Raw genomic sequence first — 72,089 nt, 5'->3', positions numbered from 1 at the left:
GAGGCCGAACCAAGTCTCCATCCGGCCCGCGCAGTGTCGGTCCAGGTACTTACCCGAAAAGCAGATGGTTCGATTGCATGTAACAAGAAAAATTTCTGCCTGTGGTGCGAGAGGCCATTCTCAAAAATTGCGAGACATGTTCAAGCTGTCCACCACAATGAGCATGAGGTTGCAAGGGCACTCAGCTTTCCGAAGCGCTCCAGGGAAAGGACAGTGCAGCTAGACCTGATTCGCACCCGGGGAAACTTTGCCCATAATGTCGGGGTTCTCCGCGAGGGCAGCGGAGTCCTCCTACCGTGCAAGCAGCCGAAAGAAGCAACGGCTCCCCAAGATTTCATGCACTGTGTAAAATGTAAAGGGCTATTCTCCAGGAAGCACCTGTGGCGCCATGTGAAGAGGTGCCCGCTCCGCAAAAGTGTCAGCCCCAAACCTGGAAGAACCAGGGTGCAGGGTCTCTTCACTTACGCCACACCGCTCCCGAAAGATGTTGGCACTGGCCTCTGGAAGTTGCTGAGCGAAATGAATTATGATGATGTGGTACCGGTAATCAAAGGGGACCGCTGGATTATGCAGTTCGGTCAGCACCTCTATAACCGTCTGGGGTCTGATGTCAGCAAGCATGATTACATCCGTCAGAAGCTCAGAGAGGTGGGGCGGCTTCTGCTGAAGGCGATGAAGGTCACACCGTTGCGGTGTATGGAAGATTTCATTTGCCCACAGAATTTCCTGCAAGTGGTGCATGCTGTGAGGAGCCTGGCCGGTTACGATGACCGCACCAATACATATAAAATACCCTCGTTGGCTCTGAAGGTGGGACACAGCTTGCAGAAGATTTCAGCTATGGTGGAGTGTCAGGCACTGATGGAGGGCAGTGCCCTGACAGAGGAGCGTGCCCGAAACTTTCGGAAAATTTATGAGGCGAGGTGGAGCGAGCTAATCTCCACTGCTGCCCTGAAGACACTTCGAGAGATAAAATGGAATGCACCGCTGCTTCTGCCCTTCACTGATGATGTTAAGCGCTTGAACCTGTACCTCCTTGACCGTCAGCGAGAGTACATCGATGAGTTGTCCGCCCACCCTTCCAAACAGCAGTGGTCCATGTTGGCCAAAGTTACCCTCACGCAGCTGATTCTCTTCAACCGCAGGAGAGAAGGTGAGGTTTCCAAGATGCTGCTCTCCTCCTTCGATTTACGGCACACAGCCGATTTGCAGGGTGATGTGGCCCAGGCCCTGTCAGAGCTGGAGAAGGCACTCTGTCGTCACTTCTCCCGTATTGAGATTCCTGGGAAAAGAGGCAGGAAAGTCCCTGTCCTGCTATCCCCAAGCATGCAGAAAGCGATGGAGCTCCTCATAGAGAAGCGGACAGAATGTGGTGTGACCCCACACAATATCTACATGTTTGCTAGGCCAACAGCCATGTCCCATTATAGGGGATCCGACTGCATACGTCTCTACGCCCGGGAGTGTGGGGCCAAGCACCCCGAAGCATTATCTTCCACCCGCCTACGGAAGCATGTGGCTACACTTTCCAGAGTCCTCAACCTGAGCGATACAGAGATGGATCAGCTTGCTGATTTCCTTGGACATGATATTCGGGTGCACCGGCATTATTACCGCCTCCCGGAGGGTACCCTTCAACTGGCCAAGTTGAGCAAGCTGTTTCTGGCTCTCGAGCAAGGGAGAATGGCTGAATTCCGGGGCCACAATCTGGAAGAGATCTCCATTGATCCAAACGGTAGGTATCACTTGACAGTGTGGCTCCAGGGACTGACTGTCTAAGTGGGCTGGTGTGATCGGTTTCCCTGTCCTTCTCTATCCACAGAGCCGATCCAGGTGGTGAGCGATGACTCTGGGGATGAGCCAGAGAGTCAGGATACTGAGGTTCCCATGGGGCACATGGGAAAAGAAGCTGGCAGCGTGGTGTCGGCGGTGGATGGAGGTGCAGCTAAAGGTGGGTGTGACTGTCCATTCCATTTGAGATGCGTCCATGACTGGTGGTGGCGTTGCGTGGTGACTGACCTTTCTTCTCCCGCACAGGTGACAGAAGGGGTACCAAGCGCAATCCGTGGACCCCAGCAGAAGTGAAAGCTGTTGAACGTCGCATGATTCGGTTCATTCGCTCATTCAAGGTGCCGGGCAAGAATGACTGTGATGCGTGCCTAAGGGCAGAACGACAAGCGCTGAAGGCTCGGAACTGGCTCTCGGTTAAGTTTTACATTAAGAACCGAATTACTGCTGAAATGAGAAAGAACCTTTCCTGAATAAAATGTATCTGCTGCTGAATACACGTTTCCTCTATCTCTAATTAAACCCGAAAATAAATCAGTTATGTGGGGTGTCCTCATTAGGCCGGTATTCCTGAATAGGTCCCCATGAGGAAGGTTCCAGACATATGTCCCGATGAGGATAGAAAAACAAGTATGTGTGTGTGTGTGTGTGTGTGTGTGTGTGTGTGTGTGTGTGTGTGTAAATTTTATAATTCTATATAACCCAATTAGCTAACTAATATTTCAGTGCAATCAGTAGAGATAATCAGTGCAATGGCGTATGTCTTTTACTTTCACAATGCAAATCAGATCTGACTTCTCACAGGATTTTTACACCAGGAAACATCCGATTTTTTCAGGCCAACTGCAAAGCATCTATAACAGTTGTGCATTGTTATAGAAAGTCACCCACTGTCACCCAAAAGTCCCATGATTGAAAAAACACACACCCTATGTAAACCCCAGTCCTCCAGGATGCACAAGCAGCTCCTGCTAATTAAAATGATATGTGACATTCCTATATTCTGTGTGTAATTGCAGCTGTATCCTCATACCAAATTATGATTTGCAGGAAAACACTGTAGCATAACATTTCATATGCAGATACAGCCACAATTTTACACAGAATATAGGCATGCTGCATATTGTTATTATCATCATATTGCATCTAAAACACATTTTCCAAATGTGCAAATATGACATGTAGAGTACACAGATTATTTTGAGATATCAAAGTTTTTGTTGTTAAGGTGAGAAATAATAAAAAAATGTTCATTTGTTGTAAATGTGCAGTAATTGTGTACTTGAAATTGATTTTCAACATTGTCAAATACAACTTGCCCCAAAAAATCCCAGCTCTATTTATGTCCGACTTTGTAGAGCTGTTTTTTTCTGAGATTTACAAACTAGGACTTTATTACATCTTCCAAATTGTATGTTTACCATAAGGAAAATATCTGGATCCAACTTTTTACTGGGCATTCTCATTAACAGTAGAAAACATCCAACTTTGCATGTACTCCGATGCTACGAGTATTACATTGGCTGGGTTTTCAAAATGTGCGACTTTTGAGGCAAAATTGGATATTTGTCAAACTTGGCTCATACAGGGCTCCCATTACATCTCGGCCATAGTCTGCAGCTTTCAAATTTCTTTTTTTTCCCTATGGAGAGAGAATTGACTACATAGGAGAGGAATGGGTTAAACATCCTGTGAGGGGTGGACCTAGCTGTGAGGTAGTACAGCCTTAGGAAAGGGGGAGGGTTAGGGTATATATAGGCTGGAGTGGCCATTTTAGGTCTCTTTGCCTGCTGAATTTTCTTCCCGCCCTCCCGCCCTAAGGGTAGAGGTTGTTTTGTTTGACGCGGAGTGCATTGGCGTTTAATTGCTTAGCTGTTTTCATTCGTTGGCTATTTATAGGCGGAAAAGAACGGCAGTTTGTAGTTGTATGGTTTTTTATAGGTAGTAAGTTTCAGTGTTATATGGTTTAGGTGCACTCACCTCCATCGACTTAATGGCCGCTCGACCACCCATCCGGGAGGCAGCGGCAGGGCACCCAGGAGCGGTGGGAAGTCACTGTGGGGGTTGTGTTGACACCTATTACCGGTTTTGATAGGGTGCTGGACGGTTTCGGTCAGTTTACCAATTTAAGTTTACCAATAGTTTAATAGAGCCGTTCTTTTTTCTGCCACCATTATGCCGGCTGATTCGGCATCTTAACAAACTTTTCCCAATTACAGGTTTTGCTATGGTTAGGGTCAAATAAATAGCTAGCAATTTTTCTGCCAAAATCATGTCTCCGTGTCTTTATTTACTGGTATAAAAGGTAACTAAGGTTTACTTCAATAAAGGGGGGCCACCAAATATCACTAGGATGTTTAGCATTTAATCGAATCAATCCAACATAAGGTGGAATGCTCTGCAGTTTAGTTCAGATATAAAATCCTGAATTACCTGTTGATGAAAAAGAGAGAGGAGTCAATTCTCAATCAATATCAGTTGACCATATAAGTAATATATATAATAAGTTAATAACGTTAGTGTAACATTGAAATTATGTTTAACATTTTAGCCATCCTTTGAATTGATATCCTTAGACTTGATGGACACAATCCTCTATTGGCCAAGCATCTCCAATGCTCTTTAACTATAGAATTGAATTTCTTCTGTCAGATAACCCATAGGTTATATATTTATAACTAGATTCCAAAGCTGGTACAGTATTTAAATTCTGTAATTCAATGTACACCCAGAAGTGGTATACTCAGCTGCACATAATTGGGCCATCACTCATTACATGCAATATGTCAGGATCTTTTGGAATCAGAGTTTGTTTATGGGCACAGGAGCTGGGACCACTGGGCTATATTGATGAAAGCTGATATGAAAATGGTGTAAGAGGCAGGGCTAAATATTCTAAGGAGAGGCATACTAGATAACTATGCTGGAACTGGTGATGCTGGAGATTGGGCTGGAACTGGTGCATGCTGGAGACCGGACTGCTACCAGTTGATGCTGGAAAATGGAATGGAACCAGTGGATAATATAACTGGACTGGAACCAGTGACACTGGATACTATACTGGGACTTAACACTGAGACTAGGTTGGGACAAGTTATTATTCACACTGATACCAGGCTGGGACCGATAATGCTTCACATTGATGATGATGATAATAATAATAATAATAATAATAATAATAATAATAATATTATTATATATATATATATATATATATATATATATACTCACTGCAGAGGAATGCTGAAGATAACAGGAGACCTCTGTGGTAGCGGCAAAGTACTGAAATTATAGTGTCCAGTTGGATGAGCATTCAATTGTAAGGCACATGTAGCAGAGGAATAACTTGCTTGCAGGAATATCAAAGGTAAACTGCAGGCAGAGATCCAGGAAATCTTCAGGATAAAGGAGGATTTGCTATTGCAGAGAGTAGAATGCAACTGGCTGAATAGCAGATAAAAATCAAACTCAGTAGCACTTGAAAACAGCAGACAGGAGCACTCTGCTGTTAAATTAGCTGAAGCCCCACAGATGGAAAGCACAATTAGGAGAGAAACTCACAGCAGCACTAAGAAGAAATGTCATATGAACAAGTTTGTAGACTTGAGAAACAGTTTCCGACAGAGTTGAGAACTTTAGCACAGAGGAGAATCTGTAATCAGTGAAGTGCAGCTGGAAGCAGTTCTGAGCTTGAGACATAGGAATCACAGGGAATAACTTCAGCTTGGAAAGTCAATGCTATACAGTGCTGATTTTTAAGAGTACAGATGAGGATTTTACTTGCAGAGATGAATCATAGCAATACTGAGACACAGGAATCATCAAGAGCCAGGAGTTCAGCAATGTGACTTATTGATATGGCAGTGTGCTGGAAAAAAGGCAAAGTATAAATAGGAGCTGCACATCACAAATTGGCTGCCAGAGTCAGCTGAGGTAAGGAAGCATTCTGATAGGAGAAAATGTGGTCAGCTGACAAGATGCAATATGGCTGTGCCCAGGCACCAGCAACACACAAAAAGTATGACTAGAAAATCTGACATGCGGGATAGGTGAGGGAAGAATCGCTTAGTGTATGAACTAGACGATGTGTGTACCCAGCGATATTGGCAGTGACAGGACCTGTTGGCGGTGCCAGCATCAGCAAGTGCATACACACTTGCTGATGCTGACAGTGACAGAGTGACAGCAGGGGCTATGCTGTATTTGGCAGTATGGCCCTCTCTGGCAATGCCCATCAGACCTGCATGTAGGTCCGACAGAGGATGTCACTGACGACGCATGGGAATGCGCATCATCAGCAACATAGTGCATACACACTGGAAGAACCATGTGTCATTCTGATCCACTGGAATAGGGCACATTGTTCAAATTATTGTCTGTACCTGGCATTAGAGAGTGATAAAGTGACCCTAGGCAAAAAGCGGGTTATATTTGCACACTACTTGACTTAGTGGTTCAAGATTACCGGTTAGACACTAATTATCATTCTTGACTCTGAATTCTAGTTTTTGGGGGTGCAGCCCAATCCATTTTAGTTTGATACAAAAAGAGAAAGAACAAGAAGTTGTTCCTAAAGGACGCACATGTACGAGATGGAATTTATTGATTTACAATTACATTACAATATAGTCTTTACTGATCAAAATAATAAACTTACATCTGTGGGTAATATACAGCAAAAGCAGAGGTTAAAAATTAGACAGATTAACAAACAAGTTTAGAATGTGTGACAAAATTGGAAAAGTGCAAAATTACAATTATTTAAAAGGCAAAGAGCCTGATACAGGTAGGATTGCAAATTCTAAGTAGTACAATTTGCAATCCATGTGATCGCATGCTGGGAGCCACCCATCGCAGGACAAGACCACCCAGCATGCTGACTTACGCTCTCTTCCCCTCGATCAAGCAGAAATTGTGATTGCATTGCAATTCTGTTTCATTGTAGAACTTAGGGTTGCCTCCTGCTGGCGCAACTTGGCTACACCCGCAGGAGGCCCACTACAATCATTCTAAACGCGGCGGCTGCGTGTGACATCACGCAGCCACCTGATCACACCCCCGTCATGCCCCCGTTCATGCTTCCACGCCCCCCTTGTTTTGATGTAACACCCCTGCAACTCTCTGTCTTCACCTAGGAAATGGAGCATTGCCGCCCCTCCTTCCCTGCTAACACATCTGCTCCCGTATGTGCCTGCATCCTTTTCGTAATTTTTGTGGTTGGATCGTGATAATGGACCTTAATTTATTAATTACTGTTCTATAACCAGAAGAGGTAAGTATGAAAGCTGCGCAATAGGGGCCGATATATTATTCAATTGTCAGTATGGTAGTAGCCTCAATTCACTAGACAGTCTACTCCCAAATTGTGCTTTCAAGAATTATAGGCTTCATATTAGTCTGAGATAATTATTGATGTAATGTATGGTGTAAAAATCATGTTATGCTAATATATGATTTGTCATTAAATAATGATTAGTAAGGCTCAAATCCTACCACTCATTCCATGTTACTGTTTTGAATCAGAAATAGAAAAATAGAAAAATACCTTGGCGCACCAGGGGTTAAAGAAAAGAGTACCAGAAGGGAATGGTCAGACTAATTTAAATTAGAATTTATTTATGCATTAAGACACATTTGACATATTTATAAAATCATATAAAAGTTAAAACAAGTTATCTTTGCATAACCTATTAAGTACAACAATAAAATGATTATGGCAACTTGATGTCTTTCGCCAATAATTGTATCAATGTGCCAATACTTATAGTTATAATTTCATATTCGTCCCAAAAAGCATAGGGCACAGGAAAAATAAAAGGTCCCGAAATCTGTTTATCCCACACGGGTGACACTAAATGTCTTTTATAAAAGCAGTCTTTAAATGATAGGGACTTCCCTATAAAGACATACAGCCGTGTGTGACCTTGTCCCAGCAGCTCAATTTGAATAGCTGATGGACTTTTTGGGATGGTCACTGAACTTAAATGTCTAGGTGGCTCCCAGCCCTCCTCTTTCCTACACACCTCAAGTGTGTGAGCTGGTGCTCGTAAGATGACAGTACCTGTGGATGAGCAATGTCCAGAGTCCTCCGTGCCTTCCTCTCCCGGGTCCGAATCTCGTGGACCTCCGGTGAAGCCGGGCAGCCGATTCCCAGAGCTACGATACGGCTTGTACCGTCTGGCCCGCAAGCGTGGAACGCTGGCCAGTCGCTTCCGGTTTCGCGGCTTCCGACTTCCGGGATAGCGAGTCGTCAACGGGTCAGTTGAAGTTAGAATTGAACTCCTATTCCTTCGTTCAGCATGCAGTGAACCAACGCGTTTCTCCCATACAGGGCTTCGTCAGGGATAAGTGGCATGCTGCAAAGGGAGCCTTATATACCTGGTGTATTCCAATAATTGGTCTCACCTGTAGTGGTCCCATTGTGTGTGCATTAACTCCTTCCTTACAGGAGTAATTTTGTCATTTCATTAAATGATTTGCAATTTCATTAAAAAGGTGGACAAATTAAAATTTCAATTATATAAGAATCATATGAATTCATGATCGAATCAAAAATCCATTAGCCATTATTTTAAAAAATCAGTCTGACCAGAGGAAAAACAATGAAAGGAAAAGAATAAAGAAAAGAAAGAAGAGAAGGGGAGAAGAAAATGAATGAGAGACAGAGGGTGAATTACCCCTTATTTCTTATCCATAGGGGAGATCCGTAATTGTTTGTGTGGAAGATAGCTTGAAAGAATCGTTTAAACAGTATGTCATTCCAGGAAGCTTGCTAAGTCGAAATCGATATTTAAACCTTTAGGAGTGATGGTATCCATTTGGTAGATCCATTTTGCTTCCTCCTTTGAAATTTGGGCCATTTTGTCCCCACCTCTCCAGTTACTTTTGATCTTCTTTATACCGATGAACTTTAAACATGTGGGATCACTGTTATGATACTGTGCAAAATGTATTGGAATGCTGTGGGTTTCTACTTTGTTTCTGATATTTCTAATATGCTCTGAAATACGATTCTTTAGGGGCCTGATGGTCCTCCCTATATACTGTAGTCCACATGGACACTCTAAAAGGTACACTACTCCTTTTGTGTCGCACGTTATTTCTTCTTCTATTTTGAATTCTTTCCTATTGGATTTGGAAAAAAAGTTTTGAGTATTTTTGGTACTGGTGTGGTTAGTATTTTTGCAATTCTGACATCTTAAACAGTGGAAAAACCCCTTTGTTCTCCTTCCCTTATCTAACCAGGTGGGGTTTTCAATTTCCTTTATCCCTGATTCCATTTGGAGGGCGCTTTTTACTAGTGATGACTTGATGCTCCTCGCTTTCTTATATATCACCTTAGGTTTTTTTGGAAGGATTTCGCATAATTTTTCATCCTTCAGTAAAATGGGCCAGTATTTGTTTAAAACTCCCTCCATTTTCTTTGACTGTGAGCAATATTGGGTAATGAATAATATTTCATTCTTCATTTTTTCCATACTGTCCTTCTTCGACTCTTTTGGGATCATGAGGCTGTCTCGTTCCAGATTCAGAACTTCTTCGTAATCTTTTCTGAGGCTTTTTTCATCGTATCCCTTTTCAACAAATCTGGTCTTCATTTCCTGTGCTTGCTTCTTGTAATCTTCCATTTTAGAACAGTTTCTTTTTATCCGTTTGAACTGTCCCTTTGGGATATTCCGAAGCCAATTTGGGTGATGGGCACTTGTTCTTTCAATATAGGTGTTGCAGTCTACCTCTTTAATATGTGTCTGTGTTTCAAGTGTGTTTTCCTCCACATAAATCTCCAAATCCAGAAACACGATTTTCTCCTTACTATGATTCACGGTGAAGTAGAGATTAAGGTCATTCTGATTCATGTGTTCAATAAAAATATCCAGCTCCTCTTCACTCCCGGACCATACGAATAGGACATCGTCTATGAACCTTTTCCATAGTCTTATATTCTCCAGCGATGGATTTGAATTCCATATCTTCTGGTTCTCCCACTCCGCTACGAACAAGTTCGCATACCCCGGTGCGAATTTGGTACCCATCGCGGTTCCCCGTACTTGCCTGTAATACTCTCCTTCAAACCAGAAGTAGTTGTGATTTAGGATAAACTTAATTGCTGCTATGAGAAAGTTTATTTGGCGATGATGTATGTCACTGTCTTCACATAGGATCTTCTCCACATACTCACATCCTACTGTGTGTCCAATTACGCTGTAGAGGGAGGTGATATCACAAGTCACCAAAATGTAACCCTCCTTCCATTCAAAATCTTTCATGATGCGTAAAACATCCATTGAATCTCTTAAGTAGCTCTTTTGTTTAGCTACTATTGGTTGGAGGAATCCATCGATGTATTCTGACAGATTACAAGTTAGGGAATTTATCCCTGCCACTATCGGCCTGCCCGGTGGATTTGTTCTGTTCTTATGGACTTTAGGCAGGTTGTAGAACACCGGCAATGTTGGGTGTTCTACGTTTATATAGTTGAACTCTTTCTTGTTCAAGATTCCTATAAGGAGTGCTTCCTCTAGTAGCTCCTCCATTTCCAATTGATATTCTTTTACGGGGTCTTTGGTTAGTCGTTCATAGGTTGTGGTATCTTGTAATATTCTATTTGCTTCGTTCACATATTGTGACCTGTCCATTACCACAAGCGCTCCTCCTTTGTCGGCTGGCTTGATGCAGATTTCTTTATTGGCTTCCAGTTCTTTCAACGCTTCGGATTCCTGCTTGGTCAAATTGTAATGTGTATTCTTGGTGCTCATCTCCTCTATTTCTTTTTCTACCATTCGTTGAAATGTTTCCACGAAGGGACCCTTTTGATGGCTTGGATAGAACTTAGATTTACTCCTCAAGCTCGTGTGTTGGTATATTGACTCGGTTTTCTCCTTATCCTTCGTTGTTTTTATTCCCAAGTAGTGTTTTTTCAAAGTCAATTTACGTATGAATTTATGGAGGCTTATGTAAGTCTCAAATTTATTGAGATTCTTTCTTGGGGCATATTTAAGCCCTTTACTTAAAACTTTTTCTTGTTCCTTTGTTAATAGCACCTTACTGATGTTATATATTCCTTCCGTTTTTACTTCCTTATTTTTGGTCTTGCTCCTAGTGAGAACTCCTCCTCTTCTTCCTCGTTTTGTCTTAGTTTTCTTTTTTGCGTAGGATTCGTTCTCCAGTCTGTTTTCTTGATGAAGGCATCCTGCATTGCGAGTCCTAAAAAATGGTCCATATGTTCATCTGCACTTCCATATCCATCCTGTTCCTCTCTCCTTTTTGAATCATCAATTTCTTTTTCTTTTTCCTTTCCTTTGGTGTACCTTTCTATATTTGCGAGGAGTTCCTTCCTTGTAGCTGCGCTTTCTTTTTTTGCATCATGTACTCCTTTTCTATAGCCCTCTAGTGCCCTGGTCAGATGTTGGCGATAGTTCATTCTTTCTTCCTGCCCATTCCTCTGATATTGATAGCCTGATCTTGTTCTATTTCTTCTATATTCACCCCTGCTTTCCCATTCATTGCGGTATTGACGCCCTCTCGTTCCTGAGTGCTGTCTTCTCCACTTCTCCTCGTGGTTAATTCCATTCATGTACTGACTTCTCTCAAATCTTCTAGGGGCGTTTCTTGAATGAGAGTTTATCCTCTCTCGTCCTCCATCTTGGACTCTTTGATTCCAACGTCCTCTTTGTGCTGTGCCTTTATCCTCCATATATGCCCTTCCCTGATTCCAAGTCTTTGGCATTTGCGGGTTCTTCTTCGGTAATTTTTCTGTGGACCTGTAGCCTTCTCTACGATCCTGAACATCTCTTCTATATTTCTTCTGTTTTATTTGTATGACCTCATTCTCTATGGTATTTAGGTGCTTCTGTGTTAATTCCTCCAAGTTCTTATACTCCTCCAAATGTTGAATTGGTAGTAGTTTATCCTGTACCTCTTTAATCTCCTTTTCAATCTCCCTTATGGTCCTCTGTCTGTCTTTTATGATCAACTCCATTAATTTATAGGAGCAGTTGTCCAGTGTTTGGTTCCACTGTGTTTCAAATGAATCGTCATCCGAAACAAATGATGCCTCCTTTTTTATCCGTAGTCCTCTTGGGATTAATTTTGCTTCCAAATATTTGGTTAAAGTGGTGGCGTCCCACCATTGCTTTATCTCAGATATGAGTAATTTCTCATATCTGAGAAAAAGAGAGCACACATTATTCATTTGGGTAGTCGGTTCCAATGATTTTAGTGATTGCTCTTCTTCACTGAAGATATCCTTTAATTTGCCCATTCTTTCTTGTCTTAGAATGAGCATTTAACCGCAGTGTGCTATTTTCTCGGGGTGCAGCTGATAGATTTTAGGGTGTAGTGGTAGATCTATAAAAACAGACACTATCTGCGCAAGTCCCCTTAGTATAAATGCATGTTAATTTCGAAAAGAAAATAGAGAAAGGAGTGGGATATAGTTGGGATGGGATGTAGCTGGAAAGATTTTGGAAATGGTGCAAGCCAACAGGTAGACTAGTACCCTTACTAGTATGAACTGAATCAGAAATAGAAAAATAGAAAAATACCTTGGCGCACCAGGGGTTAAAGAAAAGAGTACCAGAAGGGAATGGTCAGACTAATTTAAATTAGAATTTATTTATGCATTAAGACACATTTGACATATTTATAAAATCATATAAAAGTTAAAACAAGTTATCTTTGCATAACCTATTAAGTACAACAATAAAATGATTATGGCAACTTGATGTCTTTCGCCAATAATTGTATCAATGTGCCAATACTTATAGTTATAATTTCATATTCGTCCCAAAAAGCATAGGGCACAGGAAAAATAAAAGGTCCCGAAATCTGTTTATCCCACACGGGTGACACTAAATGTCTTTTATAAAAGCAGTCTTTAAATGATAGGGACTTCCCTATAAAGACATACAGCCGTGTGTGACCTTGTCCCAGCAGCTCAATTTGAATAGCTGATGGACTTTTTGGGATGGTCACTGAACTTAAATGTCTAGGTGGCTCCCAGCCCTCCTCTTTCCTACACACCTCAAGTGTGTGAGCTGGTGCTCGTAAGATGACAGTACCTGTGGATGAGCAATGTCCAGAGTCCTCCGTGCCTTCCTCTCCCGGGTCCGAATCTCGTGGACCTCCGGTGAAGCCGGGCAGCTGATTCCCAGAGCTACGATACGGCTTGTACCGTCTGGCCCGCAAGCGTGGAACGCAGGCCAGTCGCTTCCGGTTTCGCGGCTTCCGACTTCCGGGATAGCGAGTCGTCAACGGGTCAGTTAAAGTTAGAATTGAACTCCTATTCCTTCGTTCAGCATGCAGTGAACCAACGCGTTTCTCCCATACAGGGCTTCGTCAGGGATAAGTGGCATGCTGCAAAGGGAGCCTTATATACCTGGTGTATTCCAATAATTGGTCTCACCTGTAGTGGTCCCATTGTGTGTGCATTAACTCCTTCCTTACAGGAGTAATTTTGTCATTTCATTAAATGATTTGCAATTTCATTAAAAAGGTGGACAAATTAAAATTTCAATTATATAAGAATCATATGAATTCATGATCGAATCAAAAATCCATTAGCCATTATTTTAAAAAATCAGTCTGACCAGAGGAAAAACAATGAAAGGAAAAGAATAAAGAAAAGAAAGAAGAGAAGGGGAGAAGAAAATGAATGAGAGACAGAGGGTGAATTACCCCTTATTTCTTATCCATAGGGGAGATCCGTAATTGTTTGTGTGGAAGATAGTGTCAGATTGTGTTTGGGCTGTGTCCCCGGAGGGGGCGCTAGTGGGTCAGTGGAGGTAGATGGGAGAAAACGAGGAGGCTGGATAACGTTCCTGCGCATGAGCGCAATGGTATTTTATTTGGCAGATGATATAACACAGAATAGTAGCAGAAACAATAATAACAGATGAATAAAGTCAATCACTCAGTATGATAACTGAAAGTCTATGGCAATGGATGACAGATGACTTGAGAAAATAATATCCGGTAATATATAAACAGAAGAACAAGTGTTTGTGAAATGGTTCTGGTTTGGAAACCAGTGCAGGTTTTAAAACAGGAAACTTAGGCAGCAAGGTGTAGAATGGCAAACCTGAGCAGAGGCAGGAGTCTGACTTCACAGTGCAGGTGATGAGGCACTGGCAGCAGCAAGCTGTATCACAGGTGGAGGAATGAAACACACCTGGAGTCAGTCTTCAACTGCAGGATGAAGCACACAAGGTGGTGATGAGTGTGAAGCCTTATTTGCAGGTTGCAGGTATTGCTGGGCCTTGAAGTTCCACGGAGCTGTGCAGAGTAACCAGGAGTACAAGTTCTTAAGCAGAGAACCAGGAACACAGGAGGAACAGGAACAGATCCTTTCACATGGGTCGCTGGAGAGACACAAAGTCCAGGATGCCTGCAGACTGATCCTGCAGTCTCTTATGTACCCCATGGTGCACAGGGATTGGATGAGTGAAGGAAAGTGGGTGCGGCCAAGCACCGGATTGGCCGCAGTATACTGGCTGTTTACAGACTGTCATGGCGGCGCCCACGCTGCGGCCTAGCAGGGACGCGGCGCGCCACATGCCCGCCGTCCCAGGAGTGCTCCCAGGCCCCTGATGATGTCCCACGGCAGGGGCACAGGCGACAGGTGACCGCAGGGAGCCAGGACGGAGTCCGCAGCGGCGGACGGATGTCAGCCTGGTAAGTCGATTCCTGACAGTACCCCCTCCTTTAGGGGTGGACACCGAACACCCACGTGGTTTGGAGGGATGAGTGCTGTGGAAGACACGGACCAACCTAGGAGCATGGACATCGGACGAATTCACCCAACTTCTCTCCTCTGGGCCATAACCGGACCAATCGACCAGGTACTGGAGACGTCCATACCGACAACGGGAGTCCAGAATTTTGTTGATCTCGAATTCCACGCCCCGCTGAGTTCGAACCTTGGGACCTACTGGAAGAGTATTCTGAAAGCGGTTTAGGACTAGAGGTCTGAGGAGAGAAATATGAAAAGCGTTAGGTATACGAAGGGAAGATGGTAACTTTAATTTATAGGCCACTGGGTTGATGACTCTTTCGACAGGGTAAGGACCAATGAAGCGTGGTGCAAACTTCATGGATGGGACCCTGAGACGGAGGTTACGGGTTGATAGCCAAACCTTGTCCCCAGGTTTCAAATGGGGAACCGCACGTCTCTTGCGGTCGGCAAAGACCTTGTACCGACTGGAGGCCTTTTTGAGGGAAACGTGAATTTTTCTCCAAATAGATGAAAACTGAGTCAGAGCAGTAGTGGCAGCAGGAACATCCATATGAGGGAGTTCTTGGAAATCAGGTACACGGGGATGTTGCCCATATACTGCAAAGAATGGTGTCGTTTCAGTGGCAGTATGGTATCGAAAGTTGTGGGCAAACTCGGCCCATGGGAGCAGATCGAACCAGTCATCCTGGGAAGATGAAACATATAATCTTAAAAAAGTCTCAAGTTCTTGATTGACCCTCTCTGTCTGCCCATTCGTCTGAGGATGGTATGAAGATGAAAACTTCAGTTTGACCTGCATGGCAGAACAGAGGGCCCTCCAAAACCTCGCTACAAACTGTACCCCCCGGTCAGATATTATTTCAGAGGGTAAACCATGTAAGCGGAAAATCTCCCGTAGGAAGATTTGGGCAAGTTTTGGGGCAGAAGGGAGACCCTGGAGAGGAACAAAATGAGCCATCTTGGTGAATCTGTCCACTACAACCCAAATGGTATTATGTCCTTGAGAAGGAGGAAGGTCGGTGATAAAATCCATGGACAGGTGTGACCAGGGACGACTAGGGATAGACAGTGGTTGTAACTGACCTGCTGGAGACTGACGAGGAGTCTTGTGCTGCACACATTTAGGACAGGATGCCACGAAATCCTGGATGTCCATTTTCATCTTTGGCCACCAATATGTAGCAGAAAGGAACTTGAAGGTCTTCAGGACCCCAGGATGACCAGTGAACTTGGATTGATGGGCCCAAGATAGCAACTTGGGACGGAGATCTGGGGAAACAAAAGTCTTACCAGGAGGAGGAGCTGGGGAGACTTGAGATGCAGCGAAAACCACGGGACTCAGGATGGAATGTGGCACTGAGTCAGATGTTCCTTCTTCAGATTCCATGGATCGGGATAACGCGTCGGCTTTCACATTCTGCGAACCTGGGCGGAAATGAAGCTTGAAATTAAAACGTGAGAAAAACATAGCCCACCTGGACTGGCGAGGGTTAAGGCACTGAGCTGCCTTTAAATATAGCAGGTTTTTATGATCCGTGTAGATATTAAACGGATGTTTGGCCCCTTCTAGGAGATATCTCCATTCCTCGAGAGCCAGCTTGATCGCCAGTAGTTCTTGATCTCCCACGGAGTAGTTAGCTTCTGCAGGAAGAAACTTTCGAGAATAAAATCCACAAGGGTGGACTTTCCCATCGGATCCCTTCTGGGAGAGAACAGCTCCAACCCCAACTGTAGAGGCATCTACCTCCAACTCGAATGGTCTGTTGACATCTGGCTGAGACAGCACTGGAGCAGACATAAAGGCTAGCTTGATCTTCTGGAAGGCTGCCAAGGCTTCTTCTGACCAGTTGGAATGGTCTGCCCCTTTCCGAGTCAGGTTGGTAATAGGAGCGATGAGAGTGGAGAATTCTCGAATAAATTTTCTATAGTAGTTGGCGAAACCCAGGAATCGCTGGATAGACTTGAGAGAGTTTGGAATGGACCAATTGGCAATAGCTTCCAATTTTGTCGGGTCCATCTGAAGATCCGATCCGGAAATTATATAACCCAGGAAGGGTATAGAGGGAACTTCAAAGGTGCATTTAGATAGTTTCCCGTAGAGCCGGTTCTCACGAAGACGTCGGAGAACTTCACAAACTTGTAGACGATGAGATGGAAGGTCTTGGGAGAAGATAAGGATATCATCTAAATAAACAATGAGGTACTTATACAGGACATCACGAAAGATTTCGTTCACAAAGTGTTGGAACACTGCTGGAGCATTACTCAACCCAAATGGCATTACCAGGTATTCATAATGGCCATCTCGAGTGTTGAAAGCTGTCTTCCACTCGTCACCACTCCGGATTCTGATGAGATTATAGGCACCGCGGAGATCTAACTTGGTGAAGATGCGGGCTCCTTTAACTCTGTCAAATAATTCGGTAATGAGTGGTAATGGATAACTATTCTTGATAGTAATGTCATTGAGACCCCGATAGTCAATGCATGGACGCAGTCCTCCATCCTTCTTTTTAACAAAGAAGAAACCTGCACCAGCGGGAGATGATGACGGACGGATGAATCCCTTCTGAAGATTCTCTCTGATGTAATTACTCATCGCCTCAGTTTCAGGAACAGACAACGGGTAGGTGCGCCCCCTAGGTGGCTTCTTGCCAGGAAGGAGATCGATGGGACAATCCCATTCCCTATGGGGCGGCAGGATATCAGCAGCCTTTTCACAGAAGACGTCTGAGAAGTCTTGATAAGCTGCTGGGAGACTTGACTGTGTCTTTACTTCGGTAGACTTAATGGGACACACTTGGGCTAAGCAGGATTGATGACAATGTGAACCCCATGAGGTAAGCTGCAACGTTGACCAGTCAAACTGTGGATTATGTAGCTGGAGCCAGGGCATGCCCAAGACAATCTCCTGGGTGGCTTGAGGGATGACCAGGAACTTGATCAGTTCAGAATGGAGAAATCCAACTCCCAGAACCACTGGAACAGTTTGATGAGAAATGTTCCCCTTGGAGATTCGACTACCATCCACAGCAGTAATGTAAACTGGACAAGAAAGTTCACAGGTAGATAGGCAAAATTTATTTACCGCAGCTTGGGTGATAAAGTTTCCTGCAGCACCGCAGTCCACTAATGCTGACGCAGACTGGAGCCCAACTGGAGTCTCTAGCATCACTGGAAGGATGAGGTCTTGTTGAGAAGGAGCTTGACTGAAAGATCCTAACTTGACTCCTCCCTTACAAGTCAGGATCTGGCGTTTCCCGAACGCACCGTGCAGGAGTTAATCTGATGGCCCGCAGCAGCACAGTATAGGCAGAGTCTCTCACGTATTCTTCTTGCCCGCTCTTCAGGAGTTAGGCGGGACCTATTTATCTGCATAGGCTCGTCAGAAGAGGGAGACTGGAACTGTACAGAAGGTATGAACCTTGATCTGCGTGGCTCACTCCGAGCGCGTTCATTATTGCGTTCGCGGATGCGAGAGTCCAACTTAATGCACAGGGAGATCAAATCAGACAGTTGAACAGGAATGTCACGGGTCGCCAGTTCATCCTTGATCCGATCCGAGAGTCCGTGCCAGAAAGCTGCTACCAGAGCTTGGTTGTTCCACTGAACCTCTGCAGCCAACGTCTGGAACTGGATGACATATTGTCCCATGCTTCGGGTACCTTGACGAAGTTGGATCAGGTCTGCCGAAGCTGATGTCGCACGACCAGGCTCGTCAAAGATCCGTCTGAAGGTTGACACGAAGTCTGTGTAGTTGTTAATCAGAGGGTCAGCACTTTCCCACAGAGGAGACACCCAACTCAGAGCAGATCCAGAGAGTAAGGAGATGATGTAGGCAACCTTGGATCTTGGCGTGGGGAAATTATGTGGCAATAACTCAAACTGTATTTCACATTGATTGAGAAACCCGCGACATAACTTAGGACTGCCATCATACTTGCTCGGCACGGGCAGATGCAGACGTGACACTGGAGCTGATGCAGCCGGCATAGAAGAACTCACAGCACTGGCAGGTGCTGGAGTAACAGGAACAGTAGGAGAGAGTACACTAGGCAGGGATTGCTGTAGTGTATCTAATCGGGAGGACATCCCTTGCAGGAATTGAAGCATCTGCTGCTGCGCAACCTCTTGACCATCCAGACGGGAGACCAGATTTTGCAAGGCCTCTGACCCCACACTCCGTCCACCATCCGAGTCCATCGATCCTGGACTTACTGTCAGATTGTGTTTGGGCTGTGTCCCCGGAGGGGGCGCTAGTGGGTCAGTGGAGGTAGATGGGAGAAAACGAGGAGGCTGGATAACGTTCCTGCGCATGAGCGCAATGGTATTTTATTTGGCAGATGATATAACACAGAATAGTAGCAGAAACAATAATAACAGATGAATAAAGTCAATCACTCAGTATGATAACTGAAAGTCTATGGCAATGGATGACAGATGACTTGAGAAAATAATATCCGGTAATATATAAACAGAAGAACAAGTGTTTGTGAAATGGTTCTGGTTTGGAAACCAGTGCAGGTTTTAAAACAGGAAACTTAGGCAGCAAGGTGTAGAATGGCAAACCTGAGCAGAGGCAGGAGTCTGACTTCACAGTGCAGGTGATGAGGCACTGGCAGCAGCAAGCTGTATCACAGGTGGAGGAATGAAACACACCTGGAGTCAGTCTTCAACTGCAGGCTGAAGCACACAAGGTGGTGATGAGTGTGAAGCCTTATTTGCAGGTTGCAGGTATTGCTGGGCCTTGAAGTTCCACGGAGCTGTGCAGAGTAACCAGGAGTACAAGTTCTTAAGCAGAGAACCAGGAACACAGGAGGAACAGGAACAGATCCTTTCACATGGGTCGCTGGAGAGACACAAAGTCCAGGATGCCTGCAGACTGATCCTGCAGTCTCTTATGTACCCCATGGTGCACAGGGATTGGATGAGTGAAGGAAAGTGGGTGCGGCCAAGCACCGGATTGGCCGCAGTATACTGGCTGTTTACAGACTGTCATGGCGGCGCCCACGCTGCGGCCTAGCAGGGACGCGGCGCGCCACATGCCCGCCGTCCCAGGAGTGCTCCCAGGCCCCTGATGATGTCCCACGGCAGGGGCACAGGCGACAGGTGACCGCAGGGAGCCAGGACGGAGTCCGCAGCGGCGGACGGATGTCAGCCTGGTAAGTCGATTCCTGACAGATAGCTTGAAAGAATCGTTTAAACAGTATGTCATTCCAGGAAGCTTGCTAAGTCGAAATCGATATTTAAACCTTTAGGAGTGATGGTATCCATTTGGTAGATCCATTTTGCTTCCTCCTTTGAAATTTGGGCCATTTTGTCCCCACCTCTCCAGTTACTTCTGATCTTCTTTATACCGATGAACTTTAAACATGTGGGATCACTGTTATGATACTGTGCAAAATGTATTGGAATGCTGTGGGTTTCTACTTTGTTTCTGATATTTCTAATATGCTCTGAAATACGATTCTTTAGGGGCCTGATGGTCCTCCCTACATCATCGCCAAATAAACTTTTTCATAGCAGCAATTAAGTTTATCCTAAATCACAACTACTTCTGGTTTGAAGGAGAGTATTACAGGCAAGTACGGGGAACCGCGATGGGTACCAAATTCGCACCGGGGTATGCGAACTTGTTCGTAGCGGAGTGGGAGAACCAGAAGATATGGAATTCAAATCCATCGCTGGAGAATATAAGACTATGGAAAAGGTTCATAGACGATGTCCTATTCGTATGGTCCGGGAGTGAAGAGGAGCTGGATATTTTTATTGAACACATGAATCAGAATGACCTTAATCTCTACTTCACCGTGAATCATAGTAAGGAGAAAATCGTGTTTCTGGATTTGGAGATTTATGTGGAGGAAAACACACTTGAAACACGGACACATATTAAAGAGGTAGACTGCAACACCTATATTGAAAGAACAAGTGCCCATCACCCAAATTGGCTTCGGAATATCCCAAAGGGACAGTTCAAACGGATAAAAAGAAACTGTTCTAAAATGGAAGATTACAAGAAGCAAGCACAGGAAATGAAGACCAGATTTGTTGAAAAGGGATACGATGAAAAAAGCCTCAGAAAAGATTACGAAGAAGTTCTGAATCTGGAACGAGACAGCCTCATGATCCCAAAAGAGTTGAAGAAGGACAGTATGGAAAAAATGAAGAATGAAATATTATTCATTACCCAATATAGCTCACAGTCAAAGAAAATGGAGGGAGTTTTAAACAAATACTGGCCCATTTTACTGAAGGATGAAAAATTATGCGAAATCCTTCCAAAAAAACCTAAGATGATATATAAGAAAGCGAGGAGCATCAAGTCATCACTAGTAAAAAGCGCCCTCCAAATGGAATCAGGGATAAAGGAAATTGAAAACCCCACCTGGTTAGATAAGGGAAGGAGAACAAAGGGGTTTTTCCACTGTTTAAGATGTCAGAATTGCAAAAATACTAACCACACCAGTACCAAAAATACTCAAAACTTTTTTTCCAAATCCAATAGGAAAGAATTCAAAATAGAAGAAGAAATAACGTGCGACACAAAAGGAGTAGTGTACCTTTTAGAGTGTCCATGTGGACTACAGTATATAGGGAGGACCATCAGGCCCCTAAAGAATCGTATTTCAGAGCATATTAGAAATATCAGAAACAAAGTAGAAACCCACAGCATTCCAATACATTTTGCACAGTATCATAACAGTGATCCCACATGTTTAAAGTTCATCGGTATAAAGAAGATCAAAAGTAACTGGAGAGGTGGGGACAAAATGGCCCAAATTTCAAAGGAGGAAGCAAAATGGATCTACCAAATGGATACCATCACTCCTAAAGGTTTAAATATCGATTTCGACTTAGCAAGCTTCCTGGAATGACATACTGTTTAAACGATTCTTTCAAGCTATCTTCCACACAAACAATTACGGATCTCCCCTATGGATAAGAAATAAGGGGTAATTCACCCTCTGTCTCTCATTCATTTTCTTCTCCCCTTCTCTTCTTTCTTTTCTTTATTCTTTTCCTTTCATTGTTTTTCCTCTGGTCAGACTGATTTTTTAAAATAATGGCTAATGGATTTTTGATTCGATCATGAATTCATATGATTCTTATATAATTGAAATTTTAATTTGTCCACCTTTTTAATGAAATTGCAAATCATTAAATGAAATGACAAAATTACTCCTGTAAGGAAGGAGTTAATGCACACACAATGGGACCACTACAGGTGAGACCAATTATTGGAATACACCAGGTATATAAGGCTCCCTTTGCAGCATGCCACTTATCCCTGACGAAGCCCTGTATGGGAGAAACGCGTTGGTTCACTGCATGCTGAACGAAGGAATAGGAGTTCAATTCTAACTTCAACTGACCCGTTGACGACTCGCTATCCCGGAAGTCGGAAGCCGCGAAACCGGAAGCGACTGGCCTGCGTTCCACGCTTGCGGGCCAGACGGTACAAGCCGTATCGTAGCTCTGGGAATCGGCTGCCCGGCTTCACCGGAGGTCCACGAGATTCGGACCCGGGAGAGGAAGGCACGGAGGACTCTGGACATTGCTCATCCACAGGTACTGTCATCTTACGAGCACCAGCTCACACACTTGAGGTGTGTAGGAAAGAGGAGGGCTGGGAGCCACCTAGACATTTAAGTTCAGTGACCATCCCAAAAAGTCCATCAGCTATTCAAATTGAGCTGCTGGGACAAGGTCACACACGGCTGTATGTCTTTATAGGGAAGTCCCTATCATTTAAAGACTGCTTTTATAAAAGACATTTAGTGTCACCCGTGTGGGATAAACAGATTTCGGGACCTTTTATTTTTCCTGTGCCCTATGCTTTTTGGGACGAATATGAAATTATAACTATAAGTATTGGCACATTGATACAATTATTGGCGAAAGACATCAAGTTGCCATAATAATTTTATTGTTGTACTTAATAGGTTATGCAAAGATAACTTGTTTTAACTTTTATATGATTTTATAAATATGTCAAATGTGTCTTAATGCATAAATAAATTCTAATTTAAATTAGTCTGACCATTCCCTTCTGGTACTCTTTTCTTTAACCCCTGGTGCGCCAAGGTATTTTTCTATTTTTCTATTTCTGATTCAGTTCATACTAGTAAGGGTACTAGTCTACGTGTTGGCTTGCACCATTTCCAAAATCTTTCCAGCTACATCCCATCCCAACTATATCCCACTCCTTTCTCTATTTTCTTTTCGAAATTAACATGCATTTATACTAAGGGGACTTGCGCAGATAGTGTCTGTTTTTATACATGTTCCTGTTTTGATTAATAAAGTACAGATTTTGTCAATAACTCTCTGTTCTCATTTTAATTTATAATCATCATGGATTGTATGGATGGTAATATAACTCTGTAATGATTATATTATGTGTCACAAAACGCAGTCTTACTAATTTCCCAGGCTGCAATTTGGTCCGGCAGCCAGGCTTCTCAGAGCTGGACTCATGCTCTTGGATGCATCCTCGCTGCTGGCCGCGGTGACCAGGGATCCTCCGCAGTGGCTGCCATCATCAATGGTACTGTCTGGGTCTATGGACGCCTATGGACTCTGGAGCCTTCCTGCCTTGTTTGCACTCCAGTGCTTCTGGATAGCCATGTCCTAGCTTCCCAGTTTCTGCAAGCTTCTTCAAGCCTTCTGCATGTCAGTGTTTCTAGATTAACTGTGTCCCAGCTTCCCAGTCTCTGCAAGCTTCTTCAAGTTTTCTGCACACCAGTGCATCAGGATTAGCCGTGTCCCCGCTTCCCAGTTTATGCAACCTTCTTCAAGTCTTCTGCACGCCAGTGCTTCAGTAAAAACTGTGCCCCGGCTTTACAACTTCTGCAAATGGCTTTACAACTTCTGCAAATTCTTCAAGTCTTCAGCACGCCAGTGCTTTAGGATAAGCCGTGCCCCAACTTTACAACTTCTGCAAATTCTTCAAGTTTTCAGCACCCCAGTTCCTCAGAATAAGCCGTGCCCCAGCTTTACAGTTTCTGCAAGCTCTCCAAGTCTTCAGCATCCCAGAGCTCCAGGATTAGCCAAGTCCCGGCTCCTCTTCTTCTTCTTCTATTTGTTCTTCAAGTATGCAAACTCATCTGTGCTCCATTGCTGGCTGAACTTCAGCCTTCCTGCATTCACAGTCATCCAAGTTTGCTGCATACCAACTTTGACTCTACAGTTCCTACAGTTATTCATCTTCTCTTCAGATCACCATCTTAACCCTAACAGCAAGTAGATCTCGGCATCTATCATTGGACATCCACCTCAGTCTCACTAGTGGACAAGCATCCAGCTGACTTCCTTGTTATTGTTAAGGACTCTGTTATTATTGTTTCCTTAATATTCCATTTACCATATTACTGCCATATCCTGTATGTGGGGAAACTATATTAAAAAACTTAAATTAATTCCATGGCTCCAGAGTATAATCCCTGAAGCCAACCCCAGTCCGGGTCCAGCAGTCGCACAGATTCTGACAGTAAGCACTGACCGTATGGATTCAGCAGAGAACCAAGGGACATCTATGATGTTTAAGATGAGGGCAGCTCAGCTACAGTAGAACACCTGGAAGAAACCCAGTGGCAGCTGGTACAAGGTTTACAGGAACTCTCCCAATTTCAGGATACATTTGCAGTCCAAACTCAACCCTGCTACAGTAGCCACCATACCAGGTGGATCAACAGCTAATTCAGCGGTATCGTCTTTATCTTCATCTTCTTATTCGTGTTTAGCTCCAATTAGATTACCAACATCTAACAAGTTTGATGGAACACCCAAATTATGTTGTGGGTTCCTCAACCGATGCAAGGTACACATCTCTCTTCAAGGTGCAAGTTTTTCTTCTGAAAGAAGCTTGGTGGCTTATATCCTCTCCCTTCTTTCCAGACAAGCCCTGGATTGGATCTCCCTTCTCTGGAAACGTTCAGATCCATTGCTGGATGACTATCCAAGGTTCATTGAAATGTTAAGAAAAATCTTTGACAAATCAGGTCAATCATCCACAGCCTCTATGGATATTATGAAGATTTGCCAAGGAAATAAAACCATGGGTCAGTATACAGATGTGTCCACATACATCTTTGCTATATCCCACCATGTATCCATGTATGGCACGGTTTTGCATGCCATAGACTCAGAGATTTAGCCATGCCTTGTGATTTTTTTTAATTTGCTCTTTAATATGTTACTTTATACATATTCTATTATGGCAAACAAAATTTTTGAAATCCATCCACTCGCTACACGTGAAAAACAGCTTTGTTTTGCATGTTGTGCAAAATTGAGCAAAATAGCAAGGATGTAAGTGGACACATCTGTAACATTCTCTTCCAAACACTCACTGCCGAGTTGCAGTGGAATGAGGAGGCCCTTATTTCAGCCTTCTGGCATGGGCTATCCGAAAGGATGAAGGAGGAACTAGTCTCATGTGACATTCCTAACAAGTTGGCTGACTTAATGTCTCTTTGCAATAAAATTGGTTTACGCATTAGAGAATGGATTCTTGAGTGGTCAAAAGTGAGTGCTCAAAGCCTTGGGATCAGCCACCTCCTCCCAGTCTGCACTCAGAAGATGAGCCCATGCAGATTAACTGTTTTAAACTAACGCCAAAGGAGCATCAATGAAGACCACAGATGAATCCCTGTATGTATTGTGGTGATTCCAGTCATCATGTCAATTCATGTTCTAAGCGCCTGTGAAACGTGTTCTCCTAATCCCCAAAGGAGAGAAGGGGTTAGGAGTACTTTCTGTCTCTCCACATAGGAAGAATCCAGTCATATCTGTTCTTCTTCAAAGTCACACCAATCAGTTTTCTGTGACAGCTCTCTTGGATACAGAAGCAGCAGATAACTTCATCTCCTTCGTAGAACGACATTGTATTCCCATCGATGATCTTCCTCAGACAATCTCTCTCTGCTATTGACGCCAATCTGATTCATAACTGCACGGTTACTGCCATGATCCAAGCTATACAGCTTAGTGTTGGGGTCCTGCACTCTGAACATCTTTCCTTCTTGGTCATACCCAAGATGCCCCAAACAGTGGTCCTCGGCTTACTCTGGTTCCAATCTCATAACACACATGTGGACTGGTCAAGTATGCAGATTCTGTCCTGAGGAGTGATGTGTAGAGATACTTGTCTTCAGAAAGTCCTTCCCTGCTGTTCTTCTGAAATTGCTAAAATCCCTGTGCAGTACCGTTCTTTCCAAGATGTCTTCAGTAAGGGTGGTGCTGACTTACTTCCTCCTCATCATAGATGTAACTGTCCCATCGATTTAATTCCAGGTAAAACACTACCCGGACTTATCCTCTGTCCCTAACAAAGACAGCCACCATGTCAGAGTATATACAGGAAAATCTGGCTAAGGGATTCATTGTCCTCTTCATCACCAGCAGAGGCAGGCTTCTGTTTTGTTAAGAAGAAAGACGGAAGTTTCAGGCCCTGAATTGATTACAGAGGATTGAATGACACCACAGTAAAGAACCGATACCTGCTTCCTCTAATCACCGAGCTGTTGATCGGATAAAAGGAGTAAGATCTTCATCAAACTTGATCTAAGAGGGGCTTAAAACCTCATCAGAATCTGAGCTGGAGATGAATGGAAGAAGGCATTCAATACAAGGGACGGTCATTACGAGTATCTACTGATACCCTTCGGGTTAAGTAATGCACCAGCTGTCTTGCAGCACTTTGTAAATCTTCAGATACCTTCTGTACCAGTCTGTAGTTGTCTGTTTGGATGACATCCTCATCTTTTCTTCTGATCTTCATTCTCATCACCAGAAGTTCTTCTTCGTCTTGGGAAAAACCATATCTTCTGCAAACTTGAGAAGTGCACTTTTGAGGTATCTACAATTTCTTTCCTTGGTTACATTATTTCAGGTACTGAAAAAGTAAAAGCAATTACTTCCTATTCTGAACACACTTCTTTGAAAGCTACCCAACAGTTCTTAGAATTTGCTAATTATTATAGGAAATTCAGCCACGGGTTCTCTACCATGGTAGCTCTGATTACAGCTCTTACCTGCAAAGGTGCAGATCTAACTTGCTGGAGCCCTGAAGCCAGCTAAGCCTTCCAGGACCTCAAAGATGCCTTTGTCGCAGCTCCGGTCTTACAACAGCCCGATGTCAATCACCCATTCATTGTTGATGCTGAGGTTGATGCATCTTCCAAAGGGGTTGGAGCTGTTCTATCACAATGATCCAGTGATAACAAAATCCATCCCTGTACTTTCTTCTTACTGAAGTTTCTGACTGCAGAGAAGAATTACCCTATTGGCAAGAAAGAACTTTTGGCGATCAAATTGGCTCTGAAGGAGTCATGTAACTTATTAGAAGGAGCTCAATTTCCAGTCACAGTCTTCACAGATCACAAAAATGTGCTCTTTTTAAAGTCGGTCCAATGTCAATCTCCAAGACAAGCTCAATGGTCTCAGTTCTTCTCCAGGTTTGATTTTAAACTCTTTTATTGCCCTGGTCATCAGAACAAAAAGGCTGATGCCCTGTATCAGTCTCTCGGCCAGAGTGAGGATGAAGAATCATCTGAAGTTTATCCAATCCTCAGCCCAACAGTCTTTGCTTCTATTCAAACTTCCCCTACTCCACCTCTGGGGAAGATTTTTGTCAAGCCTTATATTTTTAGAAGCAGTTGTTAAAATGTGCCCATGCCTCCCGATTCTCTGGTCACACTGGAGTTCAAAAGACTTTGGAGTTTATTCTGAGAACTTACTGGTGGCCATCAGTCTGAGATGATACTAAGTATTTTATATCTTTCTGTATTAAATGTGCTCAATGTAAAGTACCTTCCAAGGCACCAACATGTCCGCTTCATCCACTCTCCATGCCAGTGCGACCCTGGTCCCATATTTCTATAGACTTCATCACTGACGTGGATAAATCCAAAGGCTTCAACACCGCTTGGGTCATCGTCGATCAATTTTGTCATTTCGTACCTCTGAAGGGTCTTCCGTCAGCTCCTCAACTAGCTCAACGCTTCATCTCATCCTACTTCTGATTTTACGGGATTGTGTCCAACAGAGGAGTTCAATTTGTTGCTTGTTTTTGGAAAGCACTATGTAAATCCTTCCAAGATCAATTACCATTCTCCACCACATACCATCCACAGGGCAATGGCCAGACCGAATGAGTCAACCAGGACTTAGAGAAATTCCTGCACCTTTACATCTCTTCATCCCAAGACAACTGGTCAGATTTACTCCCTTGGGCAGAGTTAGCCCATAACAACTCTTATTCCTCATCAGAATCCATTCTATACTTAATGGTGTACGGACATCATTCCAAGGTACCAGAGATTTCTTTGCCTTCTACAGATGTTCTGGCTGTCCATGGTGACATGAGCACAGATACAAAGTGGAGCTCTGGAGCTTGCTGCTACCAGTGGAGCTTGCTGAGACGCTTCCCGTGAACCGGAAACTGAAAGTGACACAGTGCAGGGGTCAGGCATGCGTGCGAGCGCATGTGAGACTGTGAGAGGAGCTGCCAAGAGAGGGGGTGCCAGATCGGGCCAGAGAGGGGTGCCGGTTCGGGACAGATGACAAAGGTATTGGGCTAGGGAGCCAGTCGGAGCCGAGCACAGCAAGGAGGGTCAGAGCGGAGGTAAAAGCAGAGCGCAGCAAGTTTTACAGCTGCTGCTGCCGCTCTCTGTAAAAAAGTGAAAAAAGGATATCAAGGGGGTTTTAATCTTGTGTAAGTGAGGGACAGAGAGTAGTGTGTGACTGAGGTGCTGATAATTGTGTGTAAGTGAGGGACAGAGAGTAATGTGTGACTGAGGGTCTGATAATTGTGTGTGAGAGAGGGGCTGTGATTAGTGTGTGGCTGGGGTGCTGAGATTACTGTGTGTGTGTGTGTGTGTGTGTGTGTGTGTGTGTGTGTGTGTGTGTGTGTGTGTGTGTGTGTGTGTGGGGTTGCGACTAGTGTGTGAGCAAGGGGGTGAGTTTTTGAGAGTGTGTGAGGGGCAGAGTTTTTTTTGTGTGTAGGGTGCCTGTTTTGTTTCTGCATTTTTGTGTGTATACTAGGAATCTCCGGGGACGCTGCTGCATATTATGTTTCACCACAACCAGCCTGTGGGGTCAGAGCCCTCTACTGAGCTGCATAAGGGGACAAGAAAGTCGGCTGCTGCAGTCATCAGAGGAGAGGACAGAAGGAGACAGAGACTGCTGCCATTACAGCTGCTGCCGCTGGAGGAACTGGGGACTATGGCTGCATAAAAGCGTAGGATCAAGGACCGCACAAAGATAGATTAGTATAAGCCCAACTTAATTATTGTATAAGTGAGTGTTTTCTCGCAGATTGTTTTGCTTCTTCTTTATTCTTTTTTGCTTCTTCTTTTTCTGTTGAGAGTAACAGGGAGTTAGACCTTATAAACACTGTGGGTGGGGCTGTGATTGGGGACCTCACTCAGTGCGTGTCGTGCAAGATGTACGCACACCTGGAGCAACTGTCACAGTGTGATTACAGCTGCACGAGATGTGTGCGAACGGTTGCCCTGGAAGCTTAGGTAACGGATCTAGAGCAAACCGTTACGCAACTGAGGGAGATTCACAATCTCGAGCAAGGATTAGATAGAACGGTGGAGGAGTTGCGGGAAGGGTCACTGGTAGAAGATGAAAATCAGGTAGCCAGCTGGGTCACAGTTAGAAGGAAGAAAAAGAGGGGGAGGCTCGACATCTCCGAACTATCAAACCCGAATAAATTTGCACGACTGGATGAGGAATAGGAGGATGATAGTGAGGGAATTACGGTGCCGGAGGGGCATTGTTCCCTCTAGCATCCATAGGAGCGGCCCTTCTGGCGCAGATGGGATAAAAGATAGTGAGGTACCTAGTCAGATTGTGGTGGTAGGGGATTCTATCATCAGGAAGACAGATAGGGCAATCTGCTACCGGGACCGTGATCGCCAAACAGTCTGTTGTCTCCCGGGTGCTCGGGTGCGGCACATCGCGGACCGGGTAGATAGATTGTTGGGAGGGGCTGGGAAAGACCCAGCGGTCTTGGTGCACATTGGCACCAATGACAAAGTTAGCGGAAGGTGGGGTGTCCTTAAGAAAGACTATAGGGAATTAGGCAAGAAACTTAAGGCAAGGACATCTAAGGTAATATTCTCCGAAATATTACCCGTGTCATGCGCTAGTCAAGGGAGGCAGAGGGAGATTAGGGAGGTAAAAGTGTGGCTTAGAGACTGGTGCAGGAAAGAGGGGTTAGTGTTCCTGGAACACTGGGCAGACTTCTCAGTCAGGCGCCATCTTTTTTGTCGTGATGGATTGCACCTGAATGAGGAGGGGGCAGCGGTGCTGGGGGGAAGGATGGTTAAAAGGTTGGATGAGATTTTAAACTAGGAGCCTGGGGGGAGGGTTTAGCTAAAAACTACGGGGCGTGCAGTGAGAATAGTGGGGATGGCGGTAGTAAACGATATGGGTAGAAGTTGGGGGGAGGGTAAGATCAGCGAGCAAGGGTATTAACATGGGTACTAAAAGAGGTTTTACCAAAGCACTAACTAATAACGATTACAGGTCATCGTTGCTACATAAGGTGAATGATGTCCCTAACGCAAGTGAAAATACTTATCTTAGTTGTATGTATGTGAATGCTAGAAGCCTTACTGGTAAAAACGGTGAACTAGAAATACTTGCAGCAAGCAAATAGTATATATATTACTGAAACTTGGTAGGATGAATCACATGATAGGACAGTCAATCTAGAGGGCTATACGCTGTTTAGGAGAGACAGACTAAATCAGTGGTTCCCAAACTGTGTGCCGTGGCACCCTGGGGTGCCTTGGGACACTTGCAGGGGTGCCTCGGGATGATGGTCCAGAACCAATTCAAATTCTGCATGGTTAATGTAAAAAGCAAAACCAGAGTTAATGACTGCCAATCATAAAATATATTGACAATCAAAAGCAAATCTTGTCCCTCACCACATAAGTTACCCTAAGGATGACATAGAAAGACAATTTACTTAATTTTATATTTCTTTCTAAATTTTTCAATAAGAAACTACTGGCTTAGTGGTGCCGTGAAAAAAATTCTGATACTCTAGGGTGCCGTGATTCAAAAAAGTTTGGGAACCACTGGACTAAATAAAAGGGGTGGAGGGGTGTGTCTTTACGTAAAACCATTTTTAAAACCGGATATACGGGAAGATATGTATGAGGGGACTGTAGACACTGTCGAGGCGTTATGGGTAGAAATTGCATGCGGCGAAAAGGAAATAAAAAAAGTTAGTATTGGGTGTATGCTACAGGCTGCTGGTATTAATGTATCTGATGAGGAATTGTTACTGAAACAAACTGAAAGAGCAGCAGGAGTAGGTGACATAGTAGTGATGGGAGATTTTAACTATACTGAGATAAACTGGAAAAACGATTCATGTGATACTGCTAGGGGCAATATGTTTTTAAACATGCTAAATGATAATTACTCAGTTCAATTAATTGAGGAACCAACTAGGTACAATGCAATCTTAGACCTAGTATTAACAAACAATGGGGAATTGGTATCAGATATTATAGTAGGGGAGCCCATAGGAAACAACGACCACAATATGGTCCCATTCAATATAAGTTTTCGTAAACAGTCCAATACTGGCTCAACTAGGATTCTAAACTGTAGCAAAGCCAACTTTGAAATGATGAGGGAAACTTTAAGGGATATTTATTGGGAAAGTTTGTTTCTAGGAAAAAATACTACAGAGAAATGGGATGTATTAAAATCACTACTAGCTAAAAATACTCTCAAATTTATTCCTACAAGCAGCAAAAAACAGATTAAAAATCATAAACCGATGTGGCTTAATAAAAAAATTGAGGAATTTATGGGCAAGAAAAGGCGAGCATTTAAAAAATACAAATCTGATGGGAATGCGGAATCATTTCAACACTATAAGGACTGTAACAAAATATGCAAAAAAGAAATAAGAGCGGCTAAAGTAAAAGCTGAAAAACTAGTAGCAAAGGAAAGCAAAGTGAATCCCCAAAAAATCTTTAAATACATTAATAGCAAGAGATTAAAGAAGGAGAGAATAGGCCCTTTAAAAGACAAGTTGGGAGTCTTAATCAAAAATGACAAAGGATGTGTACCTGCGCTGGCTGTATGTATTAAATTAATACATTAAATAAAGACAATAATAATGATAAATAGTAAGAATAACAATAATAATAATGAAAATGGATGGTTTGTTCTATATAAAAAAGTAACAATTTAATCATAACATATCACATGAAACAATTATTAAAAAATAGGGAATTCCTCTTGCCACTAGGTGGTAGTAAAAACTTGGATTAGCTTATCTGGACAATAATGAGTAAATGTTATGGTCTCCAATATTAGAATTGTCCATTCCTATAGGCTAGGACAGCCTCCCTCTGCGCATTCACTGTACTTAATATGTATTTACCAGATCCCCTCGTTGGTAAGCATCAGCCTTGGAACAAGTCCTTTATATAGCTGTAGGGGTGAATCCAGGTGGAGATAAGATCCAGTGGTGGGAGATGCGTCCAAATTGTGCCAAGGAGGACACGGCTTTTGCAGGCCGCTGTGGAGCACGGAGTCCAGAAAAAGCAAATATACTCAGGTCCAATGAAAGAAAGCTCAACGCGTTTCACTGGTAAGATCCAGCTTCCTCAGGAGCATTTAATCAAAAATGATAATGACATAGCAGACACACTAAATTAGTTTTTTTCAACAGTATTTACTAGAGAGGACCCAATTCAGGGACTTACACACAATCTCAATAATGAGAATATCCCACTGATAGGTACTTATTTAAGTGAGGAGGTAGTCTGTGACCGATTAAATGCAGTTTTACCAATCTCCCAGACCGCGCCTTGGTCCATTTGTAGCGCTGCATTCGGGCATCTCAGAGCCGGACTTCCACCCTTAAACCCATCCTCGCTGCTGGTCACGGTAACCGGAATCCTCTGCAGCAGCTGCCAGCATCACCAGTGCTGTCTGGGCTATGGAGCACTTTCCGCAGGTGCCTCTCCAGGGAGCAGCCATAGTGGTCCGGTCAGCTGACCGGACTGTGGACCAATTGGGAGCCTGCTTGCAGTCATGGGAGTGAACCAGCCATAACTCTGCCTTCAGGATCATGCCAGTGCTTCAGGATTAGCCGTGTCCTGGTTTCCCAGTTTCTGCAAGCATCTTCAAGTTCTCTGCATGCCAGTGCTTCAGGATTAGCCATATCCTGGCTTGCCAGTTTCGGCAAACTTCTTCAAGTCTTCTGCACGCCAGTGCTTCATGATTAGCCATGTCCCGGCTTCCCAGTTTCTGCACGCTTCTTCAAGTCTTCTGCATGCCAGTGCTTCAGGATTAGCCGTGTCCCAGCTTCCCAGTTTATGCAAGCTTCTTCATGTTTCTGCACGACAGTACTTCAGGATTAGCTGTGTCCTGGCTTGACAGTTTCTGAGAATTCTTCAAGTCTTCTTCATGCCAGTGCTTCAGGATTAGTTGTGTCCTAGCTTTACAACTTTCGCAAATTCGTCAAGTCTTCAGCACGCCAATGCTTCTCAGGATAAGCCGTGCCCGACTTTACAACTTCTTCAAACTCTTCAATCCTGTAACATGGCAGGTAGGAGCTGATTGACTGCTACTTATTCTCTCTCCAAGGCTTACTACATTTACCCTAATCATTTACAAAACAATATTTTCATTATTTAATTGACATAGCTGTTTAGTCTATTGAACAAAATAAGATTGTCATTGTTTTTTAACAGGTAAAACAACAGATATTTATTCAATTAGGTTAGTTGATTTCACATTTTCAGTTACACTAATTTAATTTGCATTTCTATTTGTTTGTAGTTACAGTAGGTAATATTTTTAATATGGAAATTTGTCCTGTTGATAACGGTAAAGACACTTCTTTCTTTTGTGTATGCAACACTTGTGCATAAATAAGGTAATACAGTAATGTGACCTTAGCATTCATTAGTCACACTGTCAAACCACATCTCTATACTATCTCTACACGTTCTCTAGGCCTTAGTGCACTCTTTTTACATTCTTCTTTATGTGAAAAAGTTCCCAGCTCTAAATGAGCCCCATACAGTGTTACAGCCAGGTACACAGATCTACAATTGGCTGATGGAGATAGGATATTATACTCTAACCCTAAATCACACATCATCCTATCCGTTAGTTGCACAAGCAGTTATATAAGGTTGGTAGCAAGCATAAAGTTGTATTTCAATATTTCTCATACGTCCTAGAGGATGCTGGGAACGACATCAAGACCATGGGGTATAGATGGGATCCGCAGGAGACATGGGCACTCCAAAGACTTTTCAATTGGTGTGAACTGGCTCCTCCCTCTATGCCCCTCCTCCAGACCTCAGTTTTAGAAATGTGCCCAGGTCGACTGGATGCACTCAGAGGAGCTCTTCTGAGTTTCTCTGTAAAGACTTATGTTAGGTTTTTTATTTTCAGGGAGATCTGCTGGCATCAGACTACCTGCTTCGTGGGGCTGAGAGGGCAGAAGTAGGAACCAACTTCCTCAGAGTTTTATGGCTCTGCTTCTGGCTGACAGGACACCATTAGCTCCTGAAGGGAACTGAACACTAGCCGTGTCTAGATGCTCACTCCCACAGCATACCGTCACCCCCCTCACAGAGCCAGAAGTCAGAAGACAGGTGAGTATGAGAAGAATGGTCTTCAATCAAGTGACGGCTAAAGGTACCGCGTGGCTGGTGGGAGCGCAGCGTGCCATGTTGCCCACACATACACAGGCACTGCAGGGTGCAGGGCGCGCGGGGGGGGGTGCCCTGGGCAGCATGAAACCTATGGAAACTGGCATAAATAAGGGGCATAAGTTGCTGAGGCACAGTCCTACCCCCGCCAGTATAAAAAGTTACCTCATAAAATCTGAGGAGAAACACTCCATGGAAGAGTGGAGCTTCCTCCTCAGTCAGCCAGAACACTGCTCAGCGCCATTTTCTCTCTCTCCTCAGGCTGCAGAGACAAGGCTGGTCCTCTTCCACTACTGAACAAGTTTCAGGGTGCAAAACAGGGGGGGCCACAGTGAATTTGGTGCTATATAATTGTGTGTTTACCATTATAAAAGCGCTGCATGTCAGTGGGCATTTTGTGTTCACAGACATTGTGTTACTGGCGCTGGGTTGTGATCTGGCAAATCCCATCTGTGTCCCTCTGACAGATACTGTAGGTCTGTCCCCCTATAAGTCCCGGAGTGTCTGTGGTGTGGTTCTGCAAGTGTTCGACATGTCTGTGGCAGGGAACTCTGTGGAGACATGTTAGGGACACAGAGGTGTAATATGACACCAAGAGCCTGACTGGGTGAAAGGTTAAATGATAGTGTGAATCATATCAGTAAGAGGATGGACTGAATCTCATACAGAAAATGAAAATAATCTGTTGAAGATGTGATTTTTAATAGTTCTGCCTTTCATCCACAGGGACCTTTCTGGGTCACATACAAATTTGCACAAATAGTACAAACTGATACCGACACGGACTCTGATTCCTGTGTCGACACTAGTGATTCCAGGGGAATAGGTCCTAAGTTAGCAAAAAAAGTATTCAAAACACGTTTTAGCTATAAAGGAGGTGTTAGAAGTTACGAAGCCCCCTCTTTTACCACAAGGAGAGGGTTTACTTTAGTAAAGAAGTAATGTAATTTTCCCTCCACCTCAGGTCTGATTTAACCTGAAAAGAAATTTCAGATTCCCAAAAGGAATTCAGGCAGCTTACCTTTTTCCAAAAAAGGTGTGAGTCACCCCGCATTTTAGACAGGGCCCTGTCATAAAAGAGAAAAGGTGTTTCTCCCTGCGCCTGGAATGGCTTCACTTAAGGAGCCAACAGACCGCAAGTGAGTGAGGTGATTTATTGATGTGGCCAATGGGACACTACTCAGGCCTACCATTGTCTGTGAGTGGGTGAGTAGTGCTATTGAAAAGTGGTCAGAAACTTGTCAGACATTGACACAATAGATGGAGACGAGATACTCCTAATGCTAGGTTATATCAAAGACGCTGCTGCGTACGTACTAGAATCCATGAAATATATTGGTTTCTTGGGATCAAGAACCTCTACCATGGCAGTATCGGCTCAGAGGGCGTTGTGGATTCGCCAGTTGAATGCTGATGTAGAGTCCAAAATAAAATATGCGGGCTCTCCTGTATAAAGGCAAGGCCTTGTTTGGTGATGGGCTGGATGCGTTAGTCTCGGCGCTACCGCAGGTAAGTCAACATTCTTGCCTTATGCTCCTACACCGGCGAAAAAGACACATCACTCTCACATACAGTCCTTTTGGCCCAACAAATACAAAAAGGCCAAAGGTCTCCCCTTTCCGCAGCATCTCCCGGATCGCAGGAGCAGAAGTCCACCCCTGCTTCTGCCAAATCTGCAGCATAACGCTGGGGCTCCCTTGTGGGAGTCCACTCAGGTGGGAGCACGTCTGAAACTTTTCAGCCAAATCTGGATTCAATCTGGCCTGGACCAATGGGTCTTACAAACAGGACCGGTGCAAGGGTTTTTGGCACCCTAGGCAAAACCTCAGCCATAACCCCCCATCCCCCTTCTCCCCTCTCCCCCCTCGCAACCACCACTAGCCAGTCCCTGAGGTGCAAGTATGGATGCGGCGTCCTGATTGATGTGAATGGACAATTATTATCTGTAAGGTGCTGTGGAATATGTACAGTATGCGCTATATAAATAACTGGTAATAATAGGTAGAACCTATCCTTGTGTATAAATGCCTATTCCCTATAGATGGTAAGACTGATTATATATATATATTTGTCTCCCCCTCACTGACCTTAGTGTTGACTTGCAGGTCCCACCACGGTCAGGCAGATTCAGAATCTTTCTCGAGTCTCCAAAGTCCCACACCGTCGCCTTTTTGTGGGATGAGATGTCATGCCGTCTCATCCCCTAGCGCCAGTAGCACAGAGCCATCTACTAAGCACTGGTCCCGCTGGAGGAAGGGAACAAGTAGCGCTGCGGGTATATAGACACAGGTGCAGCCAATGCCCGCATACCACACAGCGCACACCTTCAGCCAGAGGTGGAGCAGGTGAGGGGGCTGAATCCCCTTCATGCTTCAGGACAGTGTCTTGCAGGATTTGACTTCCTGCAAAATTGACCTGGGCAGTGTGAGGAGATCCTTGGTAGACGAAGAGCGGCAATGGCAGAGGTGACAAGGATTCTCCTCTTGGCAGAAAGACATGTTAGAGCTCTGTCAGCAATTTTCATTCCAGGAGTGGACAACTGGGAAGAAGACTTCCTCAGCAGACACGATCTCCATCCAGGAGAGTGGGGCCTCCACCAAGAAGTCTTCGCAGAGGTGACGAGTCTTTGGGGAGTTCCTCAAGTAGACATGATGGAATTTCGTCTAAACAAGAAGCTTCAGAGATATTGTTCCAGGTCGAGAGACCCTCAAGCAATAGCAGTGGATACACTGGTGACCCAGTGGGTGTTTCGGTCGGTATATGTTTTCCCTCCACTTCCACTGATTCCAAAAGTTCTCAAAATAATAATAACAAGAGTTTGAGCAATCTTCATTGCCCCAGACTGGCCAAGGAGGGCTTGGTATCCAGATCATCAGGAGTTGCTCATAGAAGATCCTCGGCTTCTTCCTCCTCGAGAGGACCCACTACAGCAGGGGCTGTGTGTGTATCAAGACTTACTGCGGCTATGTTTGACGGCATGGCTGTTGAGCGTCGGATCCTAGCCCGTAAGGGTATTCCCAAGGAAGTCATCCCCACTCTTATTCAGGCCAGGAAAGGAGTAACGTCGAAACATTACCACCGTATTTGGATAAAATATGTGTCTTGGTGTGAATCCAAGAAGGCTCCTACGGAAGAGTTTGAGTTGGGACGTTTTCTCCATTTTCTGCAGGCTGGTGTGGATGCGGGCCTTAGATTGGGGTCAATCTAGGTCCAGATTTCGGCCTTGTAAGTTTTCTTTCAAAAACAATTGGCCTCCTTTCAAGAAGTTCAGACGTTCGTGAAAGTGGTTCTACACATCCAGCCTCCATTTGGGCCTCCAGTGGCACCATGGGACCTTAATGTGGTGTTGCAGTTCCTTCAATCGGGTTGCTTTGAGCCTCTACAAGAATAGAGTTGAAGTTTCTCACTTGGAAAGTGGTGATGCTTTTGGCATTGGCATCTGCAAGGCGGGTGTCTGAATTGGGGGCCTTGTCCCACAAGAGCCCTTACCTGATCTTCCATGAAGATAGGGCAGACAGGGCCGTCTTTTCGTATGGGCTCAATGGGCTCTTGTCCAAGGGCTCCAGGGGTAAAAGGGCCCTAGGCTGATAGCTGAGGGTCCCCTCTTTCCAGGGGTACCAGATTTTTGAAAATCGGCCCTGGGGAACCAAAGATATCCGACTTCAAAGTAGTGGTCCCCATCCATGCCTGTTAATTTTTCTTCCCAGCCAGATATCTCGGGTTCTGTCTGACATATAGTTTTTCTAATGATATATTTCAAAAGCTGGGACTCTCCCCTTTTGGTGGACACTAGCAGCTTGTCTCTACTATGCCCAGAACCAGAGATATCAGCCTTCCAGCAGCTGGTCCCTGCTCCAGCTCCACACGCCTAATGTGCAGTTTTATATTTTCGTTGGTGGATTGCTCTGGCTCCTGAACTCTGATCCCCAAGTTCCCAGTAGCTCCTGAAAGGTGGGACTGTCTAGTTTTTTTTTTATCCCATGAAAACTTCGAAATCTGTTTCCAGGAACTGGAGATATCTGCAGTCAAGCATACTGCCCTCCCACCAGAAGATGATGAATATTAAGCCCACTCCACTATCGACCCCTTCTCTGCGTATTAGACACCCTCTACCACCCTGGAAGTCATGTACCAGGGCCCCTTCATTCAGCACAATGTCCCACATTCTACAGTTTAGAGTTCTCCCTAACGCTCCATCTGTGCAGTAAAGGAATAATTAGCAGAAATTATTGCTCTAGGTCTTACACGTTGAGCAGAAGACAGAACACCCCTTCCACCCGCGGGACATAAAAGCTGCCACTGATAGCACCCCCCACCCCTGCCGCTGATGGATGGTTAGGGGCCCCAGTGCATTGCTGTGCCCAGGGGCCTACACTGCTGTTAAGACGGCTCTGAGGGCAGAGTTGAGAACTCGCCAACATTTTCTTCCAAAGGTGGTTTCCTCTTTCCACATAAACCAACCTATTGTGGTGCCAGTTGCTACTGACACGTTCGCTGAGTCAAAGTCTCTAGACGTGGTTAGAGCTTTGAAGATTTATGTACGGAAAACAGAGGTTTTGTTTGTCCTGTATGATCCCAACAAGATTGGGTGTCCTGCTTCCAAGCAGACTATTGCACGCTGGATCAGAGGTACGATTCAGCAAGCTCATTCTACGGCTGGATTGCCATTACCGATGTCGGTGAAGGCCCATTCTACTAGGAAGGTGGGCTCCTCCTGGGCGGCTGCCCGGGGTGTCTCGGCATTACAACTTTGCCGAGCAGCTACTTGGTCAGGGTCAAACACATTTGCAAAATTCTACAAGTTTGACACCTTGGCCGATGAGGAACAAAAGTTTGGTTAATCGGTGCTGCAGGGTCATCCGCACTCTCCCGCCCGTACTGGAGCTTTGGTATAGACCCCATGGTCTTGATGTCGTCCCCAGCATCCTCTAGGACGTATGAGAAAATAGGATTTTGATAACCTACCGGTAAATCCTTTACTCCTAGTCCATAGGGGATGCTGGGTGCCCATCCCACTGCGTACTTTACCTGCAGTTTAGTTATTATAGTTACACGAGTTGTGTTATCTTGGTTTCAGCATGTTGCTGCAATTAGTTCATGCCTGTTGGCGTGTGTTATGTTGAATGCCATGTGTGCGGCATGGTTGAGCATGTGAGTTGGTAGATACCTCACCACTAGTTAAGTAATTCCTTTCCTCGAAATGTCAGTCAATGTCAGTCTCCCTGGGCACAGTTCCTACAACTGAGGTCTGGATGAGGGGCATAGAGGGAGGAGCCAGTTCACACCCAATGAATAGTCTTTTGAGTGCCCATGTCTCCTGCGGATCCCGTCTATACCCCATGGTCTTGATGTCGTCCCCAGCATCCTCTACGGACTAGGAGAAAAGGATTTACCGGTAGGTTATCAAAATCCTATCTTTATTTGCCTGACATTAGCTAGTTTCTTGCTGATAGGGCCTAGTCACAGTACATATCCTTTCAGAAATACAAACTTACAATATATGGATTTTTATGTTTATAAAACTGTAAAATTACTTTTGTGGGTAAATAAACAATAACGGAAAGCAGGCACAAGACAAAATGATAATGCGAACTACAGTACTTCAACACCACCTTGCAAATCTTATAGATCATAATGAAAGTATTTTGTAAAGTAAGCTGTCCTAGACTGAATAAGAAATGTGGGGCTGAGAATGGGATGATGGGGGAGATGTACTGTACGAAGCCTTGTAGAGAGATAAAGTGGAGAGAAATAAAAAATCATTTCATCAGCTCCTAACGGCCATGTTAGAGGTTGTGTTTGAAAAATCATAGTTTTAGCAGCTGATTTGTCGGTAGTTTATTTCTCACTACTTCATCCCTTTTCAACGCTTAGTACATCTGTACTTTAATCTGGAATTCTGTCAGCAATTAGCTATGAGTGTATTTTGTATTATTTTATTGTAACTTTTTGCAATGTCTGTGTCACTCAGCAGGGTTTGTACGGAATGGCAGGGAAGTAAACTTCTTTGGGAGATGGGAGTTTGACCAATTATTTTGTCATCAAACCAAGACTTATTTCTTTATGGATCTGAGGTTGATACTTGAATGTTACATAATGTTGTTAATAAAGCTTTTGCTGTCAACTGTTTCAGGAAGTTAGAATAGTAGATTCAAATATCCATGGTGGTAGTGATTACAGATGTGCTGAATTTATGATCATGAAATTTCAAAACAACTCATATATTGTAGTATTGTATGGTTTTTATGAGTACCAGAAGCAACACTTTACTAATCTATAATATTTAGTTCATACATTATTATTTGAAAATGCAGTAAATTAATTTTCTTGTCTACTGAAAACTATTAGATTGAAATCTATGGGTGAGTTATAATTTTACCTCAGTAATCAATATAGTAAGCCCTATTCATATTAATTCATTTATAAATGCAGGGAAATGAGACTCCATTTACCGAATCATCTCTGCCAATATGTTTCACTAAGCATTTATAGAGAAATTGCGAAAATAAACTTTTATTTCAAGCAGGGTTCAGTTTCCCTTTAGCAGTTGATATATTTTGGCACTTTCAGTTCGCATAATGCGTTAATGTTTATTCATTTAGAGTCTCAGACACAGGGTCATGAATTGCTTTAGGGAAAAGAAAACAGGAATGTGCCAAAACTATGTGTTATATACATTGAACAATGTTTATTTGGTGACAAAATGTTGATCGTGTGATCATTAAAGTTTGATGTGGCCTCCATTTTACTGTGATAGGGGTCATTGATGGGGGTCATAAAAGGCATGGTACTCTGTTCTGTTGCCCATAGTGTGATGATTGAAACTCTGCTTCCTTGCTACATTCATCCCAATGAGTCACACTGTGCATTCATCCTGATCTTTGCTTGTGTAGAGTTGTAAATTAAATTTAGATGCAGAAATGTAAGGGGCATTCCTGGATGGTGATTGGGAGCAGAGCCGTAACTAGGGTGGTGTGGCGAGTGCATGACACATAATGCATTTGCCCTGTGGGTGTAACCAGCCACATCCACTTGTGATTCCTATTGTATGCAGCACTGCCACCAGCTGCTGTGCACCACCCGCTGCAATATAATAGTAGCGTCGCATCTAGCTCCTTCTCTGTTGGTTTCACCGATACCACTATGCATGCAGTGAGTGTGAGCTGAGGCAAGCAGCGGCTATCAGTGAAAGGCTGGGCAAGGCAGGGACCATAGAGGGTGCTCGGTGCTCTGCATCTGAATAATGTAGTCCTAACAGGAAAGGATAGAATTGTCCATGTTCCGCTTCTCCCTCCCCGGGGACCAGCCACATGTTTGTGCAGTGATTGCCTTCCTGTAATTGCAGCTGTACCCTGGCAGCTGCTTCACTGTACAGTTGTACTCCTGGAATGAGTGCAGCCATGACATGCTGTGTGCCCGCTCTATGCACATGTCACCCAGCTATCAGCTCGAGGCTACCCGGTGTCCACACAAACTATAGTCTGACGGTCCTGGCGCTGCTGGGGTTAATTATTGATGGACAAAGACCCTAACTTACAGTACATTTCAGTCAGGGTTAGAGGGCTGATGTCTGGGGTCTCCATCTCTCATAACTAACAAGGGGCCCTGAGCCCACCCTGGCTGCACTGCTAGGGTCAGCTGGGTTCGTAGTGCTGCTGTGCCTGCTAACCCCATGCTCATCTCTCACATAGGCAGCACATAAAACTGAGTCACAATAAAGGTGATTACTGAGCTGTAGTCATCAGAATACTATGGGAATAACCAGCGCTAATAGTGTATAAAATGGATTATTTGATGATGCTAGACAGTTAATGTATAGTTAAAATGTTTTTAATTAATAATAATAATATCAATTTAAAAGGATTTTCTGCAGGTATCATAAATTACAATACATTGCATATCTGACTCCATGGAATATTCACCAGATGGACTTAGGTCCTTCTCTGGATTCCTCCTCTGAGCACATGAAATGGCTGGCATAGCTCAATGAGATGCAGTCCCCAATTTTTGTAAGCACACAATGAATGTCCAAAGATGGAAGTGCTTTAGGGGTGTCCTCGAACTGTGCAAATGATTTAGGAGCTTTCCGCTGGAGGATTAATGATGTCCATTTAATGTCCAATGAGTGATGATAGAGAGTCCGCAATGAAATTAAGTCTTTAAGGCTCAGAAACTGTCTAGCAAAATCCGGATCCAAGGAAGTCTCCTAATTCAGGGATCCGATTGGTCTGTGAAGACCTTGTGACCGAATAGAAATAAAAATAATGATAATTACCATGGTAAATACACACAAATTCTCATTGTTTATTTGTTAAAGTTGACCTATTATAGAATATACGAATTGCTGAATAACATAGCATTGCCTCTGAAATATATTTTTATGATTTTGCTAGATGGTTTCTTAAACTAATTTCATATGCACACACTCACATCATTACCTAACTGGTATTTAAAGCAGGTCTGGGAATACCACACTCATATGCTCCTGAGGCAGCTGGGGTACAACAACCCAGTGAAACGCGTTGAGTCTTAAAGACTTCACTTCATTTTATTGAGGACTCTCTATCATCACTCATTGGACAGTAAATGGACATCATTAATCCTCCAGCGGAAAGCTCCTAAATCATTTGCACAGTTCGAGGACACCCCTAGAGCACTTCCATCTTGGCACATTCGTGTGCTTACAAAAATTGGGGACTGCATCTCATTGAGCTACGCCAGCCATTTCCTGTGCTCACAGGAGGAATCCGGAGAAGGTCCTAAGTCCATATGGTAAATATTCCATGTAGTCAGATATGCAATGTATTGTAATTTATGATACCTGCAGGAAATCCTTTTACATTGATATTATTAATTAAAAACATTTTAACTATACAGTAACTGTCTAGCATCATCAAATAATCCATTTTATACACTATTAGCGCTGGTTATTCCCATACTATTCACCACGTACCTAGTGTACACACAGGGGCTTCACAACCCCCTTTTCTTTCCAGCTGCTTTACCAGACAGCGCACATACACTATTTTTCCATTTGTAGTCATCAGAATACTGATATTGATGTCTCTACATTGTGCAACTCTTATACCACAAGTACTGGAGTACCATAAATATATATATATACATATATATGTTTCTCACCTTGACAAAGGGGCGTGTGTGCCCCGAAACGTCGGCTATTTGATGTGAAATACACGTTTGATTTGACTACAAATCCCACGAGTGCCGCTGCTGTTTGAACGAGGCGTCTGCATCATTTATTCCAGAAGGCACCGGGGTGCTATTTACTGAGGGGCAGAGTGCCGGTCCGTCCAAAGTACCTATATATATATATATATATATATATATACATATACATACACACACACAGTACTGTGAAAATGTTTTAGGTAGGTGTGGAAGAAATGCTGCAAAAAAAGAAGTGTTAACAGTTCATTTTTATCAATTAACAAACTGCATAGTGGATAAACAGAAGAAAAATCTTAATTACATAAATATTTGGTATGACTACCCTTTGCCTTGAAAACAGCATCAATTCTTCTAGGTACACTTGCACACAGTTTTTGAAGGAACTTGGAGGTTGTTCCAAATCACTTGGAGAACTATCCACTGATCTTCTATGGATGTACTGTAGGCTTGCTCAAATCCTGTCTCTTCATGCAATCACAGTCAGAGTCAATGACGTTGAGATCAGGACACTGTGGGGGCCAAATCATTACTTCCAGTGCACCAAACAGTACAAACAATAAAAAGATAGATAGTTTTTTTTTTCTTCTATTTTTAAACTTGCAGTTCGGTCAAACTCCCTGGAGTCACAGGGCTTATAGATGCATGTGAACAAAGCGCACTTTGGTAAAGCGCACCAAACAGTACAAACAATAGAAATATATATATATATATATATACATACAGTAGAGTACAGCGCAGCATCCAGCAGCATGCCCCTATACACAGTCACTATACAGAGCACAGCCAATTGTGAGTCTGGAAACGGCAGGGCCGGACTGCTCATCTGGCACTTTTGGCAAATGGCAGAAGGACCAATGGTCTGCAATGGTCTGGTGCGCTGGTTCAGTCACATAGAAAGAAGGGAAGGCCAAGTGCAGCTTCCAGCTCTCTGTTTTGCTAACCCCTTCCTGAAGTGCCCGTTTCAAAGAAATATGGGGGCGTGCTGTGAGTCCACTCCTCCCTGATTCACTGCATAACCCCATGTGCAGTGTCTGTGCACCCATTTCACATCATGCGCACCCCCTTTCACGAGCACATGTGCACCATGCACATAAATGCCAGGGCCGAAAAAGTGACCCCAGTCCATCCCTGCAGAACAGCCAATACAGATGAGTACAGTTCAGCATAGAGAAGGGTGCAGCGTGCCACTATACAGTCACTTAACAGAGCACAGCCACTTGTGAGCCTGAACACAGCACAACCAATACAGCATAGTACATCTTAGCATAAACCAGGATGCAGCGTACCCCCATACACAGTCACTTTATAGAGCATAGCCACTTGTGAGTCTGGATACAGTGCAGCATACTGCAGTGTGCAGCATGCCCCCACAGTTACTTTAGCGAGCACAGCCACTTGTAAGTATGTAGTCTCAGCACATCCAATACAGCAGAGTGCAGCACAAAGTGCATTACAGTGAAATGGTGCCGTGTCCAGGACGCGGTGCTTTGTACAGAATCCCAATCCTGCAAGAATCCTATGTCAGGAGGATGATGTATTCTATTTTGTTAATGTGTTCCCCTGCTATACAATGGGAGAATACAGTTGAGAGAGAGAGAATACAGTTTGAGGACATTAGATCCAAGATGGGACTGGGTTGAGAAACAGTTAAGTGGGGGTGTTATACATGTTATTCTGTATATTGTAAGTACTGTTCTCAACTGTGTTTGTTATACGGTACGTGCAGATGTCACCAGTGTTACTGTTCATAAAGTTAGATGAATAAAGAAGGTAGCTAGGGAGTTTGTAATGGAAATGTGATATTCCTGATATTCCTGTAATGGAAATGTGATATTCCTGCTTTAACAAATATTACTGAACTTATAGAACCTTGTGATAGATCTCTCAAATATTTATCTTCTTCGTACTGTCAAGAAGTTCATTTAAGAATCCTACACAGGGCGTATATAACACCGCTACAACGTCGTCATATGATACCCACCGAATCAGGGGAGTGTCTTAAGTGTGGAATGGCTTCAGCTTCATTTATACATTGTATGTGGGAATGCAGAAAAGTCAGGCGTTTCTGGTGTAAACTTATAACATATATTAACCATCTGTTTTTATCAAATATACAACCTGACCCGCTTGCCTGTCTTTGTTTACATTTAAAAAACTGACTTCTGAATTCAACAGCTTATCCTCTCCTTAGCACCATACTCACACTTAGGAAAAAATGTATATTGATAAGATGGGTTAAAAGATCAGCTCCGTCTATAGCAGAAGTTAAACAAAAACTCTTACAACTTCTGTATTATGATGAAGAACGTTGCTTACGTCACCCAATTATAGTTCACATAAGTTTTGTGCAAAATGGAGTTCTTTTATTGAAATTCTAGATTCACTTACAAAAACACATATCTTGAAAGTTATAGACTGTTAAGGTGTGTACACACGGTGAGATCCTTGCTATGCCCGATTTTCACTTGCGATTTCCCTTGAACTCCCCGGAGCCCAGATAGTACAGATTTTGACTAACTTTTCTTGAGATATGGACTATGTGTGCATATACGATGTTGGCTTATGTGAGATGCCATTGACATGTGAGATGAACTAGATAGTACACCGATCTAGCAAGGATTGACTTGCCTGCACAGTCTATCTTTTATTACGATGCCGACCTGGCGGGACCGCGCATCGGGATCGAAACGGGATCGCAAGGTGACTTTCACCTTACGATCTGCACTAACTTTTCTTGAGATTTTGACTATATAGTCAAAATCGAAAGAAAATATCTCACCGTGTGTACACTAGGGATGAGCGGGTTCGGTTCCTCGGAATCCGAACCCGCCCGAACTTCATGTTTTTTTACACGGGGCCGAGCGACTCGGATCTTCCCGCCTTGCTCGGTTAACCCGAGCGCGCCCGAACATCATCATCCCGCTGTCGGATTCTCGCGAGGCTCGGATTCTATCGCGAGACTCGGATTCTATATAAGGAGCCGCGCGTCGCCGCCATTTTCACACGTGCATTGAGATTCATAGGGAGAGGACGTGGCTGGCGTCCTCTCCGTTTATAGAGAAGAGAGTGAGACAGTAGAGAGAGACACAGTAGTAATTTTGGGGAGCATTAGGAGGAGTACTAGTTACTTGCTGAAGTGATAGATAGTGTGACTGTATATTATCTGACTTGTGGGGGAGACACTGACAGTGGGGAGCAGTTAGAGTCTGAGAGCAGGACTCAGGAGTACATATAACGTACAGTGCACACTTTTGCTGCCAGAGTGCCACACTGCCATTGTGACCACACTGACCACCAGTATAATATATATTGTGATTGTCTGCTTAGGAGTACTACTTGCAAGTTGCTGATAGTGTGACCAGTGACCTGACCACCAGTCACCACCAGTTTAATATATATATATATACATATATATATATATATATATAATTGTATATAATATATATATAATATTGTATACCACCTACCCGTGTTTTTTTTTCTTTCTTCTTTATACATACTACTATAGTAGCTTACTGTAGCAGTCTGCGGTGCTGCTGAGCTGACAGTGTCCAGCAGGTCCGTCATCAGTCATTACATAATAAATATATATACCTGTCCGGCTGCAGTACTAGTGATATTATATATATATTGATTTCATCTCATTATCATCCAGTCTATATTAGCAGCAGACACAGTACGGTAGTCCACGGCTGTAGCTACCTCTGTGTCGGCAGTCGCTCGTCCATCCATAAGTATACTAGTATCCATCCATCTACATTGTTTACCTGAGGTGCCTTTTAGTTGTGCCTATTAAAATATGGAGAACAAAAATGTTGAGGTTCCAAAATTAGGGAAAGATCAAGATCCACTTCCACCTCGTGCTGAAGCTGCTGCCACTAGTCATGGCCGAGACGATGAAATGCCAGCAACTTCGTCTGCCAAGGCCGATGCCCAATGTCATAGTACAGAGCATGTAAAATCCAAAACACCAAATATCAGTAAAAAAAGGACTCCAAAATCTAAAATAAAATTGTAGGAGGAGAAGCGTAAACTTGCCAATATGCCATTTACCACACGGAGTGGCAAGGAACGGCTGAGGCCCTGGCCTATGTTCATGGCTAGTGGTTCAGCTTCACATGAGGATGGAAGCACTCAGCCTCTCGCTAGAAAACTGAAAAGACTCAAGCTGGCAAAAGCACCGCAAAGAACTGTGCGTTCTTCGAAATCCCAAATCCACAAGGAGAGTCCAATTGTGTCGGTTGCGATGCCTGACCTTCCCAACACTGGACGTGAAGAGCATGCGCCTTCCACCATTTGCACGCCCCCTGCAAGTGCTGGAAGGAGCACCCGCAGTCCAGTTCCTGATAGTCAGATTGAAGATGTCAGTGTTGAAGTACACCAGGATGAGGAGGATATGGGTGTTGCTGGCGCTGGGGAGGAAATTGACAAGGAGGATTCTGATGGTGAGGTGGTTTGTTTAAGTCAGGCACCCGGGGAGACACCTGTTGTCCGTGGGAGGAATAGGGCCGTTGACATGCCTGGTGAAAATACCAAAAAAATCAGCTCTTCGGTGTGGAAGTATTTCACCAGAAATGCGGACAACATTTGTCAAGCCGTGTGTTGCCTTTGTCAAGCTGTAATAAGTAGGGGTAAGGACGTTAACCACCTCGGAACATCCTCCCTTAAACGTCACCTGCAGCGCATTCATAATAAGTCAGTGACAAGTTCAAAAACTTTGGGCGACAGCGGAAGCAGTCCACTGACCAGTAAATCCCTTCCTCTTGTAACCAAGCTCACGCAAACCACCCCACCAACTCCCTCAGTGTCAATTTCCTCCTTCCCCAGGAATGCCAATAGTCCTGCATGCCATGTCACTGGCAATTCTGACGAGTCTTCTCCTGCCTGGGATTCCTCCGATGCATCCTTGCGTGTAACGCCTACTGCTGCTGGCGCTGCTGTTGTTGCTGCTGGGAGTCGATGGTCATCCCAGAGGGGAAGTAGTAAGCCCACTTTTACTACTTCCACCAAGCAATTGACTGTCCAACAGTCCTTTGCGAGGAAGATGAAATATCACAGCAGTCATCCTGTTGCAAAGCGGATAACTGAGGCCTTGACAACTATGTTGGTGTTAGACGTGCGTCCGGTATCCGCCGTTAGTTCACAGGGAACTAGACAATTTATTGAGGCAGTGTGCCCCCGTTACCAAATACCATCTAGGTTCCACTTCTCTAGGCAGGCGATACCGAGAATGTACACGGACGTCAGAAAAAGACTCACCAGTGTCCTAAAAAATGCAGTTGTACCCAATGTCCACTTAACCACGGACATGTGGACAAGTGGAGCAGGGCAGGGTCAGGACTATATGACTGTGACAGCCCACTGGGTAGATGTATGGACTCCCGCCGCAAGAACAGCAGCGGCGGCACCAGTAGCAGCATCTCGCAAACGCCAACTCTTTCCTAGGCAGGCTACGCTTTGTATCACCGGTTTCCAGAATACGCACACAGCTGAAAACCTCTTACGGCAACTGAGGAAGATCATCGCGGAATGGCTTACCCCAATTGGACTCTCCTGTGGATTTGTGGCATCGGACAACGCCAGCAATATTGTGTGTGCATTAAATATGGGCAAATTCCAGCACGTCCCATGTTTTGCACATCCCTTGAATTTGGTGGTGCAGAATTTTTTTAAAAACGACAGGGGCGTGCAAGAGATGCTGTCGGTGGCCAGAAGAATTGCGGGACACTTTCGGCGTACAGGCACCACGTACAGAAGACTGGAGCACCACCAAAAGCGCCTGAACCTGCCCTGCCATCATCTGAAGCAAGAAGTGGTAACGAGGTGGAATTCAACCCTCTATATGCTTCAGAGGTTGGAGGAGCAGCAAAAGGCCATTCAAGCCTATACAATTGAGCACGATATAGGAGGTGGAATGTACCTGTCTCAAGCGCAGTGGAGAATGATTTCAACGTTGTGCAAGGTTCTGCAACCTTTTGAACTTGCCACACGTGAAGTCAGTTCAGACACTGCCAGCCTGAGTCAGGTCATTCCCCTCATCAGGCTTTTGCAGAAGAAGCTGGAGGCATTGAAGGAGGAGCTAAAAGGGAGCGATTCCGCTAGACATGTGGGACTTGTGGATGGAGCCCTTAATTCGCTTAACAAGGATTCACGGGTGGTCAATCTGTTGAAATCAGAGCACTACATTTTGGCCACCGTGCTCGATCCTAGATTTAAAACCTACCTTGTATCTCTCTTTCCGGCAGACACAAGTCTGCTGGGGTTCAAAGACCTGCTGGTGACAAAATTGTCAAGTCAAGCGGAACGCGACCTGTCAACATCTCCTCCTTCACATTCTCCCGCAACTGGGGGTGCGAGGAAAAGGATCACAATTCCGAGCCCACCCGCTGGCGGTGATGCAGGGCAGTCTGGAGCGACTGCTGATGCTGACATCTGGTCCGGACTGAAGGACCTGACAACGATTACGGACATGTCGTCTACTGTCACTGCATATGATTCTCTCACCATTGAAAGAATGGTGGAGGATTATATGAGTGACCGCATCCAAGTAGGCACGTCAGACAGTCCGTACTTATACTGGCAGGAAAAAGAGGCAATTTGGAGGCCCTTGCACAAACTGGCTTTATTCTACCTAAGTTGCCCTCCCACAAGTGTGTACTCCGAAAGAGTGTTTAGTGCCGCCGCTCACCTTGTCAGCAATCTGCGTACGAGGTTACTTCCAGAAAATGTGGAGAAGATGATGTTCATTAAAATGAATTATAATCAATTCCTCCGTGGAGACATTGACCAGCAGCAATTGCCACCACAAAGTACACAGGGAGCTGAGATGGTGGATTCCAGTGGGGACGAATTGATAATCTGTGAGGAGCGGGATGTACACGGTGATATATCGGAGGATGATGATGAGGTGGACATCTTGCCTCTGTAGAGCCAGTTTGTGCAAGGAGAGATTAATTGCTTCTTTTTCGGTGGGGGTCCAAACCAACCCGTCATTTCAGTCATAGTCGTGTGGCAGACCCTGTCACTGAAATGATGGGTTGGTTAAAGTGTGCATGTCCTGTTTATACAACATAAGGGTGGGTGGGAGGGCCCAAGGACAATTCCATCTTGCACCTCTTTTTTCTTTCATTTTTATTTGCGTCATGTGCTGTTTGGGGAGTGTTTTTTGGAAGGGCCATCCTGCGTGTCACTGCAGTGCCACTCCTAGATGGGCCAGGTGTTTGTGTCGGCCACTAGCGTCGCTTAGCTTACTCACACAGCTACCTCATTGCGCCTCTTTTTTTCTTCTTTGCGTCATGTGCTGTTTGGGAAGTGTTTTTTGGAAGGGCCATCCTGCGTGACACTGCAGTGCCACTCCTAGATGGGCCAGGTGTTTGTGTCGGCCACTAGGGTCGCTTATCTTACTCACACAGCTACCTCATTGCGCCTCTTTTTTTCTTCTTTGCGTCATGTGCTGTTTGGGGAGTGTTTTTTGGAAGGGCCATCCTGCGTGACACTGCAGTGCCACTCCTAGATGGGCCAGGTGTTTGTGTCGGCCACTAGGGTCGCTTAGCTTACTCACCCAGCTACCTCATTGCGCCTCTTTTTTTCTCCTTTGCGTCATGTGCTGTTTGGGGAGTGTTTTTTGGAAGGGCCATCCTGCGTGACACTGCAGTGCCACTCCTAGATGGGCCAGGTGTTTGTGTCGGCCACTAGGGTCGCTTAGCTTAGTCATCCAGCGACCTCGGTGCAAATTTTAGGACTAAAAATAATATTGTGAGGTGTGAGGTATTCAGAATAGACTGAAAATGAGTGGAAATTATGGTTTTTGAGGTTAGTAATACTTTGGGATCAAAATGACCCCCAAATTCTATGATTTAAGCTGTTTTTTAGGGTTTTTTGAAAAAAACACCCGAATCCAAAACACACCCGAATCCGACAAAAAAAATTCGGTGAGGTTTTGCCAAAACGCGGTCGAACCCAAAACACGGCCGCGGAACCGAACCCAAAACCAAAACACAAAACCCGAAAAATTTCAAGTGCACATCCCTAGTGTACACACCTTTAGTTATATTCTTAATAGTCATTTGTTGGTGATTAATGTGCTTAGCACCACTCTGTTTGCCTCCACTTACCAATATATAGACTCATATTACATGATTATATTGACCTGTATCCCCTACCTAGATCCCCCCCCCATTTCTCATCCCCTCTTTCCTCATGTATTACCCTTACATGTATGTCTTAACTGTTTTAACTTTCCTTCTTTCTATCTTTTCTTATGTACTAAGTTGGAATTTTGTACATGTCTGTTTGGTCTTTATTACACTATAAAGAATCTATATGACTACCCTTTTAATGGTTATTTTATGAGATATGCCTTTTAGATCTATATCACTGTTTGTCCATTATATATTTTAAAGACTCCTGGAGTATCACTGTGGTATGGATAACCTTTGCATATTATCTTCGTACCCACTCCTCTTCCAGCTATTTTGTATATTTATTTAAAAAGTTATAGCAATGATTCCTGACACGTATGATTTATATAAGATATGTTTATTACCCTGAGTTCTGACTTGTACAAGCTTTATTGTTGATCTATGCTTAAAACCTTTCAATAAATATACTTTAAAAAAAAAAAAAGCATCATTACCTTTGAGATCTTTTGGAGCAAGATGTGATTCTGCTTACTTATTGTGAGACTAAATATGTTGGCAGATGTTTGGACAAAGCCAATCCTATGGCTACAGTTTGAGGACATTAGATCTAAGATGGGACTGGGTTGAGAAACAGTTAAGTGGGGGTGTTATACATGTCATTCTGTATATTGTAAGTACTGTTCTCAACTGTGTTTGTTATACAGTACGTACAGATGTCACCAGTGTTCATAAAGTTAGATGAAAAAAAGAAGGTAGCTAGGGAGTTTGTTTTATCCAGTCTCCGGCATAGAAGAACGTTTTACTTCTTTCTTCTCCTCCACGTTAAACGCAGCATGTTAAAGTTTGCTGCATTTTCTTGAACCTAGTTATACATAAAGAGTTCCTTTTTCGATCATACTTTCTGCTGTTCCTATATAGTGTGTCTGATAAAACTGATGCAGCTACAGATGTAGCCACCTTTATCTTGACCGATTCTCCGCCTAGACGGGCGTTTAGTTACGCTAAGGCGATAGCTTAGCTTGCTGAGTTTAATCACATACTGACAAGGGGAGAGAGAGATAGCTCTTGTGTGGGCGCACTCTTAAGGAAGGAAGAGAAATTCTTCAATTGAAAAAAAGATTTTGTTAAAACATATATTTATTAATCCAAATTAAAACAATTACCCATCTACGATCCAAAAGGGTGTAAGAATAAAAAAGAAAATGTGAAAAAATATTAAGAATGTACTGGTCTGTTAATCATGAGAGAAAAATTAGAAAGGCTGCAGACACTAAATAGTCTGACACCCGTTTCTCCTGACCAGTACAGATGAGTTCAATCACAGGCAGGCGCGTTGAGGCGATTCTAGATACTCAGCATGCATTACACATCTCCACCACTGGGTGGCTAATGCTCCACTAATCCAGTACTTTCGATCGTATAGCGGCGGATTGATCTACAGCTCTGGCAAATGGTCAGTGACGACTGTAATGTTAATAGATGCTGACCAATGGTCAGACGGTGAGAGTTCTCAATATTGATAAAAAGTTTATACAGACACAAACAAACATGTTAAAACACTTGTGTATGCAGACGCAAGATTGTGTATGGAGACGCAACTAATTGTGTAAAAGGAAGTATGTACAATGCATAAACACCATGCTTTTGAAATACATGTACAGTATGAGCGTCCGAGTTCCCGTGACATTCACTTTATTATAATATTTTTCTTTGTTATACCTTCAATGGAAGGGTGCACACAGGTTTCCCATAAATCTTGCCTTGAAACCTGATCGGAACTCCCTACCTGTCTACTGCATGAACTGTGCAGGCTCCCAGGGGAAAAGGGGAAAGTGGGATGGGGGTAGGGCGAGGCAGTGGAAAATACCGCATTCAAAGAATGGGCCAATGCTGAAGGAGCGTCAGAATCCCCTAGCTAAAATACACAGGGTCGATAGGGATAAGTGAGGTCTATGCACATAACGATACACCAGACCCCATCGCATCACAAAGTGACAAAATGTCCGAGGCACAGGAACCCCCGCCTTGTAGCATTATGTGCATAGACCTTGCTTAACCCTATCGCCCCTGTGTATTTTAGCTAGGGGATTCTGACGCTCCTTCAGCACAGCCACGTAGCCTGCAAAACCTATGCCATCACTCGCTCCATAGCTGAGTGCTGACACAAGGCGGATGTTCATGTGCCTTGGACATTTTGTCACTTTGTGATGCGATGGGGTCTAGGGTATCGTTAAGTACATAGACCTCGCTTATCCCTATCGACCCTGTGTATTTTAGCTAGGGGATTCTGACGCTCCTTCAGCATTGCCCCATGACCTATAAAAAATCTGTGCTGTTACTTGCTTCATAGCTGAGGGCCTCCATGGGGCAAGGAGTCACACAGGTTAAGGTTCTATGCACCGTACAGTACACATACAATTGTGTAGCAGGGTACACTCAATAGAAATGGCTACCTCCTATGACTCCTTGCCCCATGGAGGCCCTAGGCTACAGAGCAAGTAACCGTCCAGATTTTGCAGGCTATGGGGCAATGCTGAAGGAGCGTCACAATCCCCTAGCTAAAATACACAGGGGCGATAGGAATAAGTGAAGTCTATGCACATTACGGTACACCGGACTCGATCGCATAGCACACTGGCAAAATGGCCACCGCCCCTGAACCCCAACATGTGGCAGGCAGCGCTCGGATATGGAGTGAGAGATGGTATAAGTTTTGCAGGCTACGGGGCAATGCTGAAGGAGCGTCACAATCCCCTAGCCAATATACACATGGGCGAAAGAGATAAGTGAGGTCTATGCACATTACGTTACACTGGGCTCGATCGCATAGCAAACTGACAAAACACAAGTTTTACATAAAGCAGGGCAAAGCTGCAGGAGAGTTTCTACTGTCAAGGTTCTATGCACCGTATGGTACACATTCAATTCTATAGCAGGGCAGACTCAATTGAAATGGCTACCGCCTGTGACTCCTAGCTCCATGGAGGCACTCGGCTATGGAGCAAGTAACAGCACAGATTTTGCAGGCCACGGGGCAATGCTGAAGGAGCGTCAGAATCCGCTAGCTAAAATACACAGGGGTGATAGGGATAAGTGAGGTCAATACACATAACGATAAACCGCAAAGTTCCCCATGGTTTTGATTATGCCTTTTCTTTGAACACGGTATTTTCCACTGCCTCGCCCTACCCCCATCCCACTTTCCCCTTCCCCCCCTGGGAGCCTGCAAAGTACATGCAGTAGACAGGGAGGGAGCTCCGATCAGTTTACAAGACATGTGCAACAGTATACTACTGTATGTAGGAAAATTCCCTGCCCACTCTGATTTATGTGAAACCTGTGTGAACCCTTCCATTGAATGTATAACAAAGAAAAAATAATAATAATAAAGTGAATGTTACAGGAACACATTAAAAAAAAGGTTGGCACTTCCTTCCCATTGGTGTTGGTTTATGCCTTAGGGGACTCGGACGCTAATACTTGTATTTCAAAAGCACAGGATTTTCCAATGCCTCTCCCTACCCCCATCGCCCTTCCCCCCTGGGAGCCTGCACAGGTCATGCAGTGGACAGGGAGGGAGTTCAGGTCAGGTTCAATACACAAATGCCAACGATCTACAGTACTGTGTTGCTCAGTTAGTTGTGTCGGAATACACTAATTTATACTCATTACCGTTGTGTATTTGTATATAGTGGAATGAATCGCTGCTACAGATTTACTTTTAATTATGTGAAACCTGTGTGCACCCTTTGATTGAATGTATAACAAAGAAAAAAATAATAATAAAGTGAATGTCACGGGAACAGATAAAAAAAAAAGGTTGGCACTTTGGGACTCTCAGCGTGGGAGGTGGGTGCCTTTATCGCTAGGTTGGTATGGAAGGGGAGACAATTAGCTACCAGAGGGTACCAACCCCAAGTTTCTGTGACCCCCACAAGGCTCATGGCAAGCGTCGGAACCCATGGTGGGTCTGAATTAGTGATGAGCGGGTTCGGTTTCTCGGAAACCGAACCCCCCCGAACTTCACCCATTTTACACGGGTCCAAGGCAGGTTCGAACCTTCCCGCCTTGCTCGGCTAACCCGAGCGCGCCCGAACATCATCATCCCGCTGTCGGATTCTCGCGAGATTCGGATTCTATATAAGCAGCCGCGCGTCGCCGCCATTTTCACTCGTGTATTGGAGATGATAGGGAGAGGACGTGGCTGGCGTCCTCTCCGTTTATTGTTGAACTTGATTGCTTTATTGCTTAATTGTGGGGAGGACTGGGGAGCAGCTGTTAGGAGGAGTACAGTGCAGAGTTTTGCTGATAAGTGACCACCAGTTTTATCCGTTCTCTGCCTGAAAAAAACGCTCCAGACCATATCTGTGCTCAGTGTGCTGCATAATATATCTGTGCTCACACTGCTTAATTGTGGGGACTGGGGAGCAGCTGTATTATATAGCAGGAGTACAGTGCAGAGTTTTGCTGACAGTGACCACCAGTATACGTTGTCTGCCTAAAAAACACTCCATATCTGTGCTCAGTGTGCTGCTTTATTGTGGGGACTGGGGACCACCAGTATAATTAATATTATATAGGAGGAGTACAGTGCAGAGTTTTGCTGACCAGTGACCATCAGTATACTATATATAGCAGTACGGTACGGAAGGCCACTGCTGTACCTACCTCTGTGTCGTCATTCATTAAGTATACTATTCATCTACATTCTATACCTGAGGTGCATTTTAGTTTTGCAGTTTGCTGACACAGTGACCACCAGTATGCTATATATAGCAGTACGGAAGGCCACTGCTGTACCTACCTCTGTGTCGTCATTCATTAAGTATACTATCCATCTACATTCTATACCTGTGGTGCATTTTAGTTTTGCAGTTTGCTGACACAGTGACCCCCAGTATACTATATATAGCAGTACTGTAGGCCACTGCTGTACCTACCTCTGTGTCGTCATTCATTAAGTATACTATCCATCTACATTCTATACCTGTGGTGCATTTTAGTTTTGCAGTTTGCTGACACAGTGACCACCAGTATACTATATATAGCAGTATGGTAGGCCACTGCTGTACCTACCTCTGTGTCGTTATTCATTAAGTATACTATCCATCTACATTCTATACCTGTGGTGCATTTTAGTTTTGCAGTTTGCTGACACAGTGACCACCAGTATACTATATATAGCAGTATGGTAGGCCACTGCTGTACCTACCTCTGTGTCGTTATTCATTAAGTATACTATCCATCTACATTCTATACCTGTGGTGCATTTTAGTTTTGCAGTTTGCTGACACAGTGACCACCAGTATACTATATATAGCAGTACGGTACGGAAGGCCACTGCTGTACCTACCTCTGTGTCGTCATTCATTAAGTATACTATCCATCTACATTCTATACCAGTGGTGCATTTTAGTTTTGCAGTTTGCTGACACAGTGACCACCAGTATACTATATATAGCAGTACGGTACGGAAGGCCACTGCTGTACCTACCTCTGTGTCGTCATTCATTAAGTATACTATCCATCTACATTCTATACCTGTGGTGCATTTTAGTTTTGCAGTTTGCTGACACAGTGACCACCAGTATACTATATATAGCAGTACGGTAGGCAACTGCTGTACCTACCTCTGTGTCGTCATTCATTAAGTATACTCTCCATCTACATTCTATACCTGTGGTGCATTTTAGTTTTGCAGTTTGCTGACACAGTGACCACCAGTATACTATATATAGCAGTACGGTAGGCCACTGCTGTACCTACCTCTGTGTCGTTATTCATTAAGTATACTATCCATCTACATTCTATACCTGTGGTGCATTTTAGTTTTGCAGTTTGCTGACACAGTGACCACCAGTATACTATATATAGCAGTACGGTATGGAAGGCCACTGCTGTACCTACCTCTGTGTCGTCTTTCATTAAGTATACTATCCATCTACATTCTATACCTGTGGTGCATTTTAGTTATGCAGTTTGCTGACACAGTGATCACCAGTATACTATATATAGCAGTACGGTAGGCCACTGCAGTACCTACCTCTGTGTCGTCATTCATTAAGTATACTATCCATCTACATTCTATACCTGTGGTGCATTTTAGTTTTGCAGTTTGCTGACACAGTGACAACCAGTATACTATATATAGCAGTACGGTAGGCCACTGCTGTACCTACCTCTGTGTCGTCATTCATTACGTATACTATCCATCTACATTCTATACCTGTGGTGACTTTTAGTTTTGCAGTTTGCTGACAGTGACCACCAGTATATATAGCAGTACGGTACGGAAGGCCACTGCTCTACCTACCTCTGTGTCGTCAAGTATACTATCCATCCATACCTGTGGTGCATTTCAGTTGTGCGCAGTATATATAGTAGTAGGCCATTGCTATTGATACTGGCATAAAATTCCACACATTAAAAAATGGAGAACAAAAATGTGGAGGTTAAAATAGGGAAAGATCAAGATCCACTTCCACCTCGTGCTGAAGCTGCTGCCACTAGTCATGGCCGAGACGATGAAATGCCATCAACGTCGTCTGCCAAGGCCGATGCCGAATGTCATAGTAGAGAGCATGTAAAATCCAAAAGTTCAGTAAAATGACCCAAAAATCAAATTTAAAAGCGTCTGAGGAGAAGCGTAAACTTGCCAATATGCCATTTACGACACGGAGTGGCAAGGAACGGCTGAGGCCCTGGCCTATGTTCATGGCTAGTGGTTCAGCTTCACATGAGGTTGGAAGCACTCATCCTCTCGCTAGAAAAATTAAAAGACTTAAGCTGGCAAAAGCACAGCAAAGAACTGTGCGTTCTTCTAAATCACAAATACCCAAGGAGAGTCCAATTGTGTCGGTTGCGATGCCTGACCTTCCCAACACTGGACGGGAAGAGCTTGCGCCTTCCACCATTTGCACGCCCCCCTGCAAGTGCTGGAAGGAGCACCCGCAGTCCAGTTCCTGATAGTCAAATTGAAGATGTCACTGTTGAAGTACACCAGGATGAGGATATGGGTGTTGCTGGCGCTGGGGAGGAAATTGACAAGGAGGATTCTGATGGTGAGGTGGTTTGTTTAAGTCAGGCACCCGGGGAGACACCTGTTGTCCGTGGGACGAATATGGCCATTGACATGCCTGGTCAAAATGCAAAAAAAAATCACCTCTTCGGTGTGGAATTATTTCAACACAAATGCGGACAACAGGTGTCAAGCCGTGTGTTGCCTTTGTCAAGCTGTAATAAGTATGGGTAAGGACGTTAACCACCTCGGAACATCCTCCCTTATACGTCACCTGCAGCGCATTCATCATAAGTCAGTAACAAGTCAGTGACAAGTTCAAAAACTTTGGGTGACAGCGGAAGCAGTCCACTGACCACTAAATCCCTTCCTCTTGTAACCAAGCTCCTGCAAACCACACCACCAGCTCCCTCAGTGTCAATTTCCTCCTTACCCAGGAAAGCCAATAGTCCTGCAGGCCATGTCACTGTCAAGTCTGATGAGTCCTCTCCTGCCTGGGATTCCTCCGATGCATCCTTGAATGTAACGCCTACTGCTGCTGGCGCTGCTGTTGTTGCTGCTGGGAGTCGATCGTCATCCCAGAGGGGAAGTCGGAAGACCACTTGTACTACTTCCAGTAAGCAATTGACTGTCCAACAGTCCTTTGCGAGGAAGATGAAATATCACAGCAGTCATCCTGCTGCAAAGCAGATAACTCAGGCCTTGGCAGCCTGGGCGGTGAGAAACGTGGTTCCGGTATCTATCGTTAATTCAGAGGCAACTATAGACTTGATTGAGGTACTGTGTCCCCGGTACCAAATACCATCTAGGTTCCATTTCTCTAGGCAGGCGATACCGAAAATGTACACAGACCTCAGAAAAAGACTCACCAGTGTCCTAAAAAATGCAGTTGTACCCAATGTCCATTTAACCACGGACATGTGGACAAGTGGAGCAGGGCAGACTCAGGACTATATGACTGTGACAGCCCACTGGGTAGATGTATTGCCTCCCGCAGCAAGAACAGCAGCGGCAGCACCAGTAGCAGCATCTCGCAAACGCCAACTCGTTCCTAGGCAGGCTACGCTTTGTATCACCGCTTTCCAGGATAGGCACACAGCTGGCAACCTCTTACGGCAACTGAGGAAGATCATCGCAGAATGGCTTACCCCAATTGGACTCTCCTGGGGATTTGTGACATCGGACAACGCCAGCAATATTGTGCGTGCATTACATCTGGGCAAATTCCAGCACGTCCCATGTTTTGCACAAACATTGAATTTGGTGGTGCAGAATTTTTAAAAAAACGACAGGGGCGTGCAAGAGATGCTGTCGGTGGCCCGAAGAATTGCGGGCCACTTTCGGCATTCAGCCACCGCGTGCCGAAGACTGGAGCACCAGCAAACACTCCTGAACCTGCCCCGCCATCGTCTGAAGCAAGAGGTGGTAACGAGGTGGAATTCAACCCTTTATATGCTTCAGAGGATGGAGGCAGTGGCGCACCCAGGGGGGGTTTCCGAGTACTCAGAAACCCCCCTCCACTAAAAAAAAAAAAAAAAAATTTTTTTTTTTTTTTTTTTTTAGCTGCATGAGTATTATTAATGACTGTCTAGCGTCCTCTGCAGCCTGCTGTCTTCCTGGTGGCACTTGCAAGTGCAATAAAAGTTTACTTTATTTTAATTATAGTACATATATATCCATGTGCATACATATATACACATGTATATACATACATACATACATATAAACACACACACACACATATGATATATATATATACAGGTGTATATATATGTGTACTGTATGTGTGTGTACATATATATATATATATATGTATGCATGTTTACTATGCTATGTATATGTGTATATGTATGTGTGTGTATGTATATGTATATATATATATGTGTAGATATATGTATGTATATATATATATATATATATATATATACACACACACACACACACACAGACACACTAGTTTTACGGACCCAGCATATACTGGGTCACCTCGGTCCCCACCCCCCCATGCAAATCCTGCGTTTGCCACTGGGAGGAGCAGCAAAAGGCCATTCAAGCCTATACATCTGCCCACGATATAGGCAAAGGAGGGGGAATGCACAGAGCCGTCCCTAGGTATAGGCAAACTAGGCAATTGCCTAGGGCATCTGGTATGCCATGGGGCATCAGCAGCTTCTGCTGATTAAAATGATATGCGGCATGCCTATATTCTGTGTGTAGCATTTCGTACGCAGATACAGCCACAGTCGCACACATGCCACATATCATTTTAATCAGCAGAAGCTGCTTGTGCATCCTAGCCACATAGCAATGCAAATAAGATGCATTTTCAATTTTTCATAAAAAAAAGGGCACCCGACGTTAGCAGAGCTGCCAGTTGACTCACGCTGGGAACTACATGTGTCATTATGTGTATAAGGGCATTAATAATGTGTAACATATGTGTAAGGGGCACTATGTGTGTCATTATGTGTATAAGGGCACTAATAATGTGCGGCATATGTGTAAGGCCAAATGTGCACACTGTTCTTATTTAAATTACAGGGGGTAGGAAAACAAAAAAAAGGACTGCTATGGGTGGGGGGTGATGGTGCTGGGAAAGGGGTGCAGGGTCAGAGGCGGAACTAGCGGTGGTGCTAGGGGGCACCAGCCAAAATCTTGCCTAGGGCATCATATTGGTTAGGGCCGGCTCTGGGAATGCACCTGACTCAAGCGCAGTGGAGAATGATTTCAACGTTGCGCAAGGTTCTGCAACCCTTTGAACTTGCCACACGTGAAGTCAGTTCAGATACTGCCAGCCTGAGTCAGGTCATTCCCCTCATCAGGCTTTTGCAGAAGAAGCTGGAGACATTGAAGGAGGAGCTAAAACAGAGCGATTCCGCTAGGCATGTGGGACTTGTGGATGGAGCCCTTAATTCGCTTAACCAGGATTCACGGGTGGTCAATCTGTTGAAATCAGAGCACTTTATTTTGGCCACCGTGCTCGATCCTAGATTTAAAACCTACGTTGTATCTCTCTTTCCGGCAGACACAAGTCTGCAGAGGTTCAAAGACCTGCTGGTGAGAAAATTGTCAAGTCAAGCGGAACGTGACCCGTCAACAGCTCCTCCTTCACATTCTTCCGCAACTGGGGGTGCGAGGAAAAGGCTAAGAATTCCGAGCCCACCCGCTGGCGGTGATGCAGGGCAGTCTAGAGCGAGTGCTGACATCTGGTCCTGACTGAAGGACCTGCCAACAATTACTGACATGTCGTCTACTGTCACTGCATATGATTCTCTCACCATTGAAAGAATGGTGGAGGATTATATGAGTGACCGCATCCAAGTAGGCACGTCAGACAGTATGTATACTGGCAGGAAAAAGAGGCAATTTGGAGGCCCTTGCACAAACTGGCTTTATTCTACCCTTGTTGCCCTCCCTCCAGTGTGTACTCCGAAAGAGTGTTTAGTGCAGCCGCTCACCTTGTCAGCAATCGGCGTACGAGGTTACTTCCAGAAAATGTGGAGAAGATGATGTTCATCAAAATGAATTATAATCAATTCCTCCGTGGAGACATTCACCAGCAGCAATTGCGTCCAGAAAGTACACGGGGACCTGAGATGGTGGATTCCAGTGGGGACGAATTAATAATCTGTGAGGAGGGGGATGTACAGAGTGAAAGGGGTGAGGAATCAGAGGATGATGATGAGGTGGACATCTTGCCTCTGTAGAGCCAGTTTGTGCAAGGAGAGATTGATTGCTTCTTTTTTGGTGGGGGCCCAAACCAACCAGTCATTTCAGTCACAGTCGTGTGGCAGACTCTGTCGCTGAAATGATGGGTTCGTTAAAGTGTGCATGTCCTGTTTATACAACATAAGGGTGGGTGGGAGGGCCCAAGGACAATTCAATCTTGCACCTCTTTTTTCTTTAATTTTTCTTTGCATCATGTGCTGTTTGGGGACAATTTTTTTGAAGTGCCATCCTGCCTGACACTGCAGTGCCACTCCTAGATGGGCCAGGTGTTTGTGTCAGCCACTTGTGTCGCTTAGCTTAGTCACACAGCGACCTTGGTGCGCCTCTTTTTTTCAACCATGTTTTGGGTCCCCTCCAGTTGTCCGCCTAACTTGCACAGGATGCAGAGTTTCTGGCTAGATAGGAAATACTGTACAGAAATGCTAAGCATGGTAATTTGACATCCAGGAACATAGGGAGGAGTTTTATCTCTCTCCATTATACTATGAAAAATTACACTTGCCACTGTATGTTACAAGCTGTTTGTGCTAATTAGTACACTAGTAGAACATACTATACACAGATACAAAGAACAGTGATTTGGCATCCACGAACTTAGGTAGGAGCTTTTATCTCTCTCCATTGTAATCTTTCTAAGTATAATGGAGAGAGATAAAAGCTCCTCCCTAAGTTCCTGGGTGCCAAATTACAGTCTTTAGTATCTCTGTACTCTATGTTCTACTAGTGTACTAATTAGCACAAACAGCTTGTAACGTACAGTGGCAAGTTTAATATTTCTATGTATAATGGAGAGAGATAAAAGGTCCTCTGTAAGTTCCTAGATGCCAAATCACAGTCATTAGTATCTCTGTACAGTATGTTCTACTAGTGTACTAATTAGTACGAACAGCTTTTAACTGAATGCCAAATCACCGTACTTAGTATCTCTGTACAGTTTGTTCTATTAGGGTACTAATTAACACGGACAGCTTGTAATGTACAGCGGCAAGTTTAATCTTTCTATGTATAATGGAGAGAGATAAAAGCTCCTCAATAAGTTCCTTGATGCCAAATCACCGTCCTTAGTATCTCTGTACAGTATGTTCTACTAGTGTACTAATTAGTAAGAACAGCTTGTAACGTACAGTGGTAAGTTTAATCATTCTATGAATAATGGAGAGAGATAAAAGCTCCTCTGGAAGTTCCTAGATGCCAAATCACTGTCCTTAGTATCTCTGTACAGTATGTTCTACTAGTGTACTAATTAACACGGACAGCGTGTAACGTACAGCGGCAAGTTGAATCTTTCTATGTATAATGGAGAGAGATAAAAGCTCCTCAATAAGTTCCTTGATGCCAAATCACCGTCCTTAGTATCTCTGTATAGTATTTTCTATTAGGGTACTAATTAGCACAAACAGCTAATTAGTACCCTAATAGAACATAATGTACAGAGATACTAAGTACGGTGATTTGGCATCCAGGAACTTACTGAGGAGCTTTTATCTCTCTCCATTATACATAGAAAGATTCAACTTGCCGCTGTACGTTACAAGCTGTTCGTGCTAATTATTACCCTAATAGAACATACTGTACAGAGATACTAAGTATGGTGCATAGTATTTTCTATTAGGGTACTAATTAGCACGAACAGCTAATTAGTACCCTAATAGAACATACTGTACAGAGATACTAAGTACGGTGATTTGGCATCCAGGAACTTACTGAGAAACTTTTATCTCTCTCCATTATACATAGAAATATTAAACTTGCCGCTGTACGTTGCAAGCTGTTCATGCTAATTAGTACCCTAATAGAACATACTGTACAGGGATACTAAGTACGGTGATTTGGCATCCAGTTAAAAGCTGTTCGTGCTAATTAGTACCTTAATAGAAAATACTATACAGAGATACTAAGGATGGTGATTTGGCAACCAGGAACTTAGGGAGGAGCTTTTATCTCTCTCCATTGTAATCTTTCTAAGTATTATGGAGAGAGATAAAAGCTCCTCCCTAAGTTCATGGATGCCAAATCACTGTCCGTAGTATCTCTATACAGCATGTTCTTCTAGTGTACTAATTAGCACGAGCAGCTTGTAACGTACAGTGGCAGGTTTGATCTTTCTATGTATAATGTAGAGAGATAAAAGCTTCTCCGTAAGTTCCTGGTTGCCAAATCACCGTCTTTAGTATCTCTGTATAGTATTTTCTATTAGGGTACTAATTAGCACGAACAGCTAATTAGTACCCTAATAGAACATACTGTACAGAGATACTAAGTACAGTGATTTGGCATCCAGGAACTTACTGAGGAGCTTTTATCTCTCTCCATTATACATAGAAAGATTAAACCTGCCATGTACGTTACAAGCTATTCGTGCTAATTAGTACCCTAATAGAACAAACTGTACAGAGATACTAAGTACGGTGATTTGGCATTCAGTTAAAAGCTGTTCGTGCTAATTAGTACACTAGTAGAACATACTGTACAGAGATATTAAGGACGGTGATTTGGCATCTAAGAACTTACAGAGGAGCTTTTATCTCTCTCCATTATACATAGAAATATTAAACTTGCCACTGTACGTTACAAGCTGTTCGTGCTAATTAGTACACTAGTAGAACATAGAGTACAGAGATACTAAAGATGGTAATTTGGCACCCAGGTACTTAGGGAGGAGCTTTTATCTCTCTCCATTATACTTAGAAAGATTACAATGGAGAGATTAAAGCTCCTCCCTAAGTTTATGGATGCCAAATCACTGTACTAAGTATCTCTGTACAGTATGTTCTACTAGTGTACTAATTAGCACGAACAGCTTGTAACGTACAGTGGCAAGTGTAATTTTTCTAAGTATAATGGAGAGAGATGAAAACTGCTCCCTATGTTCCTGGATGTCAAATTACCATGCTTAGCATTTCTGTACAGTATTTCCTATCTAGCCAGAAACCCTGCATCCTGTGCAAGCTAGGCGGACAACTGGAGGGGACCCAAAACACGGTTGATTCCCGTTTCCCTTTCCAGTGTCACATAAACTAGTGGTTGGTCTGCCCCAAAAGCCAAGAGTCTCCTCTTTTGTATGGTACCAGTCCTGAGTCTCTGGGACACCCAGAACCAGAGATATCAGTACGCAAAGTGGACCTATTTTCCCATAGACTATAATGGGCCCGTTAATTCAGACCCACCATGGGTTCCGACGCTTGCCATGAGCCTTGTGGGGGTCACAGAAACTTGCGGTTGGTACCCTCCAGTAGATAATTGTCTCCCCTTCCATACCAACCTAGCGATGAAGGCTCCTACCTCCCACGCTGAGAGTCCCAAAGTGCCAACCTTTTTTTTATCTGTTCCCGTGACATTCACTTTATTATTATTTTTTCTTTGTTATACATTCAATGAAAGGGTGCACACAGGTTTCACATAAATCAAAGTAAATCTGCAGCAGTGATTCATTCCGCTATATACAAATACACAGCGGTAATGAGTATAAATTAGTGTATTCCGATGCACCTAACTGAGCAACACAGTACTGTAGATCGTCGGCATTTGTGTATTGTACCTGACCTGAACTCCCTCCCTGTCCACTGCATGACCTGTGCAGGCTCCCAGGGATGAAGGGCGATGGGGGTAGGGAGAGGAATTGGAAAATCCTGTGCTTTTGAAATACAAGTATTAGCGTCCGAGTCCCCTAAGGCATAAACCAACACCAATGGGAAGGAAGTGCCAACCTTTTTTTTTAATGTGTTCCTGTAACATTCACTTTATTATTATTTTTTTTCTTTGTGATACATTCAATGGAAGGGTGCACAAAGGTTTCACATAAATCAGAGTGGGTGGGGGATTTTCCTACATACAGTAGTATACTGTTGCACATGTCTTGTAACCTGATCGGAATTCCCTCCCTGTCTACTGCATGTACTTTGCAGGCTCCCAGGGGGGAAGGGGAAAGTGGGATGGGGGTAGGGCGAGGCAGTGGAAAATACAGTGTTCAAAGAAAAGGCATAATCAAAACCATGGGGAACTTTGCGGTGTATCGTTATGTGCATTGACCTCACTTATCCCTATCACCCCTGTGTATTTTAGCTAGGGGATTCTGACGCTCCTTCAGCATTGCCCCGTAGCCTGCAAAATCTGTGTTGTTACTTGCTCCATAGCCGAGTGCCTCCATGGAGCTAGGAGTCGCAGGCGGTAGCCATTTCAATTGAGTCTGCCCTGCTATAGAATTGAATGTATACCGTACGGTGCATAGAACCTTGACAGTAGAAACTCTCCTGCAGCTTTGCCCTGCTTTATGTAAAACTTGTGTTTTGTCAGTTTGCTATGCGATCGAGCCCGGTGTAACATAATGTGCATAGACCTCGCTTATCTCTATCGCCCCTGTGTATTTTGGCTAGGGGATTGTGACGCTCCTTCAGCATTGCCCCGTAGCCTGCAAAACTTATACCATCTCACTCCATATCCGAGCACTGCCTGCCACATGTTGGGGGTTCAGGGGCGGTGGCCATTTTGCCAGTGTGCTATGCAATCGAGTCCGGTGTACCGTAATGAGCATAGACCTCACTTATTTCTATCGCCCCTGTGTATTTTAGCTAGGGGATTGTGACGCTCCTTCAGCATTGCCCCATAGCCTGCAAAATCTGGACTGTTACTTGCTCTGTAGCCTAGGGCCTCCATTGAGCAAGGAGTCATAGGTGGTAGCCATTTCTATTGAGTCTACCCTGCTACAGAATTGTATGTGTACTGTACGGTGCATAGAACCTTAACAGTAGAACCGCTCCTGCAGCTTTGCCCTGGTTTATGTGAATAAAAAAAATAATGAAGTGTCTGGAAAAAACTAACATGCATTCGTACTTTAGGAATTGAACCCGGGACTCTGAGTATAGGAAGCGGAACACTTCACCACTTCGCCGCAGACAGATGAATAAATCCATTGGTTTTGATTATGCTGTAAAGGCTACGGGATTAGGACGCTAACATACTGTACAAAATTCCTAATCTCAAGAGGCAATAGTGAACTTCTAACACGTCTATTTGCGACAGTGTACACTACTGGTTTTATGTTGTTTTGTCTGCGGGACTTGGACGCTCACATATTCATAAAGTACTGTAGATGGATCATATACTGTATGCTGTACTATTTGCATCTGTACCGTATACACTGTATTAAATAATGCAGCGTAATGAGTATTTACTGTATGCAGCGTAATGAGACGCCTTAGTAAAGTAGTCCTTATTATATATATCAGTATTGTATTTTACGGGAGACCACACGCATGCGCAGTGGTGATTGTAAAAAGCGACATCTGGTGGATAATCACAGGTATTACATTTAAAGGTAACGCCAAACACTCTCCGTGTGATTAGGTACGCTCTCTGTGACTAGGCGCGCCTCCCTACGCCCCGGGACGCTGCGTATGCTCGATCGGGACAAACGCCTCAGCCAGTCAAGATAAAGGTGGCTACATCTGTAGTGGTAAGTGCTGAAGACACCTCACTTTATTTGCACACAATATGAAATGTAATCAATTGCATATACACTTGCATAACCCAAAGAGAATAGTGCATAACATGAAACATAAAAAGTTTAATTAAATACCCCTGCATACAATGTTTATTGGAATCTTCTTACCTACATCAGTTAAAATGAATATAATAGTTGTAAGACACATGGATGAAGTATTATTAGTTGGAGAGCTCAATATACAAACACTAATCAGAATCATTTAGATACTGCAGCTGCTACAGTATGTAGTGCTCCTAATGGTCATCATTATCACTATAATCAGCAGTGCCAGTTAAGGACCAAATGGGCCTGGAGCTGAAATTTATGAAGGGCCTATTGTATACCGTCACAGTGGGAGTGACCAGCAACAGCAGGATTGTGACTAGGGGTTGTGTCACGCAGGGTCCGCCACACATTGATCGCTCGCTAGTTACTTTTAGCAGCCGTGCAAACGCATAGTTGCCGCCCATGGGGGAGTGTATTTTCGCTTTGCAAGTGTGCGAACGCATGAGCAGCCGAGCTCTGCAAAAACATTATGAGCAGTTTCTGAGTAGCTCTGGACTTACTCAGCGCTTGCGATCACTTCAGTCTTTTTGGTGCCGGACACGCCTGCGTTTTCCCTACCACTCCCAGAAAACGGTCAGTTGCCACCCATAAACGCCCTCTTCCTGTCAATCTCCTTGCGATTGGCTGTGCGAATGAATTCTTCACTAGATCCATTGCACAGCAACGATGCTCTTTGTACCCGTACAACGCACGTGCGCATGCGCAGTTTTGCCGTTTTTTTACCTGATCGCTGCGCTGCAAAAATTTGCAGCGAGCGATCAACTCGGAATGACCCCCATTGTCCCTTGAGTCTGCCAATAATTACAGCAGCCAGTCTCAAGCCAACAAGTAACTAATTGCAGGTTCTTTTTGGCTTGAGAGCAGCTGCTGTAATTGTTGGTGGTCTTGAAATTGGTCCGGAAGGGGACCGAAGCATTGACAACCGTTACTACAGCATGTGATGCAGGTTATACTGTCTATCTATCTATCTATCTATCTATCTATCTATCTATCTATCTATCTATCTATCTATCTATCTCTACATAATAGGGTTGGGTATGTGTTACCGGTGGCCGGGATCCCGGCTACGCTCACCACAGGTTCTATTTCCACTCTATGGGTGTCGTGGATACCCACGAGTGGGAATAGTCCCTTTTAGTCGACATGCCAACTGTCGGGATTGTCAGGCTTCGGGATGCACACATGGTGGTCACATAACTACATCCCATATATATCTATATATATCTATAGCTCTATCTCTTTCTATATATATATATATATATATATATAAATAAATATATATATATATATATATATATATATACACGCCGGTATATTTTATTAGTAATAAATCTATACAGTTCAATCAATGTATTGGCCCAGAAGTGAGTATCAAAACAATCTAAAAACATATTAAGGATGGTAATATAGGTGCTGGCCAGTGTCTAATAGAAGTGTGTAGAATGTAATGTGTACAACACATACAACATGAAATATTTGCCAGTATTCAGGGTGGATGTGTGAGGGAAGTGTATGAAGACAGATATGGGCATGGGGAGCACCAGCGCTAAGTAGAAGTTCACTAAGGGAACACTTGTATAGCACTATCCTTGAGATAATAGCTAGACGTCTGAGTGTGGGCTTGCGGTGTTGTGGTGCCTTGCTGATGTTATATGCCGGCTGACAGGTGGTATAACTTACGGTTGGTTGGAGGTACTTGCCTCTGTCTGTGCAGCAGCTATTTATCCCGGCTTCCCTTAGCAATAAGCAGCAGCCAGATAGCTGTCACGATCTTCCCGGGCCATCTTCATGGAGCCCCTTTAATTCACGTTATGCCAGGTAGAGCCCCTTTTATACACGTTACACCAGGTAGAGCCCCTTTTATACATGTTGCGCCAGGTAGAGCCAGATATACACACTGCGTAAGATAGAGCCGTTATACAATCTGTGCCAGGTAGAGCCCGTTATACAAACTGCGCCGGGTAGCCTCTTTTACACACTGTACCAGGTAGAGTCTGTTATACAAACTGCGGCAGGTAGCCCCTTTTATACACTGTGCTAGGTTGCCCCTTATACACTGTGCCAGGTAGCCCCTTATACACTGTGCCAGGTAGCCCCTTATACACTGTGCCAGGTAGCCCCTTATACACATTGCACCAGGTAACCCCTTATACACATTGCACCAGGTAGCCCATTATACAAATTGCACCAGCTAGCCGTCACTCACCATTTGGCGCCTGTGGTCCCGTGGCTCTATGCTCTCCTCATACATTCGCCCAGCGTGAAGCTGAAGGGGAGTAAGTAGTGGCAGGAGGTGGCCGGCAGGAAGAGTCCAGGAGAGGGGGGTAGTCGACAGGAGGCAGCGATGAGGTGCGGGCAGTGTGAAGTGGCCAGGACGGGCTGGCTGGCCGGCAGCAGGAAGTGGTGGGGGGTATTGTGGTGCAGGCAGCAGACGGGTGCTGATGGCGCTGGTGGGGTTACTGCAGCCTCAGGCCATAGCGCCCTGGGCGAACTTCCTGCTAACCCGCACCTAAAACCGCCACTGGCGGGATCCCCTGAGCTGTATGACCAGCGACCCTCCACGTATCCCCCCCCCGCAGCCAACACTCCGTCGACAACAAAGCCCCTCCCAGTGCACATAGTGCAGCCAAATGCACAAGGACCGAGTGTCCACAGACATGCGCCTGAGCATAGCTTCCAATGTGAGCAACCCAGTCTGTGCGCGCAACTAATCCCAACAACATACCCATGTCACCACAGACACACAAAGTCTGCCCCCCCCTCCCTACACACACACACACAGCCTGTTTCCCCTGTCCCTACACACACCACACACATACAGTACATACATACATACATACTGTACATACACACAAAGCCTGTTCCACCCAGCACCCCCCCCTCCCCACCCACAGCCTGTCCCCTCCAGTCACCAGACACACTCTCACCCTGTTCACCCCAGTCCCTACACACACCCCCAGCCTGTCCTTTCCAACACAAAATCCCTGTTCCCACAGCCCTCCCACTCTCCCCCATTTCCCCCAGACACTGAGCCTTTCGGAATCCGGACACAGCATGAGCACTAGAAAGACCAGGGGCGTGGCCTAATCACGGACCCGTGGCCACGCCCCCTTTGAGGGAAAACTACCTTACCTTTAACATTGAGCAAGGATCACTAGCCGCCCTGCACAGGGGTCACGGGACCAGACAAGTTGCTAAATCACCCTGCATCCCGGCAAGCAAGGGGAGGAGAAGAGAACTGTTTCAGCGCAGGGAGGCTTTCTGGTGCTACTGACATGCTGGAACAGGAAAAACATTTTTTCCTGTTTCCAGCAGCAGGGGATGCTGTGGGCCTATTTTGATGGGGTGGCCTGGAGCTGCAGCTCCATCCGCCCCATTGTTAATCCGGCTCTGGGCCGCAGGAGGCAGCGGTGAGGTGCGGGCAGTGTGAAGTGGCCAGGACGGGCCAGCTGGTCGGCAGCAGGAAGTGGTGGGGGGTATTGCGGTCCAGGCAGCAGACGGGTGCTGATGGCGCTGGTGGGGTTACTGCAGCCTCAGGCCATAGCGCCCTGGGCGAATTTCCTGCTATCCCGCACCTAAAACCGCCACTGAGCTGGATGACCAGCGACCCTCCATGTATCCCCCCCGCAACCAACACTCCGTCGACAACAAAGCCCCTCCCAGTGCACATAGTGCAGCCAAATGCACAAGGACCTCAAGGACCGAGTGTCCACAGACATGCGCCTGAGCGTAGCTTCCAATGTGAGCAACCCAGTCTGTGCGCGCAACTAATCCCAACAACATACCCATGTCACTACAGACACACAATGTCTGCCCCCCTCGCCTCCCTACACACACACACAGCCTGTTTCCCCTTTCCCTACACACACCACACACATACAGTACATACATACATACTGTACATACACACAAAGCCTGTTCCACCCAGCACCCCCCCTCCCCACCCACAGCCTGTCCCCTCCAGTCACCATAGACACACTCTCACCCTGTTCACCCCAGTCCCTACACACAGCCTGCCTGTCCTTTCCAACACAAAATTCCTGTTCCCACAGCCCTCCCACTCTCCCCCATTTCCCCCAGACACTGAGCCTGCCGGAATCCAGACACAGCATGAGTGTGGTAGCCGGATAGCGCCAGGTCCATCAGTGATTTTAAAAGCATTGCACGCCAGGCCATCTCATCACATAAGTTTATTCACAGTTCAGACAGGGTTATCACGACAATA

Source organism: Pseudophryne corroboree, chromosome 11 (genome assembly GCF_028390025.1).
Source record: "Pseudophryne corroboree isolate aPseCor3 chromosome 11, aPseCor3.hap2, whole genome shotgun sequence".
NCBI classification, from domain to species: Eukaryota; Metazoa; Chordata; class Amphibia; order Anura; family Myobatrachidae; genus Pseudophryne; species Pseudophryne corroboree.
The sequence above is the reverse complement of the archived record's forward strand: the minus strand, read 5'-3'. Positions refer to the sequence as shown.